Below are 72089 nucleotides of genomic sequence, written 5' to 3' on the forward strand. Positions count from 1 at the left end.
GATACCACTCCAATTAAAAGCAGTATCAATTGATACTTAGTAATATTTCGAAAAGAAAATTCACTTTCGATACCATTCCAATTGAAAGCAGTATCAATTGATACTTAGTAATATTTTAAAAAGAAAATTCGGCTTTCGATACCACTCTAATTAAAAGCAGTTTCAATTGATACTTAGTAATATTTTGAAAAGAAAATTCGACTGTCGATACCACTCCAATTAAAAGAAGTATTAATTGATACTTTGTAATATTTTGAAAAGAAAATTTGACTTTCGATACCACTTCAATTAAAAGTAATATCAATTGGTAGTTAGTAATATTTCTAAAAATTAAATTCGACTTTCGATACCACTCTAATTAAAAGCAGTATCAATTGATACTTAGTAACATTTCTAAAAAAATAAATTTACTTTCGATACCACTCCAATTAAAAACAGTATCAATTGATACTTAGTAATATTTTGAAAAGAAAATTCGACTTTCGATGCCACTCCAATTAAAAGAAGTATTAATTGATACTTTGTAATATTTTGAAAAGAAAATTTGACTTTTGATACCACTCCAATTAAAAGTAATATCAATTGGTAGTTAGTAATATTTCTAAAAATTAAATTCGACTTTCGATACCACTCCAATTAAAAGCAGTATCAATTGATACTTAGTAACATTTCTAAAAAACAAAAATTACTTTCGATACCACTCCAATTAAAAACAGTATCAATTGATACTTAGTAATATTTTGAAAAGAAAATTCGACTTTCGCTATCACTCCAATTAAAAGAAGTATCAATTGATACATAGTAATATTTTGAAAAGAAAATTCGACTTTCGATACAATTCCAATTAAAAGTAGTATCAATTGATACTTAATAATATTTCTAAGAAAATAAATTCGACTTTCGATACCACTCCAATTAAAAGCAGTATCAATTGATACATAGTAATATTTTGAAAAGAAAATTCACTTTTGATACCACTCCAATTAAAAGCAGTATCGATTGATATCATATCTTCGGTATCGATATATCTGTATAGATACCGTTGTCTTTAATCCATAATTTTTGACCTGGTATCAAGATGAGGATCTACAGATCACCAGGATTTTTTATTTGACCTGGTACCGATACCAGGATTCGAACTCGTAACCTTGCTTGAATACAAATTTGGTAATGGACCTTGTAACATTTACTTAATATAAAAACTCATATTTACCAATAATAAATAAATTCAACCAACTGGCCCAAAACCCAACCATGCACTAAATTAAACACGCCATTAAACTTTGGTGAATTATCATTTAAATCTTAAACTGTCTCTCGCACAGATAACCAAGAATTACCTTTTCATTAATTTTCCTCGTTTTCTTAGTAATCACTATTAAGTTTTCTCGTTTTTTTGCTAATCACCATTAAGTTTCCTCGTTTTCTTGCTAATCACCATTAATTTTCCTCGTTTTTACACTTTTTTGCTTCTATAAAAAAACCATCCTCAAACTATATGAGAGTAACATGTGTTTTATAAACAAAATTTCTTAAAAAAAACAATGTCTCCTCTCACATACTTCTTCCTCTCTTTAGTTATTTTCATGGCTATCCCCAAATGGTCTCACTGGTCAGATTGCCCTACTAGTGAGTATTCAGACGAAGAAACAAACTGAGAATAAAATGAAGAAAAAGAAGAAGATGATGAATGACTTCGAGACCCGTACTGTTATAAAAAAAGTAATGACGAGGCAGATGAAGATGAAAATTATGATGAAGATGAAGATGAAGATGAAGAGGATGAAGATTGATTCTCTCATTATGTTCTTTTATTTTCCTAATGTTCTATTTACTTTTGAAAAGTTAAATAATAAAAACAACTCTATTTTTATATGAAATATTATCATATTACTTTTCTTCATTGCAATAACCAAAAACTAAAATTCAAATGGTATTCTATTTACAAATATTATCAAATGGCAACTTGTAATAATTTTGGAAACAAAATACAATTTCGACACTATTCCCTTCCAAGATAGTGTCCCTTGTGCTACATACCTTTGGTGTTTTCCCCTTTGTTCTTTGACTTGGTATCGAGCATACGTCACCATCGATGCCAGGATTTTCTTTGAGCTTATTTGATTGCAGCTCAAAATGATTCTTGACCTGATCTTGGTATCATCACGCTTTTGACCTGATATCGCTATTTCCGCTAATACCAAGATTTTCATCATGATCTTGACCTTATATTGACATTTCTGCTAATACCAGGATTTTTTTATCCGAACTCGACATTGCTGCCAAGAACTGGATTTTTTTTTACCTGGTATCGAGATGAAGATCTACAGATCACCAGGGTTTTTGTTTGACCTGGTATCGAGATGAGGATCTACAGATCACCAAGGTTTTTGTTTGACCTGATATCGAGATGAGGATCTACATATCACCAGGATTTTTGTTTGATCTGTTATCAACATATAATTCTAGAGGTACGAGGATCTGTGATATTTGTATAGATATTGCTTTTGGAAATAACAATCTCTTTATTGAATGCATAACTTCAAAAAAATACATCATGATACTTAGAACATTCTTTATTAATAAAATGCTTTCAAATTGCTTACATTTTAAGGCTTTGGTAATATTACACCTTTAGCCATTTTTAAATAGTAAGCTCCATTGATTCCCACTTTGTGAATGATGTAAGGCCCATCCTAGCTTACTGCTAGTTTGCCAGCCCCTTTCTCTTTAGTTGATTGAGTAACCATTTTCAAGACCAAGTCACCTTCTTGAAAATGTCTTTCTCTCACTTTCTTGTTAAAAGCTTTTCTGAGTTGTCGATGGTATGTGTCGAGCCTTAATTTTGCTTGATCTCTTGTTTCCTCGAGATTGAGGACTTCTGCTGCCATTACTTCATTATTTTGGCCATTCGTTAAGACTTTGGTTCTGGATGTCAATACCACAATTTTTGATGGGGTTACTATTTCCATGCCATAAGCTAATGTAAAAGGAGATTCACCCGTGGCAGTTCGAGGTGTCGTTCTATAAGCCCATAGAACGCTGTTTAATTAATCCACCCAGAGACCTTTCTTGTCTTCAAGTTTTTTCTTGATATTATCCATAATGGTTTTATTTGTTGCTTCTGCTTGCCCGTTACCTTGAGCATAATATGGCGCAGATGTGAAATGTTTCACCTTGTATGATTCCAAGAAAGCTTTTACTTTTCCTCCCTCGAACTGTGGCCCGTTATCTGATATAATGGCATATGATAACCCGTATCGACATATTACTCTTTCGAAAAGAAAATTTATCACATCTTGCTCCTTTATGTGCTGTAAGGATATGGCCTCTACCCACTTGGTGAAATAGTCTGTGATCGCGAGCATGAATCGTCTTTTACCTCTTCCAGGTATTAGAGGACCGACGATATTCATGCCCCATAGCGCAAAAGGTCATGGGTTCGATACACAGTGCAACTCCTCAGCTGGAACGTGTATAGCATTTCCATGTATTTGGCATTGCATGCACTTTTTAGCATAAAGAAGACAATCTCTTCGCATCTGGGGCAAAAAATATTCTTGCCTCGTGATTTTATTTGTCAATGATCTTCCAGCTGAATGGTTTCCACATTCTCCTTCGTGGAGTTCTGCAATGATTAAATGTGCATCCTCATGTGATATACACTTCATATGTAGACCTCCTGGATTCTTTCAGTATAGCTCATTATCAATCAATACATATCTTTGCACTCTATACTTGATTCTTCTGGCTTCATTTTTGTCCTCAGGTACTTTACCCTAAAGTAAGTATGATATATATGCTTCCATCTATGATACCCCCAGTGTGTCGATTTCCATAACCTCTAGTTCGTCGACATCGACGCTTGGCCTCTACTGGACGCCGATGTGCAAAGTGCGACCCTTCGTGTTTTCTAGCATCGCTACAACATAAGCTAGGGCGTATGCATGCCTAATTTCATTTCTATTGAGGTGCTGAAGTCTTATTTTACTAAAGTCCCTCAACTTAGTTTTTATAAAACTCAAGTAATCCACCATGTTATCACATTTTGTTGAATATCCTCCATTAATCTGGCCGACAATGAGCATTAAGTCACTAAAAATTGATAATTCTTTCACTTTGAGAGATTTGGCCATCTCGAGTCCAGCGATTAATGCTTCGTACTCAGCCTCGTTGTTCAATGCATGGAATCCTAACGTTATTGCTGTTTTGAGCCTTTGATTTTCGGGTGTAACCAATACAACCCCGATGCCACATCCCTTACTCCCAGATGATCCATCGACAAATAGTTTCCAACCATTTGTTCCAGCCCATGGATCATCTATATCGATAATATCCTCGGGCTCTTGCAGCGTTGAGAACTCCTCTTCCATGCCCCAACTAGCATTCTCACATGGAAAATCAACCAAGAAGTCAGCCAGTACTTGACTTTTCTCCGATACTCGGTTTCGGTATTCGACACCAAATTCGTTTATTAGTACTAACCATTTCGATATTCTTCCTGATTTGCCAGTTTTTGCCAGAGTCTATTTTAATGGGAGATTCGTCATAACGATCACAGAGTGTGATTGAAAATACGGCTTCAGCCTCTAAGATGAGAATAAAAGCACCAAAGCATATTTCTCCAGTGTCGAATATCGTGTCTCTGCCTCGAGCATTGTTTTGCTTTGAAAATACACTGGTCTTTCAACCCCCTTTTCAACTTTTACCAATACCGAACTTATAGCAAATTCTGACACATCCAAAATAGAGAAGCAAACTTTCTCCCTCATCTGGCTTTGTAAGCGTCGGTATTTCTTGTAGATATTTCTTTAATTTAGAAAATGATTCTTCACATTCTTCATTCTAATAGAATTTAGTATTCTTTTTAAGCAACTTGAAAAGCGGCTTATATCGATTAGAGGTTCTGGATATGAATCTATTGAGCGCAGCTATTCTACCAGTCAGCCTTTGTATCTGCTTTCTAGTTGTTGGTGATGGCATTTGCTGAAGCGCTCATATCTTATCAGGATTAGCATCGATGCCTCACTTGGTAACAATGTATCCTAAAAATTTGCCAGAGCTGACCCCGAAAGTACATCTTTCTGGGTTAAGCTTCATGTTAAACTCTCGCAATATTTGGAACACAGTGTCGAGGTCCTTCACATGATCTTCAACTTTCATGGACTTTATGACCATATCATCGATATAAATCTCGATAATTCATTTGATGAGCTTCTTAAACATCTTCTCTATTAGCCTTTGATAAGTGGCTCCATCATTTTTCAATCCAAATGGCATTCTGATGAAACAGTATATACCTCCATTAACGATGAACGCCATTTTTAGTTGATTTATAATAGCCATTAGAATCTAAAAATATCCCGAATATCCATCGCAGAAACTGATTAATTCGAAACCAGCTGTTCGATCAACCAACTCATCTATCCTTGGCATCGGATAATGATCTTTAGGACACTTATTATTTAGATCGGTAAAGTCGACGCAAATTCGAACTCTACCATCCTTCTTGGGCACTACTACTATGTTCGTCACCCATTGAGAATGCTCCACTTTTCTAACTATGCCATTATTTAACATCTTTTGTATCTCGGCTTGCACCACTTCTTCGTACATTGGTCTAACCTTTCGATGCTTTTGATAGACCGGAGTTGCATTTTCTTCCATATTCAGCTTATGTGAACATATAGCTGGGTTAATACTAGTGAGGTTCGACATTGACCATGCAAAAACATCCTGATTCTCTTTAAAAAAGACCATTAACTCATTTCTTATACTGGCAGACATTTCTGTACCAATGAACGTATGACGCTCACTTTCTCCTATACCAATATCAATTTTTTCCACCGCCTCTATTGTTTTTCTTTCCCAAGGTTCTTAATTTTGCTTTAGCTCTTGTGTGAACTTAACTTACTCATGTATCTGCATATCGGTGTCGGTAGGTAAGGCTTGCTGTAACTGCTAGTTAGAGCTTTCCAAGACGCCCCCAGTGTCTTGGCTTTTTCCCTTCATCATCCCCTTACAGTGACGAAATTACACTTTTCTGACTCCAACTGATCCCCCCTAATTTCGTGCAAACCATACACTGTGGGAAATCTGATTACCTGATAGAATGTACTTGGAACAGCACGCATATTGTGTATCCACTTTCTACCAAGTATTGCATTGTGATCGGAATGATGCTTTATGACCACGAACTTCGTCATCACTGTCTGAGGTCCCGCTCAAACTAGCAATTTTATTTTCCCAACGGGCTTGGTAGAGCTTCCATTAAATTCGAACAAACTGAATTGTGGTGGCTTTAGATGAGTCTCATCGAGACCAATGCCTGTAAATGCTTTCCAAAATAAAATATTCACGGAACTACCACAATCCACAAGTATCTTTTGCACATCATATCTAGAGATGTGCACAATGATTAATAATACATTATCATGTGGCAACATCACTTTAGACAGGTCATCTGGCACTAATATAATTGCTCTTGGGATGTTAGCCAATACCAGACTCTGACTTACTGGAACAGGCTCGACATTGACCTCGAGCATTTCTTTTATCGTTGAAATCTTCCTTGTTTTATCTCTCATGATTTTATTTTGTGGTATTTCCCCTTTTTAGATCATATTTATTACTCTAAGGGGTTTATTGTGTATTGTTGTTGTTTCTGCTGGTCTAACATCAGCCCTGAATTCTCGCAACTTCCCATCCTTCATTAATATATCAATTTCTTTTAATAACTGCAAGCACCTGTTTGTCTCATGGTTCTCAATCTTGTGGAATTGACAGTAAGGGCTACCCTTCATCTCCCTGAGAATGTATTTTGGCCAGGTCACAAAATCTTCTTTTGCTATCCTTTTTAATATATCTTCTGGTGTCGTATTGATGGCCATAAAATTATTGGGATCTAGCTCTTCTTTCAGTGTCCTCTCATATTTTCTTCTTTGTTGTGGTTGATTATCTCGATTTGTATAATGCTCCTCAGGTCTTTTGTTATCTGACCTCGAGGGATCTCGACTCTTGTGTCGATCTCCATTATCTTTGTCTCTTTTTCCTGTCTCTGACACTTGCAATACAGATTGTACCATGGCTGCATTTATCCATTCTTCCACTCTAATATCTCTGTCAACTTTTTCATACAACTATTGCAGACTTTTCACTTCTTTTCACAAGAGATATTTGTGCATATATGATCCAGGTATCACACCTGTTTGGAAAGCCATGGCGACTGTCATTTCAGATTCATCGAGCCTCTCAACCGATTGAGTTTCGGCCTTGAACCTGGCAAAGAAATCCTTCAAATACTCCTTTTCCCCTTGTTTCAGCTGGAATAAAACCGACACCTTTTTTGACTTCACCCTCTGATGACCATAATTGGTGAGGAATCTTTCTTCGATTTCACGAAAACATGAAATGGTCCTCTCAGGTATTGTACAAAAACACTTCAATGCTTTGCCTTTAAGGCTCGAAGAACATGATCGACATAGTACGGAATGCCAATACTCCATTTTGTGATATATTAAGAATTGGTGTCGATAGCTAAAGAGATGGTCCATGGGTCAGTGGTCCAATCATACTGGGTGAACTTTGGATTCTTGAATTTTGGAGGTAATGGCACCCTCTCTACTTCCTTTTCCAACGGGTTTCTACTTACATCATCTACCAATTTACGAATCGAGGCTGATACCTTTCCCAAGAGCTTGTCCCCAAATTGCCTCTACATCATTTCCTGCACCATTTCCTTCGTAATTGGTGCTTTTACCTCTTCTTCTTGCACCACCTTTGGTGTTGATTTTGCTACTGATTGCACCTCTTCGAGGTGGCTTTTTCTCACTTCCTCGATTTGACTCTTCCTCACCACTGGAGTGCCTGAACTCGACTCCTCACCATCTTTCTCCTACATGGCATCTACTGCACGCTTCTCATTCTCTTCTCTCACAGCTTGTTTTCAGCCATTAAAACTTTGTTATGCTTTTCCAAATCTTCCAACCTTCTCAACAATGCTTTTAAAGATACCTCTTCTTCATGTATCTCATCTACTTCTTCCACCAATCTACTTACCGATCGCCTTGTTCTTCGTTCCTCATTCTTGGATGCTGCTTGAGAAGTACGCCCTTCATTAACCATCGTTGTTTTACTTGCTGTAGTACGCTTTGGAGGCATCTTGACAAGAAAATGAATATCTGCTTACACAACTTCGCTGATCTTAACAGAATCTTCTTGAACACACCCAAATCCTTGGATTCGATCTTCAAAGAAAGAAGAAAAGAAAGATCTTTTCTTGTCTTTGAATCATAGATAGCGCCAATGTAGTGTTTTGGGAAAACTCTCTAAGATCACTAAGATTGAACTAATGCTTGAATGAATATTCAAGATTGAGATGATGTAAAACTGAGCTTTAGTATTGATTAACAATGGCGGTTACAAAGTCTCTCTCTCTCTCTCTCTCTCTCTCTCTCTCTCTATTTTGTTATGGTTTTACAAGTATTTATGTAATGAATCAAATCCCCTTTCTTTCTCTTGATCCTTGCTTTATATAGTCCTCCAGCTATAGTGGTGCCCAATCTTATCCTAACGCGTGTCCATTCCCACTCTTCTCCTTTCTTTTCCCGCTTGTTCATGCAACATATGAACTTATGTGCAAGATATCGATATGTCGATATCTCGAATTATTTATGATATTTGGGCTGAAATATCGGGTTGATGATATTTGCCCATGACAAATGATGAAGTGTGCATTGAACTAATGGTGTATTTCTACTACAACTAGAGAGATAAGAATTAAGGAATAATTCATGATTTCAACAAAATTCTCGGGATTGCGTTAAATATTTCAGTGTACATTTAGGATGGACACATGGGCTAGTAACATAACATGTTATTATTATTATTATTTTTCGATATAAACATGTCATATATTCATTATAGCATCAAAGGTACAATGCTACATTCCAAAAGATGTCCAGGCAAAAGGCTCACATCCTGATTTTTGGATGCCCACTTAGCAAGGTCGTGAGCTTCGATATTGGAACCTCTGCTAATCCAGTTAAACTTACAAAAAGAGAAAGACTGACATATGCCCATAATCATACACCTAAGAGGTTCTAGTTTCCAGTTCAGAGAAATCGAGTCGCGAGAGTTCTGTAAATTCTGTACAACTTGTTTACAGTCTCCCTCAAAAAGAAAAGATGTTCCCCCTGTGCTCCTAGCTAACTTAGCTGCCACTTCTAGAGCAACCATCTCTGCCTCCTCAGCACTGCCAGCATCAAACCTCCGAGTAGCTGCGCCCACCAGCTTGCCTTCCCCATCCCATGCCAAGGCTCCAACAGTAGCAACTCTCGTTTCCCTGCAGTAAGCAGCATCAAACCTAATTACCAAAGTGTTTTCTTCAATCAACGGAAAGAGTGATAGATAATTCACATCATGGCATAAATCAGAGGGTGATAAGTTAGTAGAGGTCACTCCCTGAGAATCAGTAAACGCTTGGATGCATCTATTCCTCTTAGCATATGCCCTCCTCAATAGGCTATCTCTGTTTGGTGCTTTGCCCTCAAACTTCGCTCTGTTCCTCATCTCCCATATCTCTTGTAAGAGGATAGCTGCTAGCATCCCCTTTTCAGCAAACCCAGGATCTTTGGCTTTGTTTCATTCAAGGAACTCATCCAACCAATCCCTAATGGTCATAGCTGCCCTAGCCTCCACCCTTGCTCCCAACTCAGAGGCAAACCATACCAGCTTAATCCACTCATATTGGAAAAACAAGTGATTTGGATCTTCTGGTTCAGTCAAGCAAAGAGGACAAGTATAGTCCCCTTTTAAGTTGTGTCTGGTCAACACATCTCTTGTAGGGAGAATGTGCATATACAATTTCCAAAGAAAGAGCTGGTTGCTAGCTGGCAACTTGGTTCCCCATAAAGTCTTTATGCTCTTAAGGTTAAAAGAGGATGTGCCCCCTTGCTATCCAGATTTTTTCAAAAACTGATAAGTAGACTTAACAGAGAGTCTACCATTCTGGTCCCCTAAATGGGTAGGTGTCAATTGCCAGAGTGGAGGGTCTAATCACCACTTGCTTAATAAGGGTTGCTATCTCTGGTGGGAACACCCTTTCAACCTTGTGATAGTCCCACCCAGAGTCATCCCCTAGCATCAAGTCCCTGACATTGAGGTCCTCAAGGTCTGGTCTGCAAGGTAACACCTCTCCTAAAGTAATGGGAGCATCATTAAGGAGGATCCAAGGCTACTTCAAGATATTTACCTTGTCCCCCTTTACAATGCTCCAAATTATCCCTGGAAAGATATCCCTGGCAGTTCTATGGACTCCTTTCCAGAACCAAGAGGCCCTAGGAGGGGGTTCAACTTTTATATCAAACCAGTTCTTTCCATAAACAGTTAGGAAATTTTTTACCCATATAGAAGTGTTATCATTAATAGTTTTCCAGGCCAGCTTTGCAAGCATAGCCTTGTTCATATCACCAGCTTTCCTTAGCCCTAGGCCTTGGGTTTGCATATTTCATCCCACCCAATGGTGTGGACGCTGTTGCTATCTTCCTGACCATGCCACCAGAAATTTCTACAAGCTCTATCAATCTTCTGACAAGTAGATTGAGGGAGCTTGTATGTGGCCATAGCAAAAAGAGGTGTGGCCTGGGCCACAACTTGTATGAGGGTAGTCCTCCCAGCTTGAGCAAGGACTTTTGTTCTCCACCCTTTTATCTTACTATGCACTCTATCAACCAGATAATCAAAGTCTTCTTTCTTCTTATGGGAAAGAACAATGGGAACCCCCAGATACTTATCTTTTCTTTCAAAAAATCTCATTTTCCAAAATCTTTTTAAAATCTTACTATGCATTTTATGAACATTTTTACTACAAAAAATACTAGACTTACCAAAATTTATTTTTTGTCCAGAAGCTTCGCAATAATCCTCAAGGATGTTCTTAATCTTTCCACTTTCAGCCAGCTGATTAGCTTTAGTGAACAAGATAATAAGATCATCTGCATAAAGGAGGTGAGTAATGAGGGGAGCATTCTTTCTGATCTTAATGCCATGGATATCCCCATTGCTCTCAGCCTTTGCTATCATTCTGGATAAAGCTTCTGACACTAGAAAAAAAAGATAAGGGGAGAGAGGATCTCCCTGTCTAAGACCCCTATCAGGATTGAACTTCTCCAGGAGAAAGGTGAAAGAACTTAGTATTCCTTCCTCCATCTTTAATCCAACTAGACTTCTATTTCCAGAAGCCTTCCTCCTTTTCATACCAATCAAACAAACTAGCTTTAAGCTTCTTAGCTTTCTCATGATTTGTAGGATTGAAAGCTTTCTGAATAACCCTATCAAGATCTTTTTGAATTCTCTTGATGTTATGGAAAATATTGCCAAACACTTTTTTATTCCAAGTTTTTAGACTTTTCTGAGTATTATGTAACCTGTGAATAACCTTCCAGTCAGGCAGATCATGAGTTACCTCATTCCAAGCCTTATCTATAACAGGCTTACAGGAATCGTCCTTAAGCCACATATCATAGAATCTGAAAGGCCTATCGGCATTCTCCACCTTAGGCTTAAGATGAATCATAAGAGATAAGTGATCAGATGTAGCATTAACCACATTTTTAACAACCATACTTGGAAAAAGATCCATCCAGTTAGCTGTGGCAAATGCACAATCAAGCCTTTCAAGGATGTTATCTTTTACCTTTTTGTTATTATTCCAGGTAAACTTGGGGCCTTTATAGCCCAGATCAAACAGACCCAAATCATTAATCAAAGAGTTGAACTCAAACATGTAATTAGTAAAAATTGACCTTCCCCCTACTTTTTCATCGAGAGATCTAATGTCATTAAAATCTCCAAAAAAAATCTAGGGACTAGGTATGAAGGGCGCAGTTTCTCTTAGTTCATTTCAAAATCTATGCCTAAGATTAGCATTAGATTCATCATAAACAAAACTAAAAAACCAAGGAGTAAGACTGTTATATTCATAAAGTTTACCTGTTATTTGGTTTGCAGTAGCTCCTAGCACTTCCAGATTGACTCCCGTTCTCCAAAGAAGAGCCAGGCCACCTTGAAGCCCAGAAGCTAGAACACAGAAAAAGTTGTCATACTTTATCACCTTACTTAATATACTGATCCTACTTTCTCCTACTTTTGTTTCAAAGAAGCAAATAATATCAGGTTGGTGTTGCCTCACAAAATCCTTTAGATTTTGAATTGCCGTGGAGGAACCTATTCCCCGGCAATTCCAAACGTGTATCATTTCTGAAGAGGCAGCTGTTTGGGGACAGCCGCCGCGAACCCTGGAGGAGGACCACACAGACCTCCACTGCTACTCGATCCACCACTTGCATCACTTGAACTTTCATCACCACCATATCCACTAGTAGAACCCCTAGGACCTTTAGAGCATTCACCACTGTTCTGCTGCTTGAGAGTGAAGTTGAGATGCCTCTTCACAGTTGAGTCATCCATGGCAAGAGGCTGAGGTTGAGAAATATTGTCCTCAGAATCATAGCCCAACCCATATATCTTGGCTTCCTTGTACCAAATCCAGAGGTACATTCCCTACCGAGACCTCATCTTGTTGTTAAGCATTGTACACCACCATATGTTAAGTAGCCTCCTCTGATGGATCCTCTTCTTCTTCTTATGAGAAACCATCCGAAGGGATATCCTCTTTAGGGATGTCTGGTCCAGAGACTTCCGAGGGAACACTAGAATCCAAAGAATAATCAGAGTGGGAAGGTTCACTAGATTCCATCGTGTCACTAGAGACAGAAATGATGGGGGCTTCTTCTGGAATTAGCAAGTGCCCCAACCCCCTAGCCCTCAGATTATTAGCTTCGAGCTTTGCCCTCTTTGATTTTTGTTCAGCCAACCTTAGAGTAATTCTTCCCCACCCATTATCAACCATAGATACTGTTTTTGTTGTTGTTCCAAAGTTGGTAACCGATTTCCTTTTTTTCCCCACACAAACCTCTGATAGATTCTTTCTACAACTTCTGGAAAAACCACGCATTTTTGTTCCTCGAGAAGCCAGTGTTTTGTATCCCCTACCACGTCTAGGTACACCAATGAAACGAAAGCTTGGTATACCAACTCTAGGTGGGATAGAGGCATGCTTAGTCCCATCTGATTCGTTAATTTCAAGGAATGAAATAATTGCCTCAGAAAGGTGAGAGGAACTGTGTTTCGGCGAGACATAATCACCCCCTAGGTCTTTTCTAGTTCCCAAGCTAGCACCTTCCGAGACTAGGTCTCCTATTTCCACAGAGCCGGCCACAACCCACCTCTTGCATAGCCTCGATCCTTCCAGAAACTGAAGAGATATCTTGGATCAGAACTGCGTCATCAGGTCTAAAGGCCCTACCCAAGCCCATATCCACCTCCATACCCGAGAAATTCTTTTTGGGGTCCCAGACTACCAAGGCCCCATCTTGTGATCCAGAGGTTTGCAAAAGTCTAACAGGTAAGCTTTGTTCCTCGTGGGCTTAGGTCAGAAGCGCTGGCCCATAGCTGTTATCAGAGAAGGTTGGGCCCCCCAAGACAGAAACAATAACGTTCTCTGACCCAGAGGTCATGCTTTCAGAGTTAGCCGTTCTGACCACATTCAAGCATGACTTTCTCTCTCTCCTCTGTACCCATAGGCCTGTCATCAGACAAAGTTGCCACATGCGCACTTCTTGGTGGTGTTACCAGTAGCCCAGCCCCGGCTGACACAGGGCATGAACTAGCAACTCCATTGAAGAACACATTTGCTCGCATCATAAAAGAAAATTTGTTCTTGACATCCCTGGGAGAACCACCATCCTTCCTCAGGTCCATACTATATACTTTTCTCGTTGATAACAGTAGTGAATGTCATGCCCAATACACCCACAGAAATAACAGAAAATATCCAACTTCTCATACTTAAAAGTTAATGGGAAGACTTCCCCCAATTCCGTTCGAAGGTCTATTCCTTTGAGCAACCTTTTCTTAATGTCCATCTTTACTCTAACCCTTGCCACCGATTTTTTAAACTCCGATGAGCACAAGAGATCAACAGCCTTAACTTTACCCAGACTTAACCCCACCTTGTTAACATTCTCATCATTAATTCGATTGCTCAGGAGCCCATAAATCTGAACCCAAAAATCTACCATATCAAACTTTCGTTCCTCGTCGAGTAGCTCAGTGGATTTCCACTTTTTAACAGATATGATAAAACCTTGAACCATCCAAGGTCCATTTTTTCGGACATGATCATATTCCACAAAACTCTCAAAAACCATCTTATATAACCCTTTTGATATAGCCTCGATCTTTATACTACCTCTCGTTTGCCAACACCGGTGCAACTCATCCGCTAGATCTTGCAGGGACAAGGATTTACCCCTGAACAACTTACCCAACAAGGCAGTATGCCCCTCTGAACTGACTTCCCCATTCTTACAACCAATGTCTACCACTCGCTTTTCCTTAGAGCAGAAAATATTCTGCATTTCAGTTTGTAGTTGTTCAATCTTGGACTTGGGTGAGTCTCCTGGCTCCACCCTACAAGGTTGATCTCCTTCTATGAGATCCATGTAACCAAACAGGCTCAGAGAGGGGGCGGGATGGGGATGGGGAGTGGTGGGTCGTGAACAGAAACAAACACTGAACAGGACCTTAGAAACTTAACCAACAAACGAGACTGATAAGCAATCTTTAAAAAATAAACAATTTTTAAGAAAGTAATAGCAGAACTGGAAGAAAGATATAGAATATCAGATAGAGAGAATTTCAAATTTTGAAGTTTGGAGAAGGAGAGGGAAAAAACTGCTTTCAGCCGCACCAGAGCTTCTTATCCACTACATAACATGTTATTGTGTATTTATTGTGTATCCTGGAGACATGGGCTAGTAACATAATATGTTATTGTGTATTTATTTTAAAGCATTGGCGTGATTATTACATTTGAAGCAAGTAGGGACTAAGTATACGTTGCAAAATCAAAATTTCGTGGATTTGAATATTAATAATAAGGGCCGGTAAATGTTTGGTCACTAAAAAACGAGTTCTTCTAGTGTTAGCTGATTCATGTACTCATACCTGTTTAAGAATACTCAAACCACTAGTGTAATTGAAAAGCATAACATGTTAATTTTCTGCGTTTGCTATTGAGGAAAAATAAAAAGCTTTAGCTTGTAAGATTAAAAGAATCAACAACGTTACAAAAATCTTGTTTGATCGCTGGCCAAGCTGATTCTGGAGATTGGGCATTTAAAGTAAATAATCGTCCACCACGTGCGCAACAAATAGCTACATTGTGTCGTCGGAATGAGGGAGTTTCAACTCCAAATTCTAGCTTATAATAATTCAAACTCTTCATTGGATCTTCTCTCAAAGATGATTCTAAGAGAATTCCTTTGACATCTGGTTTTCTCCCTGACCCAGTAATTGTTTTAACAATAGCTTCTCCTACTTCTTTTGGACCTCCAAACGCTTCAATTCTAATTAAAAAGAAAAAATACGAAAACAATATTAGTACAACAGTAATTGTTTCATGAAATTCAGATTCAATTATATACTAGTTCTAGATTCACGCAAACTTATTATAACCATGACTGCGGATTACTAATTAATTAAATTTTGTTAATTATTATGCCTGTAATGAGAACAGAATGGACTCACGAAAAATCAAGCGGCACTGGAGAAACAATGACACTAATGTTGAGCTCCCCATTGGATCCAGGAGGACCAAATGCAACAATAGGCTCATTCAAATTTTGACGACGAGGATTGATATTCATTCCATTCAATTGAGGAGGATCAAGAGAGCGTTTAGATTCCGCCTTTCCTAATGCTCGATAAAATACCGTCTGATCTCTTACCCAACTCGATGGATAAATGAATTCTGTTCACATAAAAAATGTGAACGGCATTAGTACACTGGCGAAATTTGCAAATGAGACATACATATATATAGTATAGCATACTCACCAAAGCCTTCATTTGTATCAATGCAGCGGCTATATCCTTGAACCGGATACAAAACATCCAGTTTTAAATTCCGCCCAGTACCTGGCGAGAACCCAAGTAAGAAACTTGTAAGTCCACAAAAATTTGCACCAAGTGCAACTAATGTAGCTGTACCAACACCTGTAATGAGTCTTCGATTAAAAACCGATGCCAATGACGCAAATTCCTCCGCTGGTAATAGTCTAACTACGTTAGGCAAACTCTCTTTTTTATCATCATTGAGTTGCGCTAGACATACCGAACGTACGTAGACTTTCTTGCTCGTGTAGAGGCAGCGGTGTTGCATTTGCAAGGCCATTTTATCCAGTTTTCTTGGCTCTCATTTCAGCTCATATAGTCATATCGAACTTGTGTCGTGTCGGCATATCGTTGATATAATGATATATTTCACGACTCGAAATTTTAAACTCTGCCTACTTCCTTCCAAAATAAGGCTGCACAATTTTGTTGGGTTGTTCCAGTACCCCCAACACTTAATTTTTTTAAACGAGAAAAATTAAAAAAATGGGTTTCAGGTTCTCTAATTATAAACCCATGTATAACACCTATATGACATATAGAAAATCACGTTTCAATAATTTAATAATAATAAGTTCTCTAATTGAAAAACAACCCATTAACCCTCATTTTGCTATAACCAAGCGAGGGCATGTTGGTCATTCTCACCATCAACAGCAGTCTGGGGATGCTGAGCAGGTTTTTAGGTTGGGTCTTGCTGCTGATATTGCTTTGGCTTCTGGAAAAGCACTTACTGGGTACTTGTCTGGAAGTACTGCTATCATTGCTGACGCAGTTCATTCCGTGTCAGATGTCGTAAGTTTTAAGTGATTTATTTGTTTGAAAATAGGTTTGGGCTTGTATAGAATTTGAGTTATTGCTATTTTATTTGCTTTCTTAGGTGCTTAGTGGTGTGGCATTGTGGTCGTTTAAAGTTGCGAGGGCTCCCAAGGATAAAGAACATCCATATGGTCACTTTTAATTCGTACCCACGCGCTACTCTATGAATATCTTTAGTGAGTATCAAATTGTGTATCTTTTATCCTGTCCAGGGCATGGTAAATTTGAGACTCTAGGAGCTCTTGGGATTTCTTCTATGCTTTTAGTAACTGCAGGAGGTATTGCGTGGCATGCTATGGATATTTTACTGGTAAGGATCACATTAAGCGAGGCAATGAGGTAGACGTGTAGAACATTTCAGCCAGAAGTAGTATTTTTAGTTATTTTAGTTTTTTGACTACTTTGATTGATTCCTTCATAATGTAAGTTCTTGAAAATCTGTAGGGACTTCTGGCATCAAATCCGGGAATGGATAGCCATGGCCATAGTGGAGGGCATCACCACGGGGTTGACATGGATCACCCCATCTTGGCTGTGAGCATGATGATTATATCAATTTCTGTTAAAGAAGGGTACTGACCAAATCTAAAGCTTTTAACTCTTAAATATTGCTGGTCTTTTTTTTCACCCCTGAATTAAGCATATACAGCATGTCTCCATTCAAATTCTTATACTGTCATTTGCTTTCAAAATTAATATTAGGGCAGCTGAGCCAAATATGTATACGAGTTTGTGTAAGGTGTTATTAATCTGGTTCCAGGGCACTAGGGCAGTCATTATCTTTGCAGCAGTAGAATCTATCAGTCAACACATCCAGGTCTTCCATTTCATTCGATTACTTTATTGGCCTTGCGTGTTGGAACCGTTGTTACTCAAAATGTTTATAATGTGAAAAAAGAGAGTAAATTAAATAACTCTCACTCGCATCCTCAAATCATTAGAGAGTTTATGGTTCTGGCGAGATATACTGTAGGTTGGTTTACCAGTTGAAAAACATGATAGTATATGGTCATGCTGGATCTCACTAATACTGGTTGTCCTCACAATATTTTTGTGCTGTTAGGTGCATGGGTTCTGGTCCTCGCACCCATAACCTAGATGATCATGACTAGTTCATTTCACGTATCAGTAAATTGAGAAGTAAACCATCCACTGACATTCATTGTCTGAGTTGGTCATTTTCTTTTTTCTTGTTCAATCAGCTTATCTTATAGTTGACTTCTTAGCGTCGAATTGCTCTACCTTTTGGCTGTATTCAAAACTTTCAAGTGATCAGGCTGTGAAACCAATTCAATGTTATTTTTCCTATATCAAGAGTTGTGGGGTTGGTTCGGTTGAATAAAAATAAAAATAATTTGTTTGTGGTTTTTTTTGGTTTTTGGCAATTACTTATGCACTCTGTGTTTCATATCAAATAGTCTTTATTGGATTACGAAAAAAGCTGGTGAAATAGAAGGGAGTGGACTGATGAAGGCAAATGCGTGGCATCATCGTGCAGATGCTGTCTCATCAGTAGTTGCTCTTGTTGGTGTTGGTAAGGACTTTACTTTACTAAAGAGAATTCTTGAGTTTATTCCAATGTAAATTTGGTCTTTATGCCTTGTTAGTCTTGAGCAAAATAAGCTCATCGGTATTTTGCCACAGGTGTTCTTTGGTGATTTAAGGGGAGGTTTAGAGCCTTTGACTTTTCTCATACCATATATCTCTTTGTTTGTTAGTAATAAGATTTATCTTTGGAAAAAATAGCTGATGTTAGAACTTACAAGTGTGATTGTGGCTTCAGGAGGTTCTATTCTGGGTGTGAAATTTCTAGACCCACTTGCAGGGCTTATTGTGTCTGGAATGATTTTTAAAGCTGGAATTGAAACTGGGCACCAGAGGTATATATGTATACTCAGTTTTTTGTCTGCTCGTTTTTTTTCTTCTATTTTTCAAAAAAATTCTTAGCTTCTTTAAACCATAATTCTTTCTTATTCATGAAATAAATTTAATAAGGGAGCAAACTACTGTAACTGTTGTATGTTGGTATAGGCTCTTTAGTTTCCTATATCTTGAGTATGAACATGAGCAAGTCATCAAACATTTTACTGGTATACTTTCGTACTCTTTCCTATGGTAACATCTTGCTACCTGGGCTCATAATAATTATTGTAAAAAATTGGAGTTTAAAATTGAATGAAGTGATCTTAATTTTTAAGAATTAAAAAAAATATCACTTTCCTTTTAGTACATTAATAGGAAATAAAGACCGGGGAATTGGTACTGAAGGATGCACATACAAGTTGATATGTTTGTCAGAATAATAACTTACTATCGTTTTTCAAGTAACCATCGTCACCATCAGATGACTGTTGCAATATTTTGCACTATAACATACACTTTGTAAGATATTGTGCTACTATAAATGTTTGATTATGCGTTGGTTAACTCTGGAAAGGAAGAAACTAAGTCCACTTCTCATTTAAGTGTTTTAATACGTGCTTGAGGTTTGTCGGATTTCATCTCTTGCATGGTTTTCTGGGAGTTTGCATGGATCCCCTTATGTCACCGCGTTCATTTTTTGTTCTTTAGTGTCATGGAATTGGTTGATACTGGAGTCCCACAGTCCATTTTAGATCCTATCAAGCAAACAATACTCCGAGTTGAAGGGATCATGGTAAGTACTCTTTCTCTCTGCTCCTCTTTGTTGGAACCAATACCTGAGCCTTGTTAGTAATTTTGCTGGCGTTATTTTGTTTTTCTTTACTAACCTAAGACGTAATATGTTATATTTGTTGACATGAGGTGGTAAACTTAGTAAATGCGGTATTGCAATGTAATAGATTACCTTTCTTCATAAAGCTGTAGTCTTCATTTTCTAGAGCTAGGGCTGATATGGAGAATCTTTGTTGGTCCAAAAAGTGGACTGAATCTGGCTAAAGTTGATCTCCTTTTTTCTAATCAATGGGTGTAGCCGGAGATTAATCTATGTAATAATGAGGGTGCCTCTATTTAAAGTTAATAAAATTGGCAATAGCAATCATAATTAGTAGACCAAAATAAGATTATTATATTTCAGTTATTTATTGGTTGTTTTTTCTATTTTATTTTCCTGGTGCTTGATTGGGGGACCAAAATGATAATAATATTTATTAATTGCCATACTAATTTCTATTTTATTTTCTCGGTGTTTTATTGGGGTACCAAAATGTTGTAGATCATGCTCCATCTACTAAATAACCTATACTACTGTCCTAATTCTGCTTTTCACGATAGTCAATAAAAAGCACGTGGTGCCAATGTGTAAAATAGGTTTTTGTGATTGTCTTTCTATTTTATATGCCAAGCATTCAATGTGTACTGGTGTGTATAATATTGCAGGGGTGCCACCAATTAAGGGGAAGGAGGGCTGGATCATCTATATATCTTGATGTACACATAGAGGTGTTACGTCTATATATGTAATTTTTGTTAGTGATACAACCGTCATATTTATAATGAGTAGGTTAATTCATTATGTAGAGAATAACAATAGATTAGGGTTAATGTTGCAGGTGGATCCTTTCTTAAGTGTTAGTGCTGCACATGGCATCGGTGAAAATGTTCGCCGTCAAATTCAAAAATTGCATGCTGAAGTAGCTGAAGTCTTCATTCACATAGGTAAACTTTTTTTCCTTCCTTACCAAAAGTTTTTCTTTTTGACAATAAAAAAAATAAAAGATTATTTGATCCAAAGAAAGCTGGGCAAGTCTTCTTTATAGTTTAAAAGTTTCCAAATTTGTTGTTTTAAAATTGTTTTTCTCCCTTTCATACAATTTCATCTTCTTGTTTTTGTTCCTCTAAATAAAAACTTTGAGTGGAAGCTCCATCCATCCTCAATGTTCCTCAATATTGCTTGAAAGTTGGTAATTCAATGTGGAGCAACCTCTATAATTGTAATGGCTTCTAGCTTCTACAACATTAAAATCAAGCTCTTTTTTGGGGTGAAGAATCATTATAGGGTTAGGCAGACCCCTACCTGTTATAATCAACCTCTCTACTGTTTGTTTACACTTTACACTACCAAAAAGAACAGAACCTTAGAAGATTCCTTGAAATTGTTGCAGAATCATTTTTCGTTAACCTGTGTCTTAGAAAGAATATTTCTGTCAACCATTCTTGTCACTGGTCATACCGAAACATGCATGACCATTCATGCTGGAGCTTCATGATCATGTGCTTGCATTAAGAGCTGCATCCACATGGTGGTGTAAGGGCATTAGGTGTGTCAATATGCTCATGAGGCTGGATTTCCATAGCTGACGCATGTTCTTACTGAATTTGTACAATGCTTTACTGATATAATACTTGGTGGAGAATTAATTATCATTGTTCTCATTTGTTCGTCTATAAGCTTTGTGACTTTGAACTTATATTTGTGGGGATGTCCTGGTAGATCCTGCGGTTTCTAGATTATCTCCTGAAATAATAGACCAACAAGCAAAGTCGAAGAGATATTGCAGAAATCTGGGTTTCAATTCGCAACAAAAAGATGTTGAGGACATCGTTTCCAAGGTTCTATCGTCAAAATTTCCCGAGGTATTATTTTATTTGTTTATTTGTACTTCAAGGCTCTTATCTGCTGTGATTCATAAACGTCTCTTGTATTTCTATTTTTTTCATGTTTTTTTTTTGTATTCTTCCAACAGTCAGGCTATTTAAATGTTTCTGTTAGTTTGCTTGTGTTTTGTTGGTTGTTCTACTGCGAAATCATAACAATTAACTAACACACAAGGATGTACGAGCACACGTCTGCAAGTCTGCACACACATTGTAGAGAAAACTTTATCCATAGGGCATAGAAACTATCTGAAGGTGTATACTGTATGTGTGCCTTCTTGAACTGTTATTGGTAACCAATCCTGGAGTTTTTCCGCCAGACCTGTATGAGTTCTGCACGATATCAATCTAAGTACCTGTATAGTAATTTATCATTCTACATTAAGCCTCATGACCTTATATGTCCCTAAAGGCCTATGCCCTTGTATCCCTTTTAATAACGGAAGGCTAAGTCAGTTAGTTGTGTTTGTATCCCTTGTGTAAATTTGAAGTTTTAAACATACGCAGCGACCTTGCCCTGTAAGAACATATAGGTGAGTTTGTAACTGTGGAGTAGAAGTTGTGTGCTTTTTGGTGACTGATGTGTATGGAATTTGGCAAGCTGAACCTTTTGTTACTCTATGTCATACTATGTACTCGCAGAGGTAGTTTTCACATCAACAATACTTTTATCATCAGTTGTATCTGTTTCTTATGGTTGAGATACAATGCCAATGTTTCTCAGATTTTGTATAAAATGTATCTAGTTTATGACCAGTCCTTATTTCAGTTATATCCTCAGTTATATATGCTCTGACTAGTGACACCATAAAAACCTACTTTGCAACTTTGTATATTTGTATATTTAGTCAAGCATGTATCTTCTTACCCTTTTTACTTGTAAATCCTCATCGTTTTGCCCGTCTCTAGTTCGTACAGATATACCTTAAACAAATGATTCCAAATATCCAGTCTTAGCGTCTTTTTTGGCTAAAATTGTTTTCGTATTTCAAGTGGGTATTACTAACTAAGTTGAATGAGTTCCAGGTGATATCTGTTGAACACATAACGCATCATTCTTTGCAAGGCCAACTTCTGCTCCAAATTGAGGTTTCCATGCCGCATGACATGTTAATCCGGTAAGTGCAGTCTTACTCAATTATACTCAAATTTCTGTCAAATTCTGAATTACACTGTGTTTGGAATATAGAGATGCAAAGAATGTGGCTGAGGAGGCAGAAAAGGAGATTTTGAAGTCGGCTTCTAACCTAAATCTGGTAAGCATTCAACTAAGATTAGGGCATCCTTTTCGATAGTTACGCCATGAAACGTGAGAAAGTAATAGAAGGGAAGCTCAACAGCAATCCGGATCCTGTATTCTTTTTGTGTTAGGGATTTTAGTTTAGGCTAACTGCAGATCTATATGTTGTCTCATTATACATAAGAACAGATCCCTTTCCTTTGATTAAAATATGCTGTAGCTTCAATACTAAGCTTATACTTTATAGTGGCCATCTCTTTGAGGGCACTACTAATATATAGAAAATGTTTTTTAGATTAAATCCTGTACTGGAAAATCTTGATCATTTTCAGAATTTTCAATTCCCAGTTTTAGGATTTGGCTCAATTTACTTCTATGATGACTAAGTTGCATGCTTTCAGAGTCTTTTTGTTGAGATATATTCCTATACTGCATAAATATTGAAGAATGCTAAAATCCTCTATAAGAGCATTTCCAATGTCAATATATTATTTCCCTTTGGATGAAAAACAAGGTGAACTGCCCAATACAAAAGTGAAAAAAATTTCTCGAATAAAAGGCTTTTTGCCCAATACAAAAGTGAAAAAAAAAAAATCAAAACAGAATGTACTGAAATTAAAAAACAAACACAGACAAACACTGAAATTTCACTTTGGTTTTGACTTGAAAAATATTCACTACATAAGTACATATCCACCTCTGCATTTCACAAACACCCCCAAACCGCTCTAATCTTTAGGAATCCTTCTGAGTTCTGACGTTATGGGATCAACATTTCATCAAATAGCCAAGGCGCGTATGTAGTTCTCCAAGAGAAGAAAATAAAATCAGCCTTAGAACAAGTAATCCAAAATCTTTCACATTTCGACATGCTTCAAAAATTGTTTACGGAGTTTTTCTTTTAATCAACTTAAGTATCCTAATTAACGTACTTTAAATTAATCAATTTCTACCATTAAAATTAACCATCAATTAATTAATCAGGTTTCAGTCTCATTCTACTTTTTTTTGTAAACAAAATTCTAGATATTCCATCGATGCAAATAGACAATTAATCCATCAATAAAAAAAGATTACAACAGACCAGAAGAAAGTGAAAACGTTGATCAGATAATTGTAGTCTGATTTAACAATCGACATATTAATTTTCCGGATAAATCTATCATCACTTCAACGGCCCACATAAAAAAAGATTAGAAATAATAAATTGTGGAAGAGAGGCTCAGAAGGATCCATTGGTTATTTTATAATCAGAAGAAAAGTATTTCCCCCTTCATAAAATAGGTAGATATTCAGCATCACTGCCCCTTTTCACAAACTTAACACATCTTTTGAAAACATAATAAATAATTAAAACAGATATGGTCTACGATGAGAGAGAGACGAGACTGAAGAATGAGGTTTATACTCTATTTATAGAGGGGAGGAATCAGGGTTTAGGGTTAGTAGTTGTGTTATTTACTGAATTGTCCTGATGCTTTCTTCATAAGACCAAACTGTCCTGACCTCAATATGTCAAGAACGAAATAAAAGTTGGTCACCAAGCTCGAAATTCTGCACGACACATTTTTGGTCGATGATCAACTTATTTGCTTTGTATCCTTGAGAATATTCACCTTTGATGTAATAATTGTTATTTTTTTGTTTGCAAACAAAATTTTTTATTTATTTATTAACGATATCTACATAATACCATAACATCAGATGACACAAAAAGAATATACAAATGGTGGCCAAGCTGAGGTCCAAGGCAAACAACAAATGTTGACATTCTTTCGACCAAGTTGAGATGTCTACTGGTGGCTGAACTATCCATTCTACATATTTGCAAGGGCTGATGTATGCTCAGCAGTCAGCACAAGCATTACCTTCTCTGTATATCCATTTCTCCTCTGATGTAACTTGGGTTTCTAATTTCTAAATCCTTATGACCTCACATCTCTTTGTGAAGCTGTGAACGAAATGCTGCCACTATTATTCACCTCTACGTAGGTTTTATTTTTTCTCTTTTCCACTGTTTTGGTGAAAAGCAAGGTGAGGCTGTCCAATGCAAAAATGAAAAATAATCTCAGACGGGATGTTGGATGTCGTCTGAATGTAAAAATTGAAAAAACGTGCTGGATGGAATGAAACATCTAGTTTGAAGTTAAAAAAAAAAAACCGAAAAAAAGTTGAAAACATGCGATACGGAATCCAACATCCCGTCTAGAAAAAAAACCGATTTTTTTTTAAAAAAAACACACCAGATAGAATCTAACATTCCGTCCGAAGTTCACAATTCAGCCACTATCTCAGTTGAAGATTTCACTCTCGTTTTGACTTGGAAAATAGTCACCTTGATATTCACCTTTACATTGGGCAAAGATTTTGAACCATTTGGAAGTGAATATTGTGACATTCCTCCCATATATCCATCTGCATTGGAAATGTTTTTAAGCTCACAACTTAGACCATAGATTAAGCGTTGGAAGTGGCCCATAGACCCACCCCCGCAGTCACGCCCACTAGCATTCAATTCGAGACTAAAACTGCAAGACCTCATTGCGTGGAATTGTCGAAACCAAGAGTGATGTTACGCTACTGGGCCAGTCCATTATTATTGACTGACGTACGTATTGAGTTCTTGCGTTATTTTCATTCGGGTTGTTTTTTGAGTTAAGTGGTTAGCGTTTTTTGACTTAAAACCCCATTTCCAAAATCATTTGAGTTTGCATGTTGCTAATTTTGCCCTTCGGCATTGAACTTTGTATGAACCCACCATATTTGAGCATCAATTTGAGCTTACCAAATTTATCACGTTCAAATAGGGAAGACAAATACTAAGGAGGAAGAATATGTTTCTCACATACTTTGGTCTTGTTGCATTAGCATAAAATTTGTCGTTAGATCTTTCTCTCGTCGCTTCAATATCTAATTGTTGTTTTGTAATCATAGTTTGTGGTTGTTCCAAAAAACCCCAAGGTCTCCTTCGACCATTTAGCGAACAAATATGCTTGAAAACGTAGTCAAACCACCCTAATGGGTGGCCTTTCAGTCAAAACTCTCACATTCTTCTGCCCACTAAAATGATTTTGGAATTAGGGGGTTAAGTCAAAACGCTATACAGTTATGGTGTTAACTCAAAATAGCCCTTTTCATTCAACATCAGTATGAACTATGAAGTGTGAAGTAAGAACTAGGATATTCACTGTTTTATTATTACAGCCAGTTCCATTTAATTCATCTAAAATACTTCATCCTACAGCATTCACGTTTTTCCTTGGCTTAAATCTCATTAAACTAGAAGGTAAGAATGCACCCGAAAAAACGCTTTTCTCAAGTTTCCCATATGGGGTTCTCCATTGTTGCCTGCCCATGTGAAACTTCTTGTTGATATGGATGCAATCCTTGCATTCTATGCTGGTCCACTCCTTCAAATTCTAATCCTTCTTGTTGTTGTTGGTCATCTTGGTGGTGGTGTGTGCGGCGATGTTGTTCATGCAAACTTGCCGATCTTGACCCTCCTACGCCTAAGAAATCCACTGTCATCACATCACCAGCGTTACTATTTCCACTAAACCTTGATGGCCCCGTCGGGTTCCTTCCACTTGCTGGAATCCCCATACTTGAACTACTAGAATTTCCTTGGAACATACTAGTAGTGCTACTAGAACTGCTATTCTCATGTTCCATGTTCTTCGGAAATCCATATTGTTGATCCCCACCTCCACCACCACCCATGAATAGTCCAGAGTACATTCCCAAATCGTTATCCACCCCAACTGTTGTATCAATGAGTTGTGATGACATCTCTTGTGGACTCTTGTTGTGGAAGAATTGGTTCATGAACCCTCCACCATCAACCCCACCTAGTTGCGTTTGATCTGTTTGTGATTGCATGTTATCGTAGCAGTTGTTGCTGGACTGTTGCATAGAGTTCATTCCTCCAAATGTTGATGGTCTCATATTTGATATCTGCTCACGACCTGCCATACTAGGAACAAAGTTCTTTTGCATCGTTGGAGAGTTTATGTTATTACTACTTGCACTTGCACCCATTTGTGCTGCTTTTTGTAACAAGGCAGTAGCAGACATATGGGCTGATCCCGTGATTTGAAGACTAGTTTTACTGTCGTGTATGCCGTCAAAGCTTGATGAGGTATTAGGACTGAGCTGGAGACATGCAGCGGTGGAAGACATGCTTCTTTGGCCATTGTAGAGGGTATTACCAGAGCTGTTAGAGAACATACCACCAGACATGTTAAGGGACTTTAAATGCATTGGCATGGGATCATGGGAAAGTGATTTAGTTGGGTTTTTGAGGTCATTGTGATTGAATTCAGATATGCCAATGGCTGTGTTGCTGGTGTTTATAGGCATAGATGACATGTGATCAGAAACTTGGCCTTGTACGTTTGAACCCATGCTGGGTAGTAGTCCCTGGCTCACTTTGTTGTTTTCTTCTGCTAAGGCATCACAAAAAGCTCTGTGGGTAATGAAGCTATCTCTTCTGCACATACAAAAGTAGAAAAAAAAATAAAAATAAAAATACAAAAGTCACTGGCTTAGGTTAAAAGGACAGCAAAGTTATGCTAATGTTCCCTTTATTATTTGCACATCATATACTGAAGGTGAAACTGCTCCTCTTTTGGGGGAAAAAAACTACCACTTTTGAAATTAGCTTGAGATGGAAAAAAGGACTAGAGAAAAACTGATAACTTCTATAATTTGAACATGGCTACCAAAATCCATCGTACCATTATTATCTTGATACAATTAAGTACAATATTATCTTATTGAAGTGGTAACTGTTGAAGATCTGGAGCCAAATTAAGTGTTCTCCTGAGTGCCAATAAGGATCAAGCTTTATCTGATATAGTTTTGATTTTTTTTTCGACCCAGACGTTAATAGTCCATGATTCCATTTGTCTCTCTAAGCAAAAGCCATTAAAAGAACTTGGTTAAACTGCGGATTCTTGTTCAAAGCCGAGAAATTGGTTAAGATCTACCAGTTTAGAGTAGCCAAAGTTGGTTTGGTTTCACTTAATTAGTTACCCGATTATTGATTTAAATAAGTTGTTTACTGGTTTCTACCATGGACCAAAATATCGCCGATATATCCGATATATCGCCGATATATATATCGGTATTTTGGTACACCGACATCGATATTTCCGACATATATCCACCGAATATAGAACTCTTTTTTTTTCGATATATATCGGAATTTCCGATATGAAACTTTATATCGCCGATATAATCGATATTTCCGATATAATCGATATATATCGGTTGACTTTTTGACCATTTTAAAATATAAATCCGATATTTCCAATATATTTCCGATATATATCCGATATTTCCGATATATCTTATATTTACGATATTTTAAATAGTTTGGACTGGTTACAAAAAAAATGGATATATCCGAAATATCCGATATATCCGATATATATCGGTTTTTGGGTACACCGATATATTCATCGATATCGATATTTTGGGCCTTGGTTTCTACACATATTTACGTATAGAGAGCACAATCCTAACTAAAAATACTTAATAGAGGTACGAGTGTGAACCTGGAGAAGATTGTACCACAGTCACATTTGTATTCCCTTGTACCACAAGTTTTTGAATGCGCTTTCCAATCTGATTGAACTGCATATTTCTTAGAGCACTTATCACATTTCCATTTCTTCTCACCATGCTTTCTACAAAAATGCTTCTTAATACCCGTGAGGTCACCAAGTGCCCGAGCCGGGTTATGGTGCACACATGTTGTCTCAGGGCAGATGTAGACCCTCTTTCTTATTTCTGCGCTTGTTCTCTGCTTCAGCTTCCATGGAAGATTGTGACCTCTTCGATGCAATTGAAGATTTTGATCTCTTTGGAATCCCTTGTTGCAAATCTCACATATGAATCGATTTGTTGCCATTAGAGTAGTCGGCGATAGTGCAATGACTTCTGCACTTGGGTCTAGTAACATAGTAAAAAATATTCACAATCAGCATTTGGCTTTTCACCTTATGTTCTATCGATTTTAACAGCTCAAGACTATAGGCCGACTCAAATTAAACAATCGACTACTCTTAAAACAATGAATTCAAATTGTAGGATTCGGCCCCTTGACACTCGTAAAAAGAATCATAGTACTTACCAAATCGTTAATTAATTATTAGCCATTCTCCAAATTTTTGTCTAATAAATTGTAAATAATCACAAGGACTGACTAGATTAACAAATAACAATGAACGAAATAGTAGGTATTCAACCAACATTAAGCTACATAAAAAAACGCTTAAGGTTACGCTCTTCTAAATCTAATGACGGTACGAATGAGAGTTAATATGAGTATGACATAAATAATATCCTCACATGAAACCTTATAATCCATTCAAAATATTTTGAGTACGAGTTTCTTCCCTATTGCAGTAGCTAGCTGCTAATATGACTAATGAAAATATGAAATTACTAAATATTCCATAATTAGTAATTCTTTGACTCGATAGAGTGTTGAGAACCAAAAGTAAGAGAAGTCTAGCCTACAGTTTTATGCAATAATTGAAATATCCAAGCAATAATTGAACTATTCAACAACCAAGAACACACCAATAATTCACAATTCAAGATTCCATTTCAAACTTTAAAAAATTCTTGAAATTCAACAACAAAAACCCACCAATTCCTCCCTCATAAGTCATAACACTTTGTTTTTCTCAAATTAACTCAAACGAACTAGGCCTCGGCGTCACAAAATTTAAATCCAAAAATCAAACTCATCCAAAAAAACACAACAGATATAGGCCAAAACTGCTCAAAGTACACTCTATAACTCCTTAGAAGTACGTTTATAGATGATTACATGAACATACTACTATGGTACTATATGTGTTCATGGTTCACATAAACTAGATAGAGTGGTGGATGTTCAAGCTCCAAAAGCAAATAAAACCCAATATCAAGCATTGACAAAAGACTGTAAATCAGTCTTGAAAATAATAAGAGTAATAGAGTAGTGGAATTTGCCTGGAGTTCCTGGTAGATTTCTTTTCTTCTTAAGTAGTGGTTGTTGTGAAGTAGAACCATTGCTATTTGTCCTTGTAGCTTCACCAATGAACTGATTTTGTACCTGTTGATGTTGTTGAACTTCTTCTCCAGTATGGCCAGAAGAAAAACTCCTACTATCACCAGTTATATTTGACATTGAAGTAGAAGAAAAGTTGAGACTATAAGTGAACTTCCTTTTTTTGTCTTTCTCTCTTCTTTTCAAACTTGACACTTTTGTATCTTCTTCTTTCTTGTTGTTGGTGATCTCAAAAAGGCAGTTTTCATTTTTTTTAAGACCCAGGATTTGCTCTAGCTAAAGGAAGACAAAATCCAGGGAATTCTCCTTCATTTCTGGTTAAGAGTAGTCCTGCTGCCACAAGAAAGAACATTGGAACCTGGTTTTCTTTGGCTTTGCATACAATATATATATATATATATATATATATATATATATATATATATAACAAGTATGGTCATAAATTAGTAGCTTGAGATAGGGATGTGTAATTTGGCTAGTTTGAGTATCAAGGAATTGCCACCAATTCTTTTTCACCTTTTACCTTTATTAGCATCGCTCAAGAGTCAACAGAATGTTATTATTAACTCATTACGGTGTCTTTAAAGAAGCAACCATCTAATCAACATTGCTAATACCCTACACCAAATAATATTGTCTGTACTATGTAGGATAAAGTTTTACAACAATTCTCAATTTTGGATTCATTTGAAGGTGTTGTTAAACAAACTTTTCCCACATACTTTTCATCTTGATACAAAAATTTTACCACATAAAATAGCTCAGGACTGATATTATACTATTAGTGGAGTTTATCCAATTACAGATTTACCTATTCAAGTTGAATTTTAGTAATGATCCAAAACTCAGTATTTAGTATTATTTTGGTAGTAATGCAAAAGTGCAGAGGTTTCTTCCCATTTTATTGGAACAAATTTGGAGTCATTTGAAATTAGGCATATGTGCAAACTTGCACCTAAATTACAGCAGAGAAGGTAGAATTTCACTTTTATCAAATTTAGTACGCAGAGGAAATTTATTGTTTTATCAGTTCTTAGTTCTCACCATTAGAACAAGTCCAATGGAGGGCTGCTATAATAGGCTGCTAAAAAGTGCCACATATGCTTTTTAGGAGGCCCAACCATATTTAGCAGCCCAAAATTAAAAAATCATTCCAATCACATTTTTTAGCAGCTGTTAAGTTCGGGATATAGAGGGCACAAACTCTAGAGTCTGTCTGTTAAATTGCAACAGACGCCATAAACTATACCGTCTGTATAGGGCAGTCACTAAAAATGTGAATTTCTTTCTCTTCTCCATTTCTCTCTTCTCTCTCTCTCTCGTCTCTTCCCTCTCAATCTCGCGGCATCCTCTCTCTCATCTCAAATTTTGTTAGATTATTTTAATATACATTCACCAGGTATGAATTATTACAATTTTAAAATTCAATTTTATTGAGTTTATTTTGATTGATTGTGAGTTATTTTGATTAGTTTAATGTTGAATTAGAATGTTGAATTGTTTGTTGAATTAGAATGTTGGAATTATGAGGTTAAAAGGATTAGTTTAATATTTGTTGAATTAGAATGTTGGAATTGATGTTTTAGAATGTTAGTTTGAAATTGTGCGTTTTGTTTAAATTGAAGTTATAAATAAGATATTGTTGATTGAATTGCAGGCACTGTTCTAAAAATCGGTTTAGGCGGCCGCCTAGGCGATCTCTAGGCGCTAAGCGGTGCCCAACCGACTCGCCTAGGCCCTAGTCGTTTAAAAAATCGGTGGACCGACTAGGCGGGTCTAGTCGGACCAATTAGGCAGTCTAGGCAGTCCAGTCAAGTTTTTTTTTTTTTTTTTTTTTTTTTTTTTTTGAATGATTAAATGTCGAAAAATAAAAGCCCGTGTAGGCTTAAGATTTGAATGAGTTTAAAAAACTTAAGTCTAATGTAAATTATATGTCATTATAACAAAGAGTATATTTATATATGAAGTCAATATTCCTCAACTATTACGCATTTTTGTAATAAGTATCTTTGTTTGTGTTTATTTTTTGAGTTATGGTAAATAATTTTCTTCATTTTTTGTAGTATATGTGTGTATTACTATATATATATTAGAGAAAAAAATCGCCTAGCCTAGCCCGTCTAGGCACTGCCTAGAAGGCTAGGCGCTAGGCGCTCTCCCACCGCTCGACTACCGCCTAGCGTTTTTTAGAACACTAATTTGCAGGTGCCACGCAAAATGAGTAACAAGGGTAAACAATTTTCCAGTCGAAAATCAGTTAGTAGATTGACACAAGAGTCGACGTTAGCGCTAAATGTCGATGAGGATGAAAATATCGATGAAATCTATAATTTGCAAAACCCTTCAGTAATTGAATTTCTGGACCCAGTTGATCCACTAACACATGCTACATTAGCTAAAAACCCAGAAACTCACATCTCTCATCGTATAAATATGGTAAGCATTTGATCGTTAAATTTGATTTCTTTAACATCATAATTTGTATTTTCTTTATTTTAATGAATAAATGTTTAGGGAGGGGGGAGATGAAATTGCGGTGTTGTTGGGCATCTGTGAAAAATTGGTGGAAGATAATGGTTGCTAAAGGAGATTGTTTTGAAGGCATAAGAAATGAAATTTTACAATCTCTGTTTGAGTCATTGTTTCGATGTGGTTATCAAAACACCGATCGTGGTTTGATATACGCTTTGATCGAGCGGTGGTGGGACACAACTCACACTTTCCACTTTCAACAATGCGAGATAGGCATCACTCCAATGGATGTTACTATGCTCACGGGAATGAGCATAGGAAGGGGAAATGTCGTTACGTTTGGAAAAAGTCGGTTTGCGACTTTTGATTATGCACAACAAAAATGGCCGAATATAAGGCCGGAGTATTGGGCTAAAGGGGGTATCAAACTCTTTTTTTTTGTGAATGAGTTCATGGAGAAGATGAAATAGAGTGACGAAGGTTGGTGCCCGATGGGTACAGATCGGGAGAGATATTTTAGAGCATTCTATTTCTATAATTAATCTTTTTTTTAGTAGGACGATAACTCTGAAAAGACAGATTGCCCATCTTTTGTTTCATTTCCAGAGAAATACGATCAGGGGGGGGCTAATTCGAACCCCTCGGGTAAAAAAAGAACAGCACCTACATTCAAAGAACCCTTTTTACCATTAGAAAGAACTTGCTTCAGTTGGATATCATAAGAAATTCTAACAACTGCTTCAAATACTGATCGGAAGTATCGCTTGTGGAACCTCAATATCCACGGGCTTATTAGCTAAATGACAATTGGCGATACAATACCTTAATTGCTTCTCGTGGATTTTCATAACTCTGTTGTGCAAAATGGGATATGCATGTGAAATAGATGTCCGAAGTTATTACATATATAAATATAATGATCGACACGGAAATGAATCGATTCATCCGTTCCTTTATCCAAGAAAAAAGATTTCTATTTTGCATGGTCCAATCATTGATTCCAAAAATTTCTACAATAAATTTGGTAGGTTGCTAGTAGAGTACCCTATCCACGATTCTCGCTATTTTTTGGAATCCGGGAGGAATTTTCTGGATGGGTAGAAACATAAAGAATAAGTAATACTTTTAATGGTTTGTTTATGTACGAAGTAAAAAACATTATGAGTAGATTCAGATCAGCGGATCATTCTTTAGTCATTCATTGAATGATAAATCACTACAAGTGACGGAGATACACGATTTAAATAAATGTAAGATCCAATATTTTAAAATTGTATCTAGAATGACTGGAAAGGTGGAAACAAGACCAGATATAATTTGATTGTTATGAGAAAATCCAAAATCCTTGTAGACAAAACCAATCATTAATTCCCAGCCGTGAGGTGAATGGAATCCAATACATAAATCAGTTAATAAAAGAATAAAAAAAGCTTTTATTGTGTCGCTTAAGTTATAGAAAAATTCCCGAACCCAAGAATTAATAATAACAAGTTCTTTATTACCCAGAATAGAATAACCACTTAGAATAGCTTAAACTTATTATATTTTGTCTAAAATGTAAAATGGTATGGATATAACCCTCATTGTGCATCTTGACCAATTGTATCGTTTCTTTGTGTATTCCTATAGAAAGCGTTTGTATATGTGTATCCGGGTATTCCTTTACCATTTCATCCAAAAGGAATAGTTCTTCTAATTCTATCAATTTTTCTAGAACACCCTTTTCTTGAATATCATTTAAAAAAAACTTCGGATTGCCGCACATTCCACCAATTAGTCACCAAAGATTCCATACTTTTATTAAATGAGAGAGAAATCCACCAGGGCAAAAATACTATAGATGCAAGATATAGAGGGGGGGGGGGGGGGTGCAAGCTTTCTTTTTTTACATTTTGAATCTGTGAATTGCTAATGAAACCACCTCATTCCTCGACTCTATCCAATCTGATATTTCCACGAAACATGAGTTCTATAACAGGGTATTGAATCTATAGATCTACTCCCTCCCTTTTTCATTAATTGGTTAGTCCTTGGATCTGGAAACAAGATGTTGTTTTATTATTTCTTCATTCGAAGCAACTTCATCCTTTCGATGAATCCCTCATCGAGCCACTTCAAAAAAAGCTTTTTCGGATTTCGAGGCAAAAGAACCCAACCCCCTTAGATCTATTATTTCGAAATCTCTTAATTAAGAGATGAGATAACACCGACTTAACTTCTAGAGCTCTTTTTTGAATAAGAAAGCTTGTCTGTCTCTAATGCGAATGAGGAATGCAAGATAACAGATAGTAGTTTGGATAGAGTGTTTGGTTTTGTTAGATTATATGCATCAGTATGATTGGGGTGGTGCTATGTTTGGAGCTTTGATTTACGTGTTGGATCAAGCGTGCCGAGTCACAGCTAATGTTGCGGATGGTCAATGTGGTGGCTTCACCCCCTTTTACAAGTAAGTTTTAAATTTTTAGTATTATAACTTTATGATAGTATTATAATTTTTAAATTACGTTCAAGTTTGATTTTGATATTTGTTTTTATGATAGTATTGGTTGCATGAGTACGTACCTACCATGACTCATCTTCTGAGACCGAATATGGACCGTGATATCATCCCACGGATTAGAGCATAGATGAATGACTTTAAAGATCACTGAACTGGTCAAGGACGCCACAACATTCACTTAGATTGTAACCAACTCGAGACTAGGTCGACATTGGCAATACAGTGGACATCATGGTTTCATACTCGATATATGGAATTAAATATTGATGATGTGGAGGGAGATACCATAGATGATGTTTGGTTACGTGAGGCAATTCACCGTGTATGTCATTCATATAATCTTATAATGCGCCGAATCGTTTTTGAGTTTGGAGGTATCATCGTGTGGTACCTGGGTGATAGGTGTTGGCACCAAATCGTTAGGACACCTTTCATCCCACACCCTCCTCCGAAGAATATGTGCCAATTAATATGAACCAGTTAGTGGAGGTCCTATCTTAGAATGCATGAAGACTTGTGGCCACAAACTTATCTATATTTAGATATGAATGGTGACTACGATAGTTACTGGGATCACGTCTCAAGGGGTCTTATATTTCCCGCTAAGGACTTTGTAGGACATAAGGCTATTAGAAGTGATTTGCATATCCCACACTCTGCTGAGCCTTACTCTTCATCTCAAAGTCCTTACGAGTCTTTTGTTCCAGTTCCTTTCGACCCGAATAACCCATGGAGCTATGACATAGTTACATCTCAGGGAATGCATGTTGCCATACTTATACCTCATGTTGATCAAAGTTATCTTCCGAACCTTGTCCCGGATTTTGACACTCTAGATGAGGTTAGTATTTGGTTTATATTTTGAAACTTGAATTATATTTGGTTTATAGTGATGATTTTTCTTACAGTTATTGATTTTTTTGTAGGCTACACTTAGAGCGTGATATGCCGAGTCAGAGCTAATGATGCATGATATACGCGATTCGTTTATAACTACAACTGACAAATACTATCATTATTTGGTGGTTGAGCGAGAAAAGAAAAAAAAAACACACATGATAGAGTCGCGGAGTTAGAAGCACAGGTGCTATAACTGACATTGCGAGAATCACGGCAAGCGAGTAAATCAAAGAAAAGGCAAGTTGGCAAGGGTTCGAGTGGAAATTAGTTTAGAATTTGTTTTTATGTGTGTTTTGATTTACTTCTATGGATTTTGTTTATTTGAATGAATTCAATCATATTTGTTTAATGAATGAATTTTGTTTAGTTGAATCATATGTGTGGATTGTTGTCTCTATTGTATGAACGAAATGGATTGGAATGGAATGAAGTTAATGGAATGAAGTGGAGTGAGTTTGTGTATAAAAAGAAGAATGAGATTTATCAGTTTTTACGTCTGGTAGGTACAGACGGCAGAATTTCTGTCGTACGTCCATTTAATTAAAACAGGATACGGACAACATAGTTTCTGCCGTCTGTACATAAATAACCAACAGATGGCAGAAACTATGCCGTCTGCCTCCCGGAACTTATTATGGCAGCTGCTAACGAAGGTCTTAACTTTGGCTGAGTTTTTGACTCCTTCCAAATTTAAGACCCTTTTAGCAGCCCCATTAGAATGACATTTTTGTGTTTGGGGTGCTATATTTGTCTTTAGCAGCCCATATAGCCCCCCATTGAACTTGCTCTATGAGCAATCAAATTTAGTATGCAGAGGAAATTTCTTGTATCGAGGTGTTAAAAGGTGCAACATAAATGTTTTAGCCTTTTTAGCATGCCCAGCCAAATTTGGAAGTGCAGGCCAAACATAAAAAAAAACTATTCCAATCATGTTTTTTTTAGCAATTTGTAGCTTCAGGAGACAACCGGTAGAAGCGCGCTCTCTCTCTCTCTGGTAACATTAAAATGACAATTTTCATTTTTGAATTGTCAATTGAACTCAAAGGCATTATGTATGAATCTATTATGTTTGTTTAATGAATATATTTTGGAGTTTGGTTGAATGGATTGTATTGTGGATTATGTATGAATGTATTATGTATTGTGGAGTTGGTTGAATGGATTGTAGAGTTTGGTTGAATGTTTGTAGATTGTGGAGTTTGTGTAAAGAATGTTTATGAGAAGAGAAAAAAAATTCTCAGAAATCTAGTGTCTAGAAGGTATAGACTGGCAGACTTTCTGTCATCCGTCCATTAAATTAAAACGGGGGACAGATGACACAATGAGTCTGCCATTTGTACAAAAATAACCAACAGGTGGTAGAAATTATTTCGTCCATCCTCGACAACTTATTTTGGCAGCTGCTGGATAATGCCACAAATTTAGCTGGATTTATCATATCAGCCAAAATTAAGAATCTTCTAGCAGTCCCATTGGATTGGTGTTTTTGTGTTTGGGGTTGCTATATCGTCTTTAAAAGCCCCATATACAAGATTTGATTAGAAAATGCAATCTAGTTATCAAATTTTCTTTGCCCATAAGTAATATCTTTTCAATGTTCAAGACTTAAGGCTATATTGATCATCCTGGAGTTGTCGTTTTCAAATGTTAAATCATGCATTAACAGTATTTTGAGATCTTCAATGCAAAATGATATTTGCACTAAAAAGGTGATTATTTTCCAAAAATTAAAAATAACGTGTGCTCGTGGTGTAATCCAAGCCCCAAAATATTGAATTCGGTGAATATTTCGATGTACTTAAAAACCGATATATATTAGAAATATCGGAGATATCTATTTTTTTGTTGACCAGTCAAAATTTTGTTTTGTATGTCGATATATCAAAAATATCGTCAATTATATTGGAAATATCATCAATATATCGATCAAAGTCAATAATATTTAGTCAAAATCAACAATATCGGTCAAAATCAACAATTTATATTGTATATATCAGTCGATATATATCGTTATATCGGAAATTGCGATATATATCGAGAAAAAAAGAATTCAATATTCGGTTGAGATATATCGAATATATCAATGTCAGTATACAAAAAAAAAAGATATATATGGGTGATATTTTGGGCTTTGGTGTAATCTAAACCCCATTGGTACTAGAATTTGATATATATCGAAGTAGAGGTTGGACTTTTGGAATCATATAGCTCTCAATTCTCTCCGGGCGTCATTGATTGATTTAGGGAGTTATTCCCACGCTCATATATAGGCTAAAATGCTATTTGTTAGCTTATTTTTCCCAGTCAAAAAGTTTATGGCCCGTTTGATCCACTATTTTAATATGAAAAATAATAATTTTCATCGGAATTTTCATTTTCCTCGTGTCAGATTCATTAAAAGTATGTAGGAAATTTTTCTCGAAAAAATAAGAAATATTTTCCGTCGTTCATAACTTGTTTTTCCTAGAATAATCATACACAAAGAAATGAATTAAATACTTTTCCATGACAAATCATATTGGTATCAAACATCAAGAAAATTTTTCAAATTTTCTTATGGGAGACCAAACACAATAACAAATTAACAATAGTTTTTTTGGGATAGATTTTCATGAGCAAATTTTTCATGACAAAATGGATATTTTCCTGATAAAAGATTCCAAATAATAAAAAAATAACCTTATTCTCACCCCCAAACTCTTCCATTCTCCTAGGTCCTAGCCATAAAAACTTTTCTACCCAACCACAACTATTTAATTATGAAAAGATTATTTTCAAAATTAAGAGTTTACTGAATTACCCTTTAAAATGGATCTTTCCCACATAAATTATTCTCACAAGTCACAAATCATGATTGGAATTAATCTGAAGTACGCATATACCCTTCAATCCTTGATCCTGAATGTGGATTGTCGAGCACAAATATTCCATCCAGCTGCAATGCATGACGTGTCGACGTGTCCCATACACTTCAGAGCCTGTCCTTTCTTCTGGTGAACCATATTCTCATCTTTCTGTTGATCATCGTTGTCATTTTCACATGGAGATCTCATCGGTTATTGGTCATCATTGCCTTATCATTTTGATCTCACATGAGGGATACTGAAGGCACGTGCTGAGTAATATCTGAAGAAATCAAAATTTTTATGTGGTGTGTCAGTGTGTGTAGACGTGTAGTTGCGTGCTTTTGTTATACCAGTGTGCGATTTTCTATTGAACACAAGCAGGGTCCGGCCCTGAGACTCCGGGGGCCAAGACGAATTACAAGTGTGGGATATCTACACAATTAATCCCCCCCTTTTTTTTTTTACTTTCCAAGAAAAAAAAGGTAAAATTGACCTTGGACAGGCTTAAACTCAAGAACAACAGTCTGAAATCCTGGTCTAGTACCAACTGAGCTATCTGGTTGCATAGACTGGTTCTTACTAAGGTCATTTCTAAGTGGTGGTAGCAATTTTGCAAATTTTGTTGATAAGTTCGCCAAAATGCAGTAGCAAAATAGTGACATTGTAGGTGGTAGCAAATACTGGTCGTATATGAACTTGAAACCAAGACCTGCTAAGAAAACAAGGAGATCATAGAGGCAGCCTAAAATGGTTTGTCAATCAATCTCGACAATGAGCGGTTTAAAACTCTTCTCCAAACAAATTTTAAGACGTTAACAAACCGCTAGCAGCTCAGCTTTCACATTCAAGCCATCTCCAAAGACACCACGCGGGATGAATTCTTTTGAAATTGATGTTACTAGATGATTATATCCATCTATCAGATTAACTAAGCTTTTGCATGTACTCGATCATCATACTAAATTTCCATTTTAATATTATCAGAAATTTTTTCATTGGATGGAATGCAAATAAGTCAAATTTAATATTCTTCTTGACCAAAAAATGAAAAAAAAAATGTTTGATATTCCCCAATTCATGATCTGAGATAGTTGTGGTCCATTATAGAATTTCATTACTTTAGTATATACATGACCAATATGCAATCAATCATCAAAGAGTTATATACTCCAACCCAACCAAAACCAAACCCCCTCTCAGTACTGATCAGAAGAAACTGACTAAAATAAACAAAAACGAATTACTAAAAGTAAAGGTTACAAATGGAATTGAATTGAAAAGGAAGTTGTTATTGAAAAATAATGTCGGTTACAATATTCTCTCTCTTTCTCTCTCTCATGTTCTAAGTTTACAGATTTTTTATAATGCTTTTAGAATGATCTTTTTCCTCTCTTTCCAGTCTTTATATAGTGTTTTGAGAATATCCTTCATCAATCATCAACTTCCGCGTGTCCATCCTCTTCTTCTTCCTCCTTTTCCCGCCTTAAACTTGCAATACACAAATTACATTTGCGAAATATCGACCATTACATCGATATTTCTCGTTAGTCACGATATATGGGCTGGAATATCGGGTCGACGATATTTGCCCACGACATCTCCCCCTCTCGATACTTTCAAATTTTGACCACGAAATTTTTTGAATGTTTCGAGAACCAATCATAAATTTAAAATTTTCAAAATATTAAGCGGTTACATCTGGAAAATGAACAGTTATCCCGAAATATTAAATATAAGAGCTTTCAATCGCTTTCTCTCTCTTCACTTATTCACAAAAAAATTTGAGACATTCCAACCCCACCACCATTAACAAACTGAAAAAGCTTCAACTTGGATTTTTCCGCTGTCTCCATCATCAACTTTCTGTAAATCTGTCAAGTTAGTTAACATAAATACTGAAAAAAAGGATTTCCTGTAATAAACCTCATTGTTGTCTTTAAATTTCTTGACGAATTGCAACTGTTTCTCTTTCTAAATCACTAAAAATTAGGGTTAGGGTTTTGAGCTTAAAGTGCTATTTATGTATCTCTATACTAACTAGACCTTGAATTATAATTTTTGACAGTATTGCTAGGAAAAAAATTTGTGTTAACTTTAAACGCACCCTCTCAAAATAATCCTGGCTTCAACGTCAAGAACGCATGCTTTCGACACACAGTTCCATCTTCACCTCGACACCCGATATTATCCCCAAGAGACCTCGATACGCGCTTAATTAATAATATATTATATACTTATACTAGATATAACGATAGTGGCTTAGATAAAGGATATAATACTAATAAATTTTTTATTGTTTCTAGTGATACCGACATGTCGAACGACAGTATTGAATCTGCAACTCGAGTAAACTCGTCCTCTTCAGCGTTGTCATCCCAAAGAACTGAGTCTGACGAACCCGAATGGCATGCCTCGTATATCGCTGATGGTTTATCTTGCCATCCTTTCGAGGTTGTGGATTCAGACTCCGATTACGAAGTTATAGACGATCATAGCATATGGAGTAATGGCTTGAACCCTTGTTTTCCAAAAAGACCCAACTTACAACTAGTTAAAGTTGCCTACCAAATACCCGATTCTGTCCATCTTCGACATTATGCTGGAAGTACTAAAGGAACTCGATGCCAAAGTGGCGAACTCAAAACCACCATTATTACTGTTGGACAACTGGCTGTCGGTTTGCATCTTCCCTTATCTCACCTCGATAGAGAAGTATTGAATTATCTTGCCATTTCTCCTGGTCAAGGCACCTACAATTTCTAGAGATTGCTACATATTTGTAATTTTTATAATTCTCATCTTGAACCCGATGTTCAACATTCCAAAAGAATTGGTCTCATCGATATCCAAAAACACTATTCCTTTCTTGAACGTAATGAAAAGAACAAACATGGTATAAAAGAGCTCAGTGGCTATTTTTATCCCAAAAAATGAATGAACCGCGCCGGTATTATAAGGATAAACCGAGACAGTGATTTTAGATGGCCATTATACCCTATCATTGTTTCTGGGCAATGGGAGTCCTCTGCTTCAATAGCTCTTCCATCCATGGTACATCTTGTTTTTAACATTAATGGTATGTTATCTCTCAACACCCCATCCCTCCACTATCTCAAACCTTTTATCTTACCAGTCTACCGTTGCCACTTTGTTTCAGTGCCTAAACCCGCCTCGATGAAGAGTCTTGGAGAATCCACTAGAGTAACGGATCTTCTAAAAGGCACTGATGAAGAAGTCACTGCTTGAACTGGTGCTGATAAATACAGCAATCCCAAATTGACCGTCGATCTTCCGGACACCGATAATTATGTCGCTCCTTTATACTTTTTAAAAAGTACCATCCTTCGAGGTCAAGATTCTTTACCTCCCCAATCTGTCATGCCATGTAAAACTACTCCATGTCCCCTACAGCCTTGTTCCTCTGACAAAGTATTTAGGAAAACGTTTGATTCCACTGAATTGCCTTCTAATACTCCTCGATGTTATTTTGAATATATGCTTAATGGTCTTAAAATGACCAAAGATCTTTTTCCTCAAATCAAACAAGAGATTCCCAATTCCTTTTTTGAACGATGTATTTGATCACCACTGCTTATTGTTCACAGATATGGCATCTCGTAATCTCCAAGTTCCAGTCAAGTCCTCGAAATCGCTGGACAAGTTATTGAGCAAGAAAAAACCAACAGATGGCAGTTCTTCCCAAGCTCCTACTTCTTCCAGAGATAAAAATGTCGACCCTGGACATCATTCCACGGCAGAAGATAAAAATATCTTCTGCCGTGGAATTTAGAGCTATGAAATTACTAGGATCAAGCTATTCTTTCAGTGTTCTGTCATACTTTCTTCACTATTGAGGTTGATTATCTCGATTTGTATAATGCTCCTGAGGCCTTTTGTTATTTGACCTTGAGGAGTCTCGATTCTCATATCGATCATTATTATCTTTCTCTTTTTTTCCCGCGTCGGTGACTTGCAATACTGCTTGCACCGTGGCAGTTCTTAACCCTTCTTCTACTATGATATCTCTATCCACCTTATCATACAACTCTTGCAAAGTTTTCACTTCTTTCCTCAACAGATACTTATGCATATAAGATCCTGGGATTACCCCCACTTGAAAAGCTATGACCGTTGTCATTTCTGACTCATCCAATCTTTCCACTGACTGTGTTTCAGCCTTGAACCTTGTTAGAAAATCTTTTAATGACTCTTTCTTTGCTTGCTTCAACTGGAATAAAGCTGACAATTGCTTTGGCTTCACCCTCTGGTGACTATAATTAGTGAGGAACCTTTCTTCAATCTCTCTGAAACAGGAAATGGATCCTTCTGGAATTGTGCAAAACCACTTTAATGTTTTTCCTTTCAAGCTTGATGAAAATGACCGACATAATACAGTATCCCAATATTCGGTGCCCTGATATATCGAGAACTGATGTCGATAACTAAACAGATGGTCCATGGGGTCCATAGCTCCTTCATATTGCCTCAATTTTGGATTTTTGAACTTCGGAGGTAACGAGGCCCTCTCTATCTCTTTCTTAATGGGTTTCTACCGACATCATCTGCCAGCTTTCTTATCGATGCCGAGACTTTTTCCAATAACTGATTCCCTAACTGCTTTTGCATCATTTCTTGCACCATCTCCTTCGTGACAAAGGCTTTGCCTTCCTCTTCATTTACGTCTTTCGGAGTTGTTCTCATCGCTACAGATTGTACTTCCTCGATATGACTCCTTCTCCTCTCCTCTAGATGACTCTTTCGCACTATTGGAGTTCTTTAACTCGATTCCTCATCATCTTTCTCATACATAGCATCTTCAACACGTTTCTCCTTCTCTTCCCTTATTGATTTGTTCTCAGCCAATAACATCTGATTTTGCTTTTCTAAATCATTCATTCTTCTGAGCAAGTCTTTCAAAGACACTTCTTTCTCTTGCATTTCCTCTGCTTCTTCTATTATCTTGCTCGTTGATCTTCGAGTTCTTCACTCCTCATTCTTAGACACAGCCTGAGAAGTGCTTCCCTCATTCACCATCATTGCTTTACTTGTTGTAACACGCTTTGGAGGCATCTTGATTACTTTCTTTAACCAAATTCCTACTCTTCACTTATTCTATCAAACTTTTTCCAATTCTTTCACACTAGATTCGCAAATTTCAAAGAAACCAAGAAAATAATACTCTTTCTTGATCCTTATTTCCACACTGATCTTACCACCAGTTTTCCTTTCTCACCCAGATTTCAATCAATGGATTCGATCAAAGAAAAAGAAAACGAAAGACAAAACAATCGATCTTTGTCTTCGAACCCAGACGGCGCCAATGTAGTGATAAGAAGAAACTGACTAAAATGAACAAGAACGAATTACTAAAAGTAAAGGTTACGAATGGAATTGAATTGAAAGGGAAGTTGTTATTGAAAAATAATGTCGGTTACAATATCCTCTCTCTTTCTCTCTCTCCTGTTCTACGTTTACAGATTTTCTATAACGTTTTTGGAATGATCTTTTTCCTCTCTTTCCAGTCTTTATATAGTGCATTGAGAATATCCTTCACCAATCATCAACTACCGCGTGTCTATCCTCTTCTTCTTCCTCCTTTTCCCACCTTAAACCTGCAATACACAAATTACATTTACGAAATATCAACCATTACATCGATCTTTCTCGTTAGTCATGATATATGGGCTGGAATATCGGGTTGACGATATTTGCCCACGACACCCCCCACACCCACACACACACAAAACTATGGTGAAATTAGACATGCCCTCCTAAATCTATTAGACATAACATATGTGTAATTTCTAACCTATATTTGGAATGCGAAAAAGAAGATTAGACAGAAATGGTATAGTTGAAATTTGGAATGCAAAGAAAAAGAATAGAAAGAAAGAGATTAGCTTGATATGTTACAACATGTCTCTTGTCGTTTTCTGTACCTATCTATCAAATATCTACGAGACCAAAGTATGTGGGTCTCTTATAGGAGTGCCAATGGGTCGGTTTTGGGTTAGGTTTTAGTGGTTTCAGTTTGGGTTTTATTATTTGCGGTTCTATCGGTTTCAGTTATCAACGGTTTTAGTATGAGAATTATATAACCCAATCCAAAATCATCAAAACCCACGGTTTTTTATCGGTTTATGTTCTAATTCGGGTATTTATTATGATTATTAAATAATTTCAATCATTTAAACACTAAAACTTGTTTTTATTTTTATTTTTTTCTTTTCCTACATGATAATATTTTATGCATAAGGGCATCTCCAATGGGGGGGGGGGGTGTAAAATTACACCTCCACATAGGCGCCACCTAAGTGCCATTAGGATTTTACTACTCCAATTGTAAATTATTATAGAGTCCATAAATATCCACTCTCTATTGTTCCCAATAGAAAAGTGTAAAAAAGTTCAATTTTAAACTCGGACGTCACTTCAAGTCCGAGTTCAAGTGACGTCCCTCTTTAAATTAAAGTGTGACGTCCGAGTTTAAATTTTTTAAATTGTGACTTTAGAAATAGATAGGGACGACACTTCAAGTGACGTCCGAATTTGTTTTTACTCAGACGTCTGTTTAAGTGTTGCCCAGGCTTTTTATTAGCTGATAACGAGAGGGAAAATTTCCCACCCTCTCTATCAACTAATACTCTATTACCTACGGTATAACACTCCCATTGGAAAGAGTTTTTTGACATTTGGGGTGTAAAGTTTCCACTCTATACGGTTTACACCACCCATTGGAGATGCCCTAATTAGTAATGTATCAACAATCATATTTACATCAATCTATGAACATATATCAATCATACACGATAAAACATTTACCATTCATGTGATAATTTCAAGCTTTGATATAGAAATTAAAATAATCAAATATCTAACCCCAAATATTAGATTTTTTTTTACATGCATACACATATATTTGTTTCCTTGTATTAACTCGATCGTGTATACGCACAATCACATATATTTGTTACCTTGATATATTTTACGTGCATACACATATTTGTACACGTGTATTAACTCGCATTTTAAATCGAACATGCGAGTATATGCGTCTTACAATTACATCTCATCACTAATTTTTAACATGAACACTATATATTGGTTTATAATAAGTGTGTGTACCACAATATATCAAGCATGTGTATCCTATATTCCTATTTAAATATACACGTGCGTAAGTTAATAAATATAAAATATATTAGTTAATTCATAATATACACGTTGACATTATTATTAATATCATCTGTGATACACTTGTTTAACGTATTGTTATAAAATATATATATTTAACAACACACATTCACTATTATACTATATATATTTAATAAACTTTTACATGTAAAAAACATATTTTATATTATAATGTATAAGTTTGATTATCTTAAATGTAATATAATACTAATTTTATATATCAAAATCATAATAATCGGTTTTGGTTATGGTTTGGGTACCCATGGGTTTTTTACTATTCAGTTTTACGATTTCGGTTATTTATCGATCCGGTTCTTAATAACTCATTTTAAATAGGTCTAACTTTTTAAGATCTGGAACCGGAACATTCGGTTTCGGTTCTGGATAATCGGGTACCCATTACTTTATTTACTTGTTTTTTTCCTTTTTTTTCCTCTTTTGTTTTTTGGCTAAAATAAAAAATAAAGGGGGTTACTATTCTCACCATAGACTTCGATAAGTTTACCGCCAAGTATTATTATTATTATCCATTTTACCCCCTCCACCACCCACAACCCACCACGACAAAGAACCATAACCACCTCCTTCTACCTATTTGTCTAATTATCTTGCTACTACTCTCCTTTTTAATCATTAGCAATTTTAGTTCGAAATCTATTTCAAATCATGCTAACTAGAACACAAATTAAGGGTCAGAGAATTCATAATGTAATTTGAATGTAATTCGAAAGAAGAATATCAAGGGATTTTGAATTTCTATGAGGGTTAAGATATGTTCACTAACAACAATAGTGAGGTTTCCACAATTAAGTTGAGCCGAATAAGATTGCATCTTTTTCTTGGCAAGGGAGTTTACAGCTTGAGAGTTCATTAAATGTATAGTGTTTCGGCAATAAACTGCTTCAACACAACGAGAGCAATGGTAAAGAACACACTAAGAAACAGAGGAATTTGATGTTGGGGGAGATGAAACTGAACCAAATAATGGCTGCCTACGTACCCAAGATCTGTTCTCTAGGGATCAAGTTTCCACGTAGTTCCTTATGAAAAATAGTTTGATATTTATAGAGGTAGAGTAGAGAGTCCTTGTAGCTCAAGTAGTCTTGTTGCTTGAGCTATTGTGATAGAATATAACTGTCAACTGATAATTATCTTTTTGATAAGAAATAAACTGGACATAAATCAATGTATATTAGTGGCAAAGCCATGTGGCTAAGGTTCAGATTTTAGACACATGAGTTAATGGGCCTGTACATTGATCCATGATATTGCGAATTGGGCTTTAGCCCCGTTGATTAAATGAATAAAATAGAGACCCTACTAATGGGACGTTTGCCACGTATGGGTCGAAACGCCCTCTTTGTCGCTTAACAAAGTTCACATGGCAAAGAAGAAAGTTTTGAGTGTATAACAAAGTGTCGTGTGAACGTAAATGATAAGAAAATGGACAATCGAAAAAAATTAGGAATTAGCGGAAATGAAAAAATGTTAAATTAACGTGTATTGGGACGAATGGCGAAGTTAAATAAAAACGGCCTAAAACGCGGATAGAATAAAAGATGCACATAAATAAAATTGCAAAAGAAATTGATTGGCTTAAAAAATCTGATCAGCGCCTCACGGGATAACGCGAAATCGAATCGATGGCGTGCCAACGAAAATAGCGATATTTGGACTATACCGTTGAAAATTAAAGCGTAGGGGTAGTATAGTAATAACAATACTAAAAGGAAGTTAAACAGTAATAGGACTCAAAGTGTTCGGATGAGATAAGAATATGAAAGAGATAAAAATTGAGATGACGGATGAAGTTTGATTAGAAAAGAATCCTCCCAGCAATGAAAAACCAGCTCAACAAAACATTATATATAAGTCGGGCTAAAGGGGGCTTTATCAAACAGACGTAGTCAAGACTCCCTAAAGTCGCAGAAAGCTTGACGCAGCACTGCCCTCTAGAACACCGTACGCCGTGTTTCGTCTTCACGTTGACAAACAGGTACGTTCTCGCTCCAACAAACTCTGCTTGGATATAAAAGTTTTGTATGACGCCTTGCTCAACTAAAAGAAATACAGTGGGGAGCGAGTCCCACAGGTGTCTACAAGTCATGTAGAGAGACTATACATTGTCGAACCCTTGTGGGGAACCAGAAAACGTACAGAGCATATCAATGAAGAAAACGTTTCTTCATGCCATATAATGTTTGCAAAACGTGGCTCCATATAGAGCATATAATGTTTTGTGTTGTAGAGTTTTTTTATTTCATATTAGAGATGGGTTCAAGTTTGATTAAGATTTGAAGGTCTGGTTTGTTTGAATATGTCGTACTGGATATTTGGTAGAGACGGGGGTATAAAGGGAATTATGTCCTCTTTTATTTGGATTGTTAGGTGGTCAAAAAGTGAATTTAAAAGAGGGGGCACGTGGGGACAAATGGGGTAGAATATTCATGCAACAAATTTGTTGGTATACGTGTTTTATTCGTTGGTTTTTGTATGTAACAAACACATAGCGGGTCGGGTCGGATTATTTCGGGTTTAATAAATATAAACCTACAACTGAACCGATTTAGTCGGTTTTGTAAATTTCTCAACCAATTCAAACCGATACTAAATAGATGACCGACCCATATGATTCGGTTTTGCAGATAGAACTACTGTACTACACGGGCGAAAAATACTCGAGAAGAAAACTCGATGACGATCGCAGACTTGGTGAGGTGGAAAGAAGGTGATGATACTGACTGACTACGGAACCGCGTCGATGGTCGCTTTTAAGGAAATACAGAAAATACTAGGACTCGAGAAATTTGAGATGGAGGAAGTGTAATGCAATTTGAAACGAAGTCGAAGAAGATGAAGTAGTAATGGCTTACACACAATTAAATTGCAGGAACGCAATTCCGTTGAGCAAAGAAATAGCGCAATTACTGGAGTGGTGGCAAATTGCACCGGGACAACTGCCAATATATTTCTGGCTAATCTTTACGAGAGCGCACCGTTTACAAAATGAATTTAACAGAAGGTTCGGGGCTCAAGAAATCTTCGCGTTGATACGACCGAAAGCCATACTGACGAAAGGGTACCTAAAATTTGAAGTTGAATTCAAGGATTCAAACAGAAGTTTTAAAGGGTTTCCAAAAGTATACATCGGATGGGATAGATTTCTGTACCGCTCACGAGGGAAGTGGAATCCGACAGAGTTTAAAGTGCCGAACAAATTTCGAGGTAAGCCAAAACATAAGTATTGAAAACTATACTACGAGTAAACTGTTGACTAACACGAGTTATTTTTGTGTCTAACAGAAAACGCGAGTATTCTACCAGATATTGAATTGGACAAGGAAGTGGAGAGCAATCTTCGGTTCTTCTTTCATGAATGCTCTGATGAAAGATTGGTAGATCTTAGCTACTTTGATGATATCGTTGATTTCCGAAATTATGGGGTTATCGAACAACGGCCCGATTGGTCCAAGGAGACACAAAGCGAAATGGCGAAGAAGAGTAAGAGTCTCAGAAATGCAATATTCGGCAGCGACAGTGAGAGTGAAAAAGAAGATGGAACGGAGTTAACCCAGCGAGAACTAGTGCTGAGTTTGCCAAGCAAAAAAAGTGAATTGTACAAAAGAAAATGTGCCACAAGAAAATGGGCGAACGGAGATCAAGAGAAAAAACCAACGTTACACTGTATGATGCCTCGAGGGACGAAACTACAATGCACAAAACGTCCCAGACGAAACATAATACATACGCCGCATCAAGAGGAAAAGGTATGTAACGTAGAAAACATAGATATGTAAACGTGTGGTGAGATGTAATATCTCGCTTTGTTTTGTATATACAGGAAAAGAACGAAACAGTGATACTTACAAAAGATAGTGCAGCGGAGAACACAAAGTCGGTGAAAGAAAATAAACGGCAAAGCAAAATGCAGGGGCAAAGAATGCAACAACCACTGGCAAGTACCGTCAGGGGTAATACTACTCATGGAGGAAAACCACAGAATCTGTTAACAGTAAGTTGACCTTTGATTTTTACTATTGCGTTAGGACGGTAAAAAATTTGTGTCCAACACTAAACCAATGAAAATTGCAGATGAAGCAGAGATGTTCAAGCTTGGAAGACGAAGTGAAGGAGTCGCCCGGGATTACGCCAATGGAAGGGCTCGAAAAATATCAAAAATGTGACCGAATACGGAGAACATCGGAGAATATGATGAGCAATGTCAATGATCTTCGATAGTATAAACCAGGTATGATAGTATTATTTTTATCAGTTATTGCAAACTTGTGTTTAAGTCAGAAAAAATGATGAAATCAGATATATTTTTTTGCCGCAGTTAAAACGGGGCGTAGTAATGGGCCAAAGAAATTCATGAAAAGTCGCTAAGAAAAATATCGCTCGAATGAAGTCAATGCCTTAGAAGAAATAAAGAAAGTGAAGATACTCAACCAAAAATTGGAAGAGGCAAACAAAGCGTTTAAGCGGAACCATCAAAGAGTTAGAAGACGAAAACAAAAACTTAACCGAGCGGACGGAAGAAGCAGAGGAGATGGCGTACGAAGAATTTGGGAAAGCCTGTGAGATAACGGAGGAACACAAACACTTAAAAGCAGATGTGATAGAATTGAAGTCACTCGTGGCGACCAAAGATCAGGAACTTAAACGTGCGCAAAAAGAGGTTGAGAAAAATAACAAGTTTAATGATGATTTAAACGAGCGGCTCGGCCAAGATCATGTGCAAATGGCACACTGTGAATCGTCCGTAAGACAACTGACAGAGACTTTAATAGAAACGGGAGATGAACTAGAACGTGAGAAGATGAATTACAAAGATTTGTACGAGTTGTATATGCGAAAAGTTGGGAAGAAACCATTGGATTTTCCCAAACCAATGAACATGTGATTGCGAGTATGTAATACCGTAGAGCTAAAAATTCTTTTTATGAAAATAAAGCATGTGTTGGCTATTGAATATCATTGTGATGTCAGATAACATACCTGTATAAAACTTAGTGTTGTTGATCAATGTAAAAGAACGAGACGCCCCCATGTAGAGAGACAAATCTCCCAATATAGAACCATCGGAGAAAATTATTGAAAGGCAAAAGGGACATGATCATCCTTAATGAACCTAGCTATTCAGGTGTTAAAATATTTGTACCGAACGCGTGAAGCAAGGCCCGACAACCGGTTGAGTTGTCCGCGGGTTCAAAGTCGCCATCCCGTAACTTTGGGACCAAACTAAAACACAACGCCATTGCCTTAGTAGTGGAGTTAGCACGGATATTGTATTGTGGGAGTATCGCAATAATTGTTCCGAGCAAGAATAACCATCTTATTGACTCGGATTTCCGTCAAGTAGGCATGAATGCGACTTACTTGGACCGAAAAAGGCATAATATGAATGACCTCCCTAGAATGAACGTTAATGAATGATATTGTTAAAAGTAAAAGTACAGACGAATAGAGAAATGTAAAATGACAACCAAACTAAAAGAATGGAAGTTGAATGTCTTTATTGATGGATAGAATAGAATGAACTACATAGATGTATAGATTTGTTATTGATGGAGTAATGTAAAATTACAAAAAATTTCCTAACGGTAAAACTTGCGAAGGTGGTAAGCATTCCATGGCTTCTCTATTATTCTTCCAGAAATAGTACGGAGGAAATATGACCCCTTAGATGCTGGACGATCTATGATGTAGGGTCCTTGCCAATTTTCCCCAAACTTTCCTGATTCTATAAGCTTTGGGTTTCTACAGAGAACCCAGTCTTCAGGAGCAAAAGACTTAGGACGGATCTTCTTGTCGAAGTTCCGTTTCTGTCCACTTGATACTTAATAAGCTGTTGTAGTCCCTCGAATCGAACCTCATCAATAAGAGCTTTTGACCGAGCCAAAGTAGTGTCATTGGAACTGTTTCAACCGCGAATCGACCGAGATGTACCGGAAATCAGTTCAGAGGTAAGATCGCTTCAAAGACCATATGCAAGGTTAAAAGGTGATAATGCGGTTGAATATTTTGGCGTTGTCCTATAAGCCCATAAAGATACCGGCAACTCCTTGACCCAATTTCCTTTGGCGCCGATCAAACGCCTCTTTAGGTTGGCCAAAATCACCTTATTGGTAGCTTCGCCTGCCCATTGGCTTCATGGATGATAAGGTCGCGGAGAAGTTATGCCGTATCTTCAAATTAGCACAAGAACCGATTTACGAATTTCTTCAAAGATCAAATTGTTTACCATTATCCGATACAAGTGCCGCGAGGGATGCCAAAACGACAAACAATATTTCTCCATAAAACATTTTGACGTTGGAAGCATGGATTTGGACCAAAGGCTTTGCTTCTACCCATTTGGTAAAGTAATCGGTTGCCACAAGAAGGAATCGCGATACTACCTGGAGCTTTAGGTAAAGGACCAACAATGTCTAAGCCCCATTTGGCAAATGGCCACGGGCTTAGCATGGGATGCAACTCAGTAACAAGTAGTTTACTCATATTATCGTGCTTTTGGCATGGCTCACACCTCTCAGATAGGTGTTTTGCATCCTTTTGCATCTCGCCACCAATAGCCCACGGTCATAGCCTTATGAGCTAAACTTCGTCCCTTCGAGTGGCTTTCCGTGATAAGCCGGAGTGAATTTCTTCCAAAACTTGAAGTCCTTCCTGTTTTGAGAGGCATCGCAACATAGGGTTTAAGTCCGAGCCTTTGCGATATAAGTGCAAACTTCCGTCAAGAATGATATCACCAAAACTTCCATGCATCGCGCTTTGATTCTTTCAAATGAAGTTTTGGTTCGGGCGAAGCGAAGAAACTTGCAAGTAGTGGATATAAGGAAGACGCCAATCTTTTGGCGATCGGAGATTATCACCGGCTCGATAGTATCATATCGGGAACTTCGGGACTATCATCCGCTTCATGTACCCAACTCACTATCTGTTTTGGGAGCTTAATTCAGGAGGAACAAATGGATCTACAGATTCTAATGGAAGATCCAAAGTATGGTCATGTTGTGAATTTTCCATCTCCCTTTTCCGCTTCGAAGTCATGATTGGTGCGATTATATCGTGGTCGATTTTTTGTTATGGCATAAGCAAAACAAGTAATTGCTTTCATGTACATACAAGTCATGCAATTCTTTTTCGGTAAAGTCAATGCTTGGCTCTTTTTCGAACTCCACGGTGATGTATCTTGACTCTTCGCTTCTAAACGGGCGGCGGAGAGAGATAAGCCAATGAATCAGCATGACGTATGTCATTTCGGGGTCTTTGAGTGATAGAGATGCTATCAAATTGTCGAAAGCAAGGCTATGTATCAAACCAAGATAAGCCGCCATACACGGTCATCTCTTGCTTCAAAAGACCCACCAAACCGATTGGCTACAAGGCGAGAATCCGGTATAACTGGAGCTTCGGCGCCCCCGGTTCAAAGTCGTTCTCAAGGCACAAACGGCAGCCTCATACTCGGCTTCGTTATTTGAAGCGGCGAAGCCAAGTCGCACTGATTTCTCAATCTTCTCTCCGCCGGGTTTAACAAAAACGCATCCAATTCCAGACCCAGATTTATTATGAGAGCCATCTGAATAAACAATCCATAAGTCAATTGGATTAGGAATTGCGTTTGCAAGTTGGTCTTCGTCGCCCCCAGTTATTGGTGGCAGAATGTCTTCCATAGATTCTTCTTGGCGCAAGAAATCGTCAATAGGAGAATCATCAATCGGAAAATCTGCTATCAAAGAAGCTAGAGCATGTCCTTTTTCAGCAGTACGACTTTCAAAGACAATGCTATATGCACTAAGATAACTTTCCCATTCGGCTAATCTACTTGATTCTTGCGCATTACGAAAGATCTTGCGTAAGGGATACTCAGTATAAACTCTGACCAACCTCCCCTGGAAGTATGGTTTTAACCGACGAGCGGCATGAACCAATGCAAGTGCCATTTTTCCATCTTTGAATAACGACTCGGCTCGGTTAACGCCTTATCGATAAAAAAGACGGTCTACCATCATTGACGAAAAGAACAAAGACTAACAAAGCTTGAGTTGTAGCTGCTAGGTACATGCCAATAGGTTGACCGTTGAAGGACTTGTCAATATAGGAGGACCGACTAAGTATTTCTTCATTTGTTGCAATGCCATCTCACAATCAATGTTCCAAGTTGCGCCCTTTAAAGTCCGGAAGAAGGGATGACAACGATCGAATATTTAGAAATAAATCTATGAAGAGCGGCGTTTCCACCAAGTAAGCCGTTGAATTTCCTTCTTATTTTTTGGTGATGGCATATCAATAACGGCACGTATCTGATCAGGATTAGCCTCGATACCTCTACGAGTCATGAGGTATCCCAAAAACTTTCCAGAAGAGAGGCCAAAAGAACATTTGGTGGGATTGAGTCTCATGTTATACTTGTTAAGCCTATCAAAAACAAGTTGAAGATCGGAAAGATGATCACCAGTAAGCTTTGATTTCACGACTATATCATCGATATAAGCCTCCATTATTATTCCCAACAGATCGGAAAAAATTGTATTGATAAGCTTTTGGTAGGTTGCACCGCATTTTCAAACCAAAAGGCATAACAAATTAGTAGCAGAAAATGCCTTGGTCGGTAATGAAAGCGGTGAACTCTTGGTCATCAACATTCAAAGAGATCCGGTAGTACCCCGAAGAAGCATCCATGAAAGATAAGCGTTGAAATCGGTGGCATCCACTAGTTCGAAATTCGTGGCAATGGATACGGATGAATCGGACAAGCTGCGTTAAGGTTTGTAAAGTCAATACAAATTCTGATTTGTCCGTTTTTTTTGGCAATCGCTAACGACATTAGCAAGCCATTTTGGGTAAGTAACTTCGCCCGAATAAAGTTAACCGCAAGTAGCTTATCAATCTCCTCTTTAACTTTGAGCTTCCGATCAGGTGCCATTCTCCTAGGTTTTGGCTTAACCGGCCTGAAAACTGGATCAATGTCAAGTTTATGACAGCAAATGTAAGGGTCGATTCCCGGCATTTCCTCAATTTTCCAAGCCGAAGATACGCTTTATTTTGTGAAAAGGGAAACCAACTCTTGTTGTTCTATGCTCGAAAGTTCAGCGGAAATAAAAGTGGTTTCTTCTGCTGAATCTCCTACTTGTACTTCCAAAAGTCGATCCACTGTCGGCGGCCCTTGCACTTGAGTCTCAATATTATAGATGGAGGGCACGCCGCTTGGTAACTGTAACTTGGGCAGGGCACTTGCAAGGATCAGATTACCTCGAACTTCAGATTTTTATAGTCATCCATTGCTTTGTCATGACAGAATGGGCGATACCGGTCACTACTGAACCTTGCAAATATGCCCGAGAGAATGGGAACTTGACACACCGATGAAATGTGGAGACTACACCCCATGGAATGTATCCAATCTCGCCCAAAATTGCGTTATAGTGGGATCGACAAATCCATCAATAAGAAATCGAGCTCAACTTCTTTGTTCATTAATTTGATTGGTAAGGTAATTCTTCCAACCGTTGAAGATGTTGTCCCATCAAAACCGATGATAGGATTGTCTTCGGCGATGATCATACCCCTCGAAGTTGCATCCGAGAATAGCATCCACTGAAAATGACGCTAGAAGTGGCCCCCGTGGTCGATCATTACCCGTTGAACACGAGAAGCACCTATAGACACGAAATTATAAGCTGCGTCATAGTGAGGGTGATATACACCACGGAGATCATCATCGATGAATTGGGGGCTCTTCTTCAAAAGTCTCTGGCCGGATTCCTTTGACAAAATCGACTTTGTTGATACGGTTAAATTCACCAACATAACTAACTTTCAAACGCTTTTGATTCTTACTCGACTTTTGGAAAGAGACTCAACATGAGAATGGGAGACATTAATGACATGCTCATAAGTTGCAAAGAATCGCCTGTTGAGAGTTTTTAAGAAGATATTCGTTCAAAAGTCCTTTCTCCACTAATTTCTGAATCCGACCGGGAGAGCGACAAAGTTCGTTCCTCATGGCCATAGTCATTATGAAATTTACACCACAAGGCTTTGTCCCCTTGTCGCTTTGGTATCTTCCGAAAGTGGATACGGTGGGAAAGAAGATTCCCACTTTTCAACTTCTCATATATAATGAGTACTTGGCATGAGCGGGTCGGTTTTAGCTCAGTAGAGTTTTTCCATCACGATTGAAATTGACTTGCTTCGATTGTCATTCTTTCCATCGTTATGTTGTTGATCCGATCGTCCTTGCCCGGCTTTTTAAAATTTTTGCTTTCGTAGAAAAATCTTTATCCGAATATCTTTGTCCCCTTGCTTTCGCCGATAGGTTCTCCTCGATCACGGATGTGTTGTTCAGCCCTAACATACGGATCGTGATCGAAGTTTTAAGGACATCTTTAATTAGAGAGTGGTAAAGATCCCTTTACAATGAAGTTCGAACTTCGTCTCTTTCATAATATAATACTTCTTTAAAGGCTTAAAAGAAGCATCCCATCGTAAACTTCGAACATCATTTCGCTGCCTTTCGGAACCTAGTAACAAAAGTACGTAACTTCGTCACGTTGTTGCTTGATGTTTAGAAGCGAGTCGACATCCTTTGGCGCCTTGCAATTGTGGCGAAACGATTAACAAACTGATTTTCTAGTTCATTGAATTGGTGAATTGATCTTGAAGGTAACTCACTAAAACCGGTAATGCTTCTCCCCTTTAGAGTCGATGGAAAGAGCTTACATATGAGCGGATCATCCCCACCCCACAACACCAACTTATTTTTGAACGATAGAACATGCAAGCCAGGATCTCCTTCCGACTCATCATAAAGTTCAAAATCGGGTTGTTTGAAGCCGGGATGGTGGTAAGCTTCTTGAATGTCGGTTTAAAAACTTGTCAAGTACTCCATCATTGACTGTCAAGTTTTTCATTCTTACATCCCTTGACTCTCTATCGTTAAGTTCTTTTGCAATAAACTCTTTCAGCTGTTGTTCTGTTAGAGTTAAAGTATTGGCTCGAACAACTGGACGCCCCCGGTCGTGCCCATGTGGAGAAGGATACCTTCCATTATCTCTTATTGGAGTTAGAGATCTTTGGCGGTACCCACGATCGGCTCCGACCGGTGATTGTCTTTGTCTATCCCTGTAACCAGCCTGTCTAGGCCGGTAGTCACCCTTGGCCGGGTGGTCGGAATAATTATACCACTCCATATTTTGTTGCTCTTGTCTGGGATGCCCGCCTTCCCAGTCATGTTGGACATGTCTCGGATGGCGGTCTTCCCTGAAATTGCTTCGTGAGGTAAATCTTCCCTTTGAGATCGGACATGTCTAGGGTAGTAGTTATCCCTGCCAATCCGATTCTCCCCATAAGTACGGGTAATAGGGTCATTACTCCTAGAGCGTGCACTGGTTGATTGTGCTTGAGAAATAGCACGTTGCTGAGGACGACGAAGTGGATCGTCAAAGACGGTCCCATACACCGGAATGGCTGCGTCCCCTTCGTGGTCGCCTTGATGTTGTTGAATTTGCAACGTCGCCCATGACCTTTGCCTCTTTTTGCCTTCCTTCTCAAATTCCTCGTTTAAATTTTTGACTCGTCGTAACTCCCCGCCAACCGTATTAGGGGTGAATTGGGTCGTTACTATCACCTTTTCCGCTTAGTTGGCGTGAGAGTAATGTCCACGTCCATATCCATGTCAACGGAAGGATCGACATGGATGACATCGGGCGGACCGCATGGAGGACTACCGACTTGTCGATTTTTCTTGTTGCAAAGGCCGTTAAGGGTGGTGGTGGCACTTGTAATTTTTTATGAGGAGGCGGAGGCGGATGGATGATACCTACTGATCCGGATGTTGAGAATTGATCCTACTACTAGGAGCAACTTGATTGTTCAACGGTTCATGCATCGGCCGATTTGAATTTCGGGGTTGCGATTCTTGTTAGTAGGAGGAATATGTTGACTATTTGGTCCGCTTCTCGCGTCGACCATCTTGATTGTTTTCACGTGATAATGAATTCTTTTTCCCCACGTGACGGGCAGCCAATTATGTTTCGGCAATAAACTGCTTCAACACAACGAGAGCAATGGTAAAGAACACACTAAGAAACAGAGGAATTTGATGTTGGGGGAGATGAAACTGAACCAAATAATGGCTGCCTACGTACCCAAGATCTGTTCTCTAGGGATCAAGTTTCCACGTAGTTCCTTATGAAAAATAGTTTGATATTTATAGAGGTAGAGTAGAGAGTCCTTGTAGCTCAAGTAGTCTTGTTGCTTGAGCTATTGTGATAGAATATAACTGTCAACTAATAATTATCTTTTTGATAAGAAATGAATCTGGACATAAATCAATGTATATTAGTGGCAAGCCATGTGGCTAAGGTTGATTTAGACACATGAGTTAATGGGCCTGTACATTGATCCATGATATTGCGAATTGGGCTTTAGCCCTGTTGATTAAATGAATAAAATAGAGACCCCTACTAATGGACGTTTGCCACGTATGTAGGGGTCGAAACATATAGCCAATCTTCATTTGGAAGTAAATTAAAGAAATTCAGTGATTTCAGTTTTGAATGGATTGCCTGCCTCTCTACAGATTTTACAAATCAGTTTATTACAATTTTAGTTAATCTGCATGAATATATTGCAAATTGGACATTTGAGAATTTCGGCAATGTTTAGTTCTTGTTTGTATTGATTTTCATCTCATAAGAGTGTTAAATTCATGTCCATCACCAAACTTATATATGTAATCAAGGATAAATACTGCTGAACTTTAAGTTTTAACTTAATTAAGCTTTTGAAGTACGTAGTTCTTGTTGAAAGATTAATGTTTGTAGTTCAGTCAACTTTGGAGATGATGGGAGAAGAGGAGGCTAGGAAGCTACGGGCTTAAGGGATAACTGAGGCAGTGGAGAAAGAAGGGTATATCGGGCAGTGCATTGTTTTTGCAGGGAATGAACTTATTAGTATCAAGGGGTGAGAATATTAACACCCAAAATAAATACTTCACTCACTTAACCATTAGTTCATTACAAATGCAACATTAGCAAGAAAAAGTCGGTGCAAATACACTATTTTGATAATGGAATTAACTTTTGCCTAGTACGCATCTATGACTGAAGTGAGTCAGCTTGAGCTTCAAATTATGTTGAAACGCACTGTTTCAACCGAAACCTTCTAATTAAAACTGTGTCAATTCAAAGTCTGATTTTTTTTTCAAAACAATTAATAGGGTTAGGTTGACCCTTAGACATGTATTGGAATCTCAAATATACCCGTCCACTAACATCGATCATTTTCAACAATCTCTGTTAAGATGAGATCAATTGGAGGGCTATTACAAGTGTAGTGCTCATCTTGGGAAGAAGTTAAACATGCTAGATTGTCCGCACTTCTCTCACCACGGCAGAAATTAACTTCAAGCAAAAGTGCTACTAATACATTTATAGTTCTTATAATGTTCATGAAGTACCATGGTGCTCCCTCTTGCCCTGAAAGGATTTGTATTGCTCTTTTTGAATCAGAGCATATTTAAATCTTGCTGATCGAGCTGCTTCTACAAGCATATCGAGAGCCCAACTTCTATTGTCTTCAATTCTTTGTAAAGAACTGACTTTCTATGCCCTCCTCCTCTGAAAGTGAAGATCACATGCATGACCTGCTTGATCGATTGTTATTCCACCATATCCCACTCTTTGATCAGTCACCGAGCCATTAGTGTTAAGCTTGAAGAAACTTGAAGGGGGGGTTGGATTATTAATCATGAACTTGTTAGAAAAATGGATTGCATAAATCCATTGAGATATGAATGAGTAATTTGTCTCCCAAGTTATCCCAAATTGAGATGAAATGGGTTTATCTTAAAACAGTATGTAAAGTGAGAAAAACCTTTTCGAAAGGATGCAATGGTTCGAAACAGTGCATTATGCCAAAAAAGTGCGACCTTTCGAAATATATACTGGTTCGAAACAGTGCATCATGCCAAAAAGGTGTGACTTTTCGAAATAGACACTGGTTCGAAACAATGCTTTATGCCGAAATTGTGTATCCTTTCAAAACATGTGACTGTTTAAAGAGTTGCTTATTTTTTTCCAAGAGTCACTGTGTTGTTTCGAAGAGGCACCACTCACCTATAAATAGTGGATGACTTTGGAGAGAAAGACACACCCGATCACACAGAGTTCTGATCTTTATCTTCTCCCTCTGTTCTTAGTCAAATACTATGTTGTGTTCGCTGATTCTATATAATTAAAGTGTTAGCTTTCTATAGAAAGAAATCCGTTCTATCTTGGGAGATAGTTTCCCATCAATCTTCAAGCACCGTGAGGGGGAAAGTCTGTCTTAAGGACATAATGATCATCACTAAGCTCGGATTTAATCATTGGTAAATTAAGTTCATTAGTTGAACTAAAATGTTTATTTGTTTGTTGAACTAAAAATTTGTTCATGATATATTTGTTATCTCAATTTGATTTTTTTGTTTACTTAACAGTAAATATATTTTTGGAATAAATTTCCTACAAAACTTTAATTGTATGTCAAGTCTTGTCAGCAATCTCTTGATTTCTAGTGTCAGGAGCATTGTCTACCTTGATGCTTAAATATATTTTCATGTATTTGAAGATAGAATTGAATTGGCAAGACTTTTGCTATGATGTAGAGTGATTGTTGAATCTCCTACCATTCCACTCTAACCATATATAGCCTATGGTAGCACCTACATATATATATGCGTTGATCTCCCTAAATATATTACATTTCACCTCTATATATCCATTCATATTGATATATCGGAGATATATAGATATATATATATATATCATTCAAAAATTGTTTTGTATTGCTATATATCATAAATATTACCAATATATAATGATATATATCATAAATATCGGTTAAATAGTTTTTAAAAATTGGTCAAATAGTCAAAATTCAACAAAGTCAAACGATATATCGAATATGTTGTCGATATAAAAATATATATCGCCTAGAAAAACGAACATTGAATATTCAGGCCCGATATATCTTATATTTCCATGTCGTGTACCACATTTTTCGATATATTCGGTGATATTTTTTGCCCTAGATAGGACGACGCTCTTTTAAAAATAGTATATTAGGTAGTTCAATTAAAATTATATTAATATACTATGATGTATTTTGAAAAAAGAAAAATATATAGTCCACCAGACAATCACTGATAGTGCCTTAGGATCCGTTATATTTCTTGAATTTATTATTTTTTAATTATATTACAAGCAGTCAAGCACTAATGAGCCACCAGCTCCTTTACCTGCAAACATTTGTTAAGTTGTTAAAGCACAGCGAACTTGTCTGAATATAATGAGTGAAGTTATTGGCTAGATATGGTATTGGTTTAGAGAGCGTTGAACGATGGGACGTCAATTACATTGTGTAGTGGGCAAATATCGTACCTTTAGATATTTTATCTGACTTTTCAAAACTCGAGATATTGACATAAGGATCAATATTTCGGTATGTTTGGTGGTTATTTCAAACATTTGCAGGTATTGAGCGGGAAAGGAAGGAGGAACACAATGGACAAGTGTCATAAGTTGATTGGGTCAAAGCTAATTAAAGGGACTATATAAAGACTGGAGGAGTAGAAAAAAAAAATTATTCAATCATTCTCACAAAAATTATTAGAAAACAAGAGAGAGAAACAGAGAAACAGAGCAATTGTAAAACTTCCATTATTAATCAATAAAAAATTCATTTCACTTCATTTCACTTCACTTCAGTTCATTTCATTCATTCATTCAAACCATTACTGAATCTTAGTGATCTTAGAACAATCAAGTAAGTTTGTTCTTAGACATCACATCGGCGTCGTCTGTGCATCGAGAACAAGAAAATTTGAAGTTTTCTTCTTCTTCGATTTCGAATCCATAGTTTTTCTGAGTTTGAGTGAAAGAAGAGTGAGTAGTGAATTGAGAATTGAATCATAATGGCTCCAAAGAAAAGAGCAAATGGCAAGCGAGTGGATAATGATAATCAATCACAAACAAGGAATACAAGAGCTTCAGTAAGTAAGCGATATCAGGAGGAAAACATTGAAGTAGAAGTTTCACTTCAAGAAGTCTTGAAGCGGTTGAGGGAAGTGGAAAAATAGAATGCTATATTACTTAAAGAGAATCAAGAGATGAAGAATGCAAGTTGAAGTTAGTTTTTAAAAGATCTCCATGTGGAAGAGGAGGAGGCTTGTAGTTCAAAGTCAGTTAGTCACTATACAGAAAAGGCATCGGCAAGAAATGAAAGAATTGGAGAAGCATTGCCGATACCTATAATTCCAATACCACAGCTAATCACCAAAGAGATGATACAAGAGATGATGCAGAAGCAGTTGGGTAACTAGCTTCTCGAGAAAACTTCAACATCGATAAAAAGATTGGCAGATGATGTCAGTAGGAACCTGATACATCAAAGTGTCGAGATGATGCCCATTCCACCCAAGTTCAAGATTCCTAAATATACTCAATATGATGGGACGTCGGATCTGATAGATCATCTATTTGGATATCGACACCAATTTTCTATCTACCAAGGAACAACTTATCTAGATTCCTAGCTTATTATGCAAATCCTTCTCTTCAAGTCTGAAAGGGAAGGCTTCGAAGTGGTTCTGCTCTCTGCAAGAGGGATCGATATCATGCTTCAGGGAGATCGAGGAAAAGTTTTTGACCAATTATGGTCATTAGCGAGTAAAACCAAAGCAAGTGTCGGTTTTGTTCCAACTCAAGCAAGGAAAGAAGGAATCTCTTAAAACCTTCTTGTCGCATTTCAAGGCAGAGGCGCAACTTGTAGAGCATTTAGATAAATTAAAAATGACAGCGGTGATGGCATTTCAAACAGGGCTTATTCCAGGTTCCAATATGCACAAGTATATGCTTTGTAAGGATATTAAAACTCTAAGAGAGTTGTATGATAAAACTGAGCAAGATGTACAAGTTGAAGAAGGTATTCTGATAAATGTAAAAAGATAAAGTTTACCTACGAAATGAACGATAAAACTCAAAACGTAAGTAAACTAAAACTTATTTTACTTATTGCTATCAAGTTTTCTACTCTCAATTCTATCGAAATAGAGTGGAGTAAAAAATTTGTTCCACTCCTAGTTCTTTAGCATGGAAAGATTTCGTAGTTAACTAATCGGTCTTATGTCTAGTGAGAGATTTACGAGGGGAATTCTATACTACGGGGTGGATTCAATTGACAAGTTACGAATAACGGAATGCTACAGAATACTGAAATGTGAATCTAGATAAAGAATTAGAGGGGAAGTGAATCCACCTCGAATCTAACTTAATCACCTAGTATAGACTGTTGTAATCCAATTCTTACGTTCTTACGGTAAGAATTGCTCGTTCTAATCCCTAATTAGCATGGCATTTCTGCCAATTATAACTAGCATGTGAGGTCGCCCACCCATTCTCATGGCAAAACACCGACCTTCTAGAATGGAATAGACTCTACAACGACTCTACACTATACAACTAAGTTTTCATCAAGGCTTCATCAACCCCTCTAATGGAGGTTTTAGCCTTGATTCATCAAACCATTATTTCTCATTGAATTATAACTAAACATCATACCAAAATTCTAACATGGCTAATTTAACTAACAATACTTCAATCTAATTTAACAACTCTAAATGATACTCAACAAGAATTAAAATTAGATCTATAAATTGAAATGACAAAATCGAAATTGACAAACTAGCTATTTTATTTATCAAACTAATGAAGAACAATGATTCTAAAGATTAATCTAAAACAAGAATTGAAATGAACTAAACTTAATTTTATTTAATGAAAACTAGATCTAGAATTATCTATAGTTTTAGGTCTAACTAGCTACCATTAACAAAGAGCTAAGCTTTTGTTTTTATATGTTTCAGATCCAAAAATCGTGCATGGGCTTGGAGCCATATTTTGGGCCAGAGAATCAGGCCCGAAACCCAATTCTTTCAGTCCAAAAAGGCCTTTTCAGCTGTAGTTGGCTTCGATAGACTTTTCGTCCACTTCTGCTTCTCTGATTGGGCCAAGGCTTAGACCATTGGAAAGCTCTTTCCGAGCCGGTCGTTTTGACATAAGGTAGACCCAATTCCGAGGTCTGAGTCCAAAGATACGGCCTTCGGAAGTTCTCTCGACTTTTGTGTCTTTTTCGCCCGCGTTGACTTTGACTTTTCAGCTTTGACCGGGCTTTAGAAAGGCTTTGTCTTCTTGAATCTGGGCCTTTAATCACAGAACTCCTTAGCAACCAACCATTCCTCCTTTATCTCATCAAAGTGGCACATTTCTGCACATAATTGACTTTGAAGCTTGAAACGCATAAAAACACATAATCAGTATTAACTCTTAATTATTACTCACACAATTGGTCTAACAGTATGACTGTTACAGGGTTAAAACTACAGTTTTCGGCTCTTATCATATTCTAACAGCATCGGTTCAACCAGTGTTGCAGGTGTCGGAATCAAGTAAGTCTACCAAGTAGGAGAACTATAGAAAATCCAATAAGAGGAAATTGACGGAATCTTATCCGAAATCAGACAATCAACCTTCACAGAAAAAGAGGTTTGAAAGGTCACTTAAAGAGGAATTAGATCCAAGTAATTACATCGTTATTAATACTACATTGGAAGACATTTTAAGGAGGGTGGGGAAAGAACCTTATTCCCAGTATCCGACATACAAGCTTCGGGAAAAAGTAGATAAACCATTCTGCAACTTCTATAAGATCAAGAGTCACGAGACAAATAAGTATCTGCAACTGCTCAGAGAAATGGACAGATTAATGAGAGATGGGAAGCTTAGGGAGTTCAGAGATGATGCTAGACCGGAAGTGACAACTATGGTAAATGATAAGCCCTTAGGGATAATCAACATGATATATAAGGGGGTTATCCCACAGAAAAAGATCATATGGATAAAATCCGGAAGATATCCATAGTCAAAGAAGTACTAGAAGTGAATGTGGAGCCGATACCAGTGAACCCTACATTAGTATCGACAAGCATACCTGGAGCTATTATGTTTGTACCTGATGATCTACCAAAGATAATGTTACCTCATGATAATGTTTTGTTAATTACATTAAGGATATCAGGATATGATGTGCAAAAGGTGCTAGTTGATTGTGGAAGTTCAGTGAATATTCTTTTTTGGAAAGCATATGTGGGTATCGGATTTGATGAGTCGCATATGAAAGAACCATAGTTTAATTTGTTTGGTTTCAATGGAAGCTCTACTAGGCCAGCTGGGGAAATTAAATTACCAGTAAGAGCATATTCGCAGACAATTATGACTAAATTTATAGTCATCAAACACCATTCAGATCATAATGCTATCTTGGGGAGAAAGTGGATACATGCCATGAGAGCAGTTCTGAGTACTTTCTACCAGGTTATCAGATTTCTGACTGCTTATGGGCCACATGAGATAAGAGGGGATCAATCAAAATCCGAGAATGGCTTCAGTATCGGCACTCTCCCAATCACCCAAAACTATGATAGGGTACAAAGTCCATTCCTTATCGCTTTTATGATTTTTTCGGAGGATACCCTTAATTTCTTTCTTTGACTACTTTTTGGGGTAAAAGTATCCAATTTGCTTCTCACAAAATTTATAGTGAATAAAGATGTCGGATAATCTAATTCTATAAGATTCATATTTTTCTGGGGTGAGGTGGCTATTGTAATAGTTACAAACAACCATCAACCTCCAGAAATTACCCATACCCTGACCAGGGGAAATGTTCAGATGGTTTAAAACTTCACGATCAAGATTTATCAAAGGAAATCTCAACCCTGTGACGATTTGGCTAACAGTGCAATGACATTTGTCAGATGGTACCATTCTGACATTTGGTATGTCTCCGAGTACCAGCATAGTGTTGAAGATAAAGGAAATGGGGAATTCGATAGGCGGCCTAGATTAAAGCTAGATTGGACCGTTTGATAAAAAAAAAGGGCTAAGACCTTGTTTCCATCAACTAGTATCTTCAACAGTATCACGCTCAGATTCAGAACCAGTAGTTTCAAAATTAAGGATGACAAGGAATTCTTTCTACAACATAATCTAATTCCCAAGAGGACTGAGGTCGATATAACCTAGTAGAAGTAGAGGCAAAGTTATGGCTATCGGTTCTATCATCAGAATGAGTATTTTCACTATTGGTACTATCAAGATGACTATAAACAAAGAAGTGACTATAAATGTATTTTTAGTATCGTCAGTTTAATATGTATAGCATATAGTCAATAATACAGTTGGCATGTCGAAAATATCGATATGATGGTTTTCAATCGATACATCTGATATGTAAAACAACATACCAAAAGGTTATACGTGCAAATCATATTAGGTATGTAAAGATGCAAACGTTTACGCATTTTGAAGAATGATATAATGTTTTATGCTATTATATAACAAGAACATACACGGTTTTACAGTGTTCAAGTTCCAAAAATCTTCAAATCCATAAACTGTCGGTTTTATTTCTTTCAGAAATTATATAATAATGTGGGTTTTAGAGTAACAAATAAAGTGCAGAAAGTAAATAATGTACCTTACTACTTGCAAAAGTTGGTTTCTTCTGGAAAAAGAATAGAGAGTTGCAAAGACGAAGACGAAGGAGTATATTGTTTTTCTGGTTTTGCTAAGTAGCATATAGAAAAAGTTGGAAAGATGAGGGAAAGAAAAACAATTTATTCAAACTTTTATATTTAAAGTTTGGACCGGGTTGGTATCCAAGCCCATATGTGAAAATAAGTTTTTCTGATATAACTGCTTTTCGAAAAGTTGAAATTTGAAGTGAAATTTCAAAATTTTGAGAGAGGGCGATGTAGTGGGCAAATATCATACCTTTAGATATTTTATCTGACTTTTCAAAACTCGAGATATTGACATAAGGATCAATATCTCGGTATGTTTGGTGGTTATTTCAAACATTTGCAGGTATTGAGCAGGAAAGGAAGGAGGAAGACAATGGACATGTGTCATAAGTTGATTGGGTCAAAGCTAATTGAATGGACTATATAACGACTGAAGGAGTAGAAAAAAGATTAATTCGATCATTCCCACACAAATTATTAGAAAACAAGAGAGAGAAACAGAGAAACAGATCAATTGTAAAACTTCCATTATTGATCAATAAAAATTTTTGTTTCACTTCACTTCATTTCATTCATTCAAACTATTACTAAATCTTAGTGATCTTAGAACAATCAAGTAAGTTTGTTCTTAGACATCACACATTGCTTCTTAATTTCTTATGCTTTCTACAACCGCTTTACAATTTTTAATTTTCTATTCACAATACTTAGGCTCTGAATTTCTACATTTCTTCCATCCTAACAATAGTTTGAAACACCGACTAACTGACATCAATAATAGTAAAGCCCACCTTGAATAAAAAAAGAGTTCCCATAAAAAAAATATATTACAAAAGATGTGGTTATAGAGTTATAGACTAAGCAAACTTCATTTTTAATTTTTTAACCAATTTATATTGTTAATTATTCAACTGCAAAATAAAAGGTCCTTTTGATTATTGTCACTCTATTCCAAACAATCCCAGGTGCAACACTACAGCCTGCATCTATAGTGCTTCAGGTATTTCTATCTATATTATCTACCTATTTCGAATTATTGTGCTAAATTTTTAGCTATGAACAGAGTTACGAAAAAAAAGAAGTTATGAACAAATCAGTAGTAGACTAGTAGTGTTTAAGATCAATGACCCAAAATAAAATTTGTAAGCAAATCTCATTGGAAATTAAGGTGGATCTTAATGTTGAAAAGTTTTAGCATTATGCTTTTATTATTCATCCATGCACATTGTTAACATTTGTTAGCAATTCGCTGAATTATTTGCGAATCGAATTTTTGAAGAGCAATATGTATAATACTTCTGAATGTTTCAAAGATTCGGAATAATTCGTGATTTTTTGCTTTGAAACGAATAATTCGGTTTTTGGTGAATTTTTCAAAAATTCGGCTAAAAAAATAAAATAAAATAAATAATGAAAATTCAGTTGCACTTTTGTTATTTTTTATGTATTTTATATCCTCACTCTTACTTTAAGTGCCCCACTTTTACATTCTTAGTGATAAGTTAATCCAAAAGCTTTGTTTTTATACTTTTTATGCAATATTTAAATTGTCATGTCATGGTATGTGTATTTTGAAGTTTGAACTGTAATTTCAATCCAAGGACAAATAAATGAAGATACCTATGTAGATCGTTCAATTGGTTTCAATATTTTCGTAGCTAAATTGCTTGGATATGTTTGTTATGTTGTAAAGAATGACAACTATTATTAATATTTACTAACATAATATAACGAATATTTGACTTCCGAATTTTTGCAACAAAACGTTTAAAACACGTATTAATTAAACACTGCATAATTGCCGCATTGCAAATTTTTGACCGAATATTTGACTGTACCGTTTTTTTGAGTCGCCGAATAATTCTTGAATTATTCTCGTACCGAATTTTTGCCGTATCCCGAATTGCTAACAAGGTTGTTAACTGATGAAACCTGTTGGAGCATGCATGATTATCAAAGCTACTTATTATTAGCTACCTAGCTATCTTAGACCATCTTTAATGGAGACACAAATTCATATACAAATGCCAAATTCTTGAAAATTTGGTTAAAAACCATCTTTAGTGGTACACTGTACCAATCAATCATCAACGTAAAAAAATCAACAACCTAAACACCAAATGAGAGCAGGTTGATGTTTTACCAAATGTATGTATGAGGCGGCTTTTCAAAAACCATGCGGTTTATCAAACACCACGTGGGCTTGTGGGCTTCTATGGCGCGGTGCTTCAAAAGCAACGTCGGCTTACAATTTTGGTCCACGCTATTTTTGTTAAACTGCCTGACTTACTAATAAAAGCAGTGTGCTCTAACTTTGAGAAAAAAAGCGCAAAAAATGACTATCTTTCTCATTCTTTCACTATAACCTCATGCACTCCATATTCTTACACTCACTTGTACTCTGTACTTTTCACTCCTCAATCTTCTCAACTAAACCATAATGACTAGTAAATAACAAAGATTTAAGTTTAGAGTTTTATCGGGGGGAAAAAAATTGAAGTTTAGAGGGACTTCATGGACAATTGAATAAGATGTTGTTCTCGCCAATGCTTGGCTACAAGTTGATCAAGATGGTGTAGTGGCCGGGGAATGAGCAAAAGATAAACGAATTTTGGATTATAGGGTTCTAAATTCGTTTCATGCAAATCTAGGAAGGGGGACTGAAGTACTGAACACAACTTCAATGGCATGAAAAATCGGAGGACTACCATTCAATCCAATATCAACAAGTTTCGCACAATTCTTTCAAAGATTCAAGCCTCCCCTCCAAGCTAGTGGCTATAATGATGATATGATGTAACTTTACTTTCTATTTTGTTATTTTGTTTTACAATCACATTTTTCAATTCTAATTTATTTTTTTGTGATTTGGTAGGTTTAGGAAGCAATAAAAGCCTTTGTGATGAAATATGGGAATTGGAAGTGGATGCAATGCTATAATGTGGTGGAAGACTCACCCAAATGGAGGAGACTACAATTGAGAAATAAAATTTGACCTAACAAAAAGTTTGAGTCAAACAATGGGGAATGAGGTTCTTCATCAACTCCGGGCCAATATCAACAAGTGCAACAACTTAACCATATGGATTATGATCCACATTAAGTTGGTGGGCTTGCAGATAGGCCAATTGGCAAAAAAGGAAGAAAAGAGAAGAAGACAAAAAATGAAGAAAAATATGATTCTAAAGTGGAGACATTCGCAAAGAAAATTGATACTTTTCTTGTTTCAATTATTTTCGAAACTACCAAAAAAGACAATGATTTGGAAGTTTAAAAATAGTGGATGAAACATAAAATCGAATGCGAGAAGCTCAAAATCCAAGAGAAACTTGAATTTGAATTGAAGAAAGAATCACTTCAAGTTCTTGTTTCACTTTTTGAAACCACCAAAAAAGGCAATGATTTGGAAGCTCAAAGACAATGGATAAAACATGAACTCGAATGCGAGAAGTTCAAAATCCAAAGAGAGACTTGAATTGAAGAAAGAATCACTTCAAGTTCGAGAGGAGAAAAATATAATGATAATAAACTACTATGAATGAAATTAGATGGATTACCCGAAGATGAGTTTGAAATGTTACAAATTCAAAATGCGTTAGTTATACGAAAATTGAATAATCAAAATAATGTGGTGGAGTTGAGGCTAGTTGTGAGGCTAGTAGTGGAAGAGGATTTCCTATTGGTGATGATACGATGACGAGTTTTTTAGATTTACTTTAGTAGATGTATTTTAATTTATCATGTACTTTAATTTCAGTTAGTATTTTGATTTTATTTAGAATGTACTTTATTTGAAGTTTTTCCTTTAATTTGTATTTTAAGTTGGTACGTTTTATTATTTCATTTTTGACACGCAAACACATATGTAAGTCACTCAAAGTTGTTCAATTGGTAGTCAATTACATATGGATGCAACTCAGTCAACTCAGCATCCTCGGTTTCTTCTCCCTTTTCATCGTCGTCTTCTACTCCCTTTACATTGTCATGTTCTTCTTCATCGCCAATATTGTTTGTATAATTCCAGTATTCGTCGAAAGGTCCAAAATTAGGAACCATTGTTTAAAAATTGAAGAGTTTGGGTAGTTTTTATATTTTATTTTGCTTAGTTTGAATTTTGGGATAGGATTTTTCAAGTGAGAAGAGGGTGAAAAATAAGGAGCCGCGTGGTTTTGCATGAAATATAAGGTATGGAGCACGGGGTGTTTCAAAAACCGCATGGGCTTGGGCCACAGTTTATTTAGTGCAGCGTCGTTTGGTGTTGAAAGGTTGATTTCTAGACTGAAGATGTTTGGTATTTGAATGATTTGGTATTTGGTTTTATAAAAACAATTAGTAATTTTCAGCTTTCACCATTAAAGATGCTCTTATATTGTTAAATAATTTTGTCACTAACTAGGGTTGTGAGAAAATTATATTGGACGTACAATTATAATAATGAAATAAACATCAGAGAAGACATCCCTCCTTCAGTTATAACATTCCCTAATTGATAAAAAAAAAAATGATTGGTGAGGAAATAGCAAACCTCCTATGTATAGTCTGTAGAAGATACCTGGCTGCTTATTAAGATTGTGAAGTGTAAGGTTAGAACATGGGATCAAGTTAGCCACCAGGAAGAATATCAATAAGCTACATGCACAAATTGACTCCTCAAATGTGGTTAGTTTCTCACATGAAGAACACAAGCAAGTATACTTTCTTTTGGACTATGAGAATTCCTGCCGGCGAAATGTTCTCAAGGCTTGCACACTTGCTACCAGATTCATAAAGTATGTCATAACAAATTGACGTTTAATATTTGAGTGGTGAGTTTAGTTTAATGAGTTGAAGTTCATTCTAAATCTTAAGTTGGGAAAAATGGTTGATAACTAAAAACAAGAACTTCTAACTTCTTCTATTCATGTTCTAACTCTAAAATGGTTGAAAACAAGTTAATGTCGATGGGGCTTCTTGTGGTAATCCTGGCCCTTCGGGCTATGGTGTGTGCTTTAGAAATTATGAATGTGTGTTCCTAGCGTTTCTTTGCAGAAATATTGAACATCAGACGAATTTCATAGCTGAATGTTTAGCAATTTTAGAGGCGGTGGAGTATGCTATTAAGAGAAATTGAAGGAAGGTCTGGGTGGAGTCAGACTCGGCATCTGCAGTTAAGGCTTTTGGAACTTCAAGTGTACCCTGGTGTATGAAGTAGAGATGGCAGAGATGCATAAATCTTTTAGACTACTGCAAATTGACTCCAATTTGGAGAGAAGCCAATTTCACAACAAATCAATTGGCAAAGTACTTGGTCAGTTTGCAAGACAATGATCAAGTTATTTTTAGTGTAATACCCCCACCCCCATGGATAACCAAATGGGAGGTTCCAGAAAATGTTTATTATAGGTTTTGTTAAGTTCTTATAGTGCTACTATGTGTGTAAACTGTAAGTAATTCTTCATGTACCCCCCCCCACCACCACCTTTCCTCAACACAAATTTTTGCTTACTAAGAAAAAAAAAAGGTTGAAAACAAGTTGTCTAGGAAGGGAAAAAACATTGAAAACATTGAAAGTTGGTTGTTTGGATTAAAACATGAAATGAAAAAAGGGAAGAAAAAGAGATGATGACTTTGTTAACAAGTCACACTCATTTTATTTCTTCAAATGAGTGTAACTTGTTTTCTTTTAATTGAAATGACAAGGAAAGTTTAGAAAAAAGTTTGATTGATAATAAGATTGAAAACAAGTATTGAATGCAATGAAAGATTTGGAAATAAAAGAAAGCAATAAGTTTGAATAAAGGAAAATAACAAGACAAGAAATAAATTTGCAATAAAATAAATCTATCTAAGAA

At 36.8% G+C, this 72089-nt stretch overlaps 5 protein-coding genes and 2 non-coding genes across 8 annotated transcripts; 1 reads left to right on the plus strand and 6 right to left on the minus strand.

Annotated features, from left to right (window-relative positions):
* Positions 1-3872: 3872 nt before the first annotated feature.
* Positions 3873-4772, minus strand: LOC147517251 (uncharacterized). Its single transcript, XM_086593536.1, has 2 exons — positions 4611-4772; positions 3873-4526 (listed from the first exon to the last, which is right to left on the minus strand). The coding sequence occupies exons 1-2, from the start codon at positions 4770-4772 to the stop codon at positions 3873-3875; spliced, it is 816 nt and encodes a 271-aa protein (XP_086449662.1).
* A 9039-nt stretch (positions 4773-13811) lies between these two features.
* Positions 13812-14564, minus strand: LOC147517252 (uncharacterized protein At4g02000-like). Its single transcript, XM_086593537.1, has one exon. The coding sequence runs from the start codon at positions 14562-14564 to the stop codon at positions 13812-13814; it is 753 nt and encodes a 250-aa protein (XP_086449663.1).
* A 533-nt stretch (positions 14565-15097) lies between these two features.
* Positions 15098-16323, minus strand: LOC147517253 (Photosystem II reaction center PsbP family protein). 2 transcript variants are annotated; one of them, XM_086594661.1, is made up of 4 exons: positions 16120-16323; positions 15961-16041; positions 15652-15874; positions 15098-15470 (listed from the first exon to the last, which is right to left on the minus strand). In XM_086594661.1, exons 1-4 carry the CDS (start codon positions 16295-16297, stop codon positions 15158-15160), a joined length of 795 nt encoding a protein of 264 aa, XP_086450787.1. In that variant the 5' UTR covers positions 16298-16323; the 3' UTR covers positions 15098-15157. The 2 variants fall into 2 exon arrangements, with proteins under 2 accessions (XP_086450787.1, XP_086450786.1); XM_086594660.1 differs by having other exon boundaries at positions 15961-16323.
* Positions 16324-16436: 113 nt separating this feature from the next.
* Positions 16437-24661, plus strand: LOC147517254 (Cation efflux family protein). The gene is made up of 13 exons (XM_086589572.1): positions 16437-16812; positions 16898-16967; positions 17049-17146; positions 17281-17408; positions 18255-18370; positions 18620-18716; positions 19408-19492; positions 20197-20259; positions 20370-20475; positions 21251-21393; positions 22441-22532; positions 22604-22670; positions 24359-24661. The coding sequence occupies exons 1-13, from the start codon at positions 16504-16506 to the stop codon at positions 24440-24442; spliced, it is 1458 nt and encodes a 485-aa protein (XP_086445698.1). The 5' UTR covers positions 16437-16503; the 3' UTR covers positions 24443-24661.
* Positions 23755-23830, minus strand: LOC147517255 (small nucleolar RNA Z155). The gene has a single exon (XR_015214653.1). It is a non-coding gene; the product is annotated as a small nucleolar RNA Z155 (small nucleolar RNA).
* LOC147517256 (small nucleolar RNA R41) lies at positions 23870-23965 on the minus strand. The gene has a single exon (XR_015214645.1). It is a non-coding gene; the product is annotated as a small nucleolar RNA R41 (small nucleolar RNA).
* A 1107-nt stretch (positions 24662-25768) lies between the features above and the next one.
* On the minus strand, positions 25769-30097 carry LOC147517257 (zinc finger protein GAI-ASSOCIATED FACTOR 1-like). The gene is made up of 3 exons (XM_086589573.1): positions 29660-30097; positions 28213-28609; positions 25769-27143 (listed from the first exon to the last, which is right to left on the minus strand). The coding sequence occupies exons 1-3, from the start codon at positions 29835-29837 to the stop codon at positions 25970-25972; spliced, it is 1749 nt and encodes a 582-aa protein (XP_086445699.1). The 5' UTR covers positions 29838-30097; the 3' UTR covers positions 25769-25969.
* Between the last annotated feature and the right edge of the window lie 41992 nt (positions 30098-72089).

Source organism: Coptis chinensis, chromosome 2 (assembly GCF_015680905.1).
Source record: "Coptis chinensis isolate HL-2020 chromosome 2, ASM1568090v1, whole genome shotgun sequence".
In the NCBI taxonomy this organism is placed as follows: Eukaryota; Viridiplantae; Streptophyta; class Magnoliopsida; order Ranunculales; family Ranunculaceae; genus Coptis; species Coptis chinensis.

Excerpts from the sequence above, each read along its gene's own strand:
- LOC147517251 (XM_086593536.1), bottom strand. The coding sequence starts at position 4,772 with ATGAGGGAGAAAGTTTGCTTCTCTATTTTGGATGTGTCAGAATTTGCT. Across the intron at positions 4,527-4,610 it reads CACTGGAGAAATATGCTTTG|ACTCTGGCAAAAACTGGCAA; the intron begins GTGCTTTTATTC and ends CCATTAAAATAG.
- LOC147517252 (XM_086593537.1), bottom strand. The coding sequence starts at position 14,564 with ATGGATCTCATAGAAGGAGATCAACCTTGTAGGGTGGAGCCAGGAGAC.
- LOC147517253 (XM_086594660.1), bottom strand. The coding sequence starts at position 16,297 with ATGGCCTTGCAAATGCAACACCGCTGCCTCTACACGAGCAAGAAAGTC. Across the intron at positions 15,875-15,960 it reads TGATACAAATGAAGGCTTTG|AATTCATTTATCCATCGAGT; the intron begins GTGAGTATGCTA and ends TTATGTGAACAG. Across the intron at positions 15,471-15,651 it reads CCAGTGCCGCTTGATTTTTC|AATTGAAGCGTTTGGAGGTC; the intron begins GTGAGTCCATTC and ends CTTTTTAATTAG.
- LOC147517254 (XM_086589572.1), top strand. The coding sequence starts at position 16,504 with ATGGGTTTCAGGTTCTCTAATTATAAACCCATGTATAACACCTATATG. Across the intron at positions 19,493-20,196 it reads TCCGAGTTGAAGGGATCATG|GGGTGCCACCAATTAAGGGG; the intron begins GTAAGTACTCTT and ends ATAATATTGCAG. Across the intron at positions 22,671-24,358 it reads CGGCTTCTAACCTAAATCTG|ATGACACAAAAAGAATATAC; the intron begins GTAAGCATTCAA and ends CCATAACATCAG.
- LOC147517257 (XM_086589573.1), bottom strand. The coding sequence starts at position 29,837 with ATGTCAAATATAACTGGTGATAGTAGGAGTTTTTCTTCTGGCCATACT. Across the intron at positions 28,610-29,659 it reads AAATCTACCAGGAACTCCAG|ACCCAAGTGCAGAAGTCATT; the intron begins GCAAATTCCACT and ends CTATGTTACTAG. Across the intron at positions 27,144-28,212 it reads TGTGGTACAATCTTCTCCAG|AAGAGATAGCTTCATTACCC; the intron begins GTTCACACTCGT and ends TTGTATGTGCAG.